Raw genomic sequence first — 69,568 nt, forward strand, 5'->3', positions numbered from 1 at the left:
CCTCCCTCGCCACGGAGGCGCCCCGCCGCCGGCCGAATCCGCGCGCTGCGCGGCGTTGCCCCGCCCCTGGCAGTGCGGACCGAGCTCGGGCCGTCTCTCTGGCCGCCGGCCATGGCAACGGCGGCCCCTCCTCCCTCCCTCTCCCTTTCCCTCCCTCCCTCCTCCCTCCCTCTCCCTCCCGCTCGAGCTCACGGGGGGGCAGAGCAGGGCGCCGCCGCGGCCCCTGCTCCATGGCGAGCAGGGCCGGGCACGCGCGGCGGGCGAGTGTCCTCCCTGCTCACGCAGAGCAGTGAGCGGCGCCGCCCCTCCCCACCTCGAGCTGGCCAACGCGCTGGCACCGGCGACGCAGAGGAGGTGCGGAAGACGGCGGTGTCAAGGAGGCGGCGGCGGGCCTCCCTCTGCTCCAGCCCGCCGTGAGAGCAGCGAGGGGGCGCGCCCGTCGCAGGCCACCGAGCCGCGAGGAGGGGCGCCGGCCAAGGCAGGAGGTGGCGCCACCGGATCCCCGCCGAGGAGGTAGGAGCGCCAGATCCCGCGGGATCCTGTCCGCGCCGCCCTCCCCGCCGCCCTCTGCGAACGCCATCCGCGCAAGCCGCTCGCTTGAGGAGCCAAGCCGCCGGGGGGCAGGAACGGGCACCGCGAGCTCCGCCGCCGGGGGCAGGGGCTAGCGCCAGCCCGCGCACGCGCGGAGCTCCGCCTCGCCGCCGTGGTCACCCCGCCGTGCACCCGCGCGCCATGGCCGCCGTCCCGCCGCCGCGCAGGGGCTCGCGCAGGCCGGGGGAGGAAGAAGAAGGGAGGAGGCCGACATAGGGGCCCCACATGTAAGGATCCACGTCACCGCACAGTCAACCTGCCACATCAGCTTCTAGGGTATGGCGTGGCTGAATTGGACCTAGATGACACACTTGAATAGATTGTGGACCTATAAATGCATTTTCGAAGTTCATGGACCTAAACAGAACAGACCAACTAGTTTAAGGACCCCCAGTGCATTTTACTCTTCTAATAACTACATTTCCTATTCTCAAACTAAATATCTAATTTCACTAACTAAATTTCTTATTGCCAAACTAATTAGTTAATTTAATTGCACTAACTACATTTCTTATTCTCAAATTAAATATCTAATTTCACTGACTAGCCAATGTTATACATAAAAAACATTAAAAGTAAATCAAGAATCTCACCTTAGCTCAGATCCGGAGCTGAAGATCCGGTCGCGAGCGCCAGATGAGCACGACGATGGGCGGCGGAGGACAACCGCGGACGGTGGAGGAGGCGCGGGTTCGGCAGCACAAGGGGAGGAGGCGCGCGGCGGATCGGGCGCAGAAGGGGACGCGCGGGCGGAAGTGGCCGCGGTCGTGGAGGGCGAGGGCACTGGAGGGGGGTCGGGCGGCGGCGGTGGCGGCGGCAGCGGCAGGTTACCCTCGAGCTCTCTGGAAACGATGAGAAAAAAAGACAAGTCCAATATATATATGGAAACATATTTGTAGGGGCGGGCGGCGGCTTCAACCGCCCCTAGAAATCTATTTGTAGGGGCGGGCGGCGGCTTCATCCGCCCCTAGAAATCTATTTGTAGGGGCCCGCCCCTACAAATGTTTTCTCAATTGTTTTTGAAAAATTATTTAATCCTAAAAAAATAGCAAACAACATATAAAAAATATGAAATTTTCACCATTAGCGTATAACAACATGTGCCTCTGGTGAAAAATACCGAAAGTACAATTCAGACTTTTTATTGTTTGAATGTGTGGAAAGGACAAAGTTGCTCTTAAATTATATGAGAGAGTAGTGACTTAGTAGAGGCTAGCGTTTAAACATATTTTCTTATTACATACAGTGCAACATATGTTTATTAATTTTGTTGAGTTTTACACATCAAAATACGCATATGGTAAAAATTGCAGCATATTTTGATAATATTTACTATATTTTATGATTTAAAAGAATATCCGAAATAAATTTCGAAAACTATTTATAGGGGCGGGCTGGGGCATCACCCGCCCCTAAAAACTTATTTGTAGGGGCGGGCAATTCTAGCAACCGCCCCTAGAAATAGATTTGCAGGGGCGGGTGACGCCCACGACCGCAGCTACAAATATTTTCTCAATTGTTTCTGAAAAATCATTTAATCCTAAAAAATAGCAAACAACATAAAAAATATGAAATTTTCACCATTAGCGTATAACAACATGTGCCTCTGGTGAAAAATACCGAAAGTACAATTCAGACTTTTTATTGTTTGAATGTGTGGAAAGGACAAAGTTGCTCTTAAATTGTATGAGAGAATAGTGACTTAGTAGAGGCTAGTGTTTGAACATATTTTCTTATTACATACAGTACAACATATGTTTATTAATTTTGTTGTGTTTTACACATCAAAATACGCATATGGTAAAAATTGCAGCATATTTTGATAATATTTACTATATTTTATGATTTAAAATAATATCCGAAATAAATTTCGAAAACTATTTATAGGGGCGGGCTGGGGCATCACCCTCCCCTAAAAACTTATTTGTAGGGGCGGGCGATTCTAGCGACCGCCCCTAGAAATAGATTTGCAGGGGCGGGTGACGCCCACGACCGCAGCTACAAATATTTTCTCAATTGTTTCTGAAAAATCATTTAATCCTAAAAAATAGCAAACAACATAAAAATGTATAATTTTCACCATTAGCGTATAACAACATGTGCCTCTTGTGAAAAATACCGAAAGGACAATTCAGACTTTTAATTGTTTGAATGTGTGGAAAGAAAAAAGTTGCTCTTAAATTGTATGAGAGAGTAGTGACTTAATAGAGGCGAGCATTTGAACATACTTTCTTATTACATATAGTGCAATGTATGTTTATTAATTTTGCTATATTTTACACATCAAAATACACGTATGGTAAAAATTTCAGCATGTTTTGATAATATTTACTATATTTTCTGATTTAAAAGAATAATTGGAATAAATTTCGAAAACTATTTTTAGGGGGGTTGCCACCGATCACCCCTACAAATCTATCTGTAGGGGCGGGTCATGCCCCATATGCGCCTAGAAATATGTTTGTAGGGGCGGGTGATGCCGCCACCGCCCCTACAAATCGGGCTCCTATAAATATCTACGGACTTAGACAAATTTTCACACTCACCTGGCGCACGCGAGAAGACGCCGAAAGGCTGCCAAAATTTTCCGTGCTCCCCGCCGCCGCTCCGTCCGCCGCCGCTCCCTCTGTCGCCCCCGCCAACCCCGCGCCGCACCCTACGCCGCTCCCTAGGTTAGATCCGGCGCGCGCTCCCTCCGCCGCCTCCGCTGCGCCCGCCTCCTCCTCGCCGCAGCCTCACTGGCCTGCCTCCTCCTCGCCGCCATGTCCTCCCCCGTGCCGCAACGCCGCCACTGCCGCCGCCCCCTCGTAGATCCGGCGCCTCCTCGCCACTTCTCCTCGCCGTCGCGTCCGCCTCCTCCCCGTGCCTCCTCGCCGCCACCTCCTCTGCCGCCTCCTCTGCCCCCGACTCCCGCCACCTCCTCCGCGATCGCCTCCTCGCCGTGCCTCCTCGCCGCCACCTCCTCCTCCGCCTCCTCCACCTCCGCCTCCCCGCCGCCTCCTCCCCGTGCCGCCTCCCAGCCACCTCCTTCCTGTGCCGCCTCCCCGCCACCTCACTGCCACCTCCTCCGTCGCTACCTCCCCGCCACCTCCTCCGCCCCCACCTTCCCGCCACCTGCTCCCTGTGCTGCCTCCCCACTGCCTCCCCACCACCTCCTACCCGTGCCGCCTCCCCGCCACCCCATCCTCCGGGGACCAACCAATGGCACATGTCAACTATGAACAATTGACAATCTTTGAGGAACATGAGTTCAACTTGCACGCCCCGGTTTTTGCCGGCCTCTTAATAGTTACTAAGTTTCCTCCATGTCCGCATATTCAAGTAGAAGTCCCCCGTTCTGTTAGTCGTCGCGAGCTACTGCGAGTGTTAAGGGAAAACACTGGGATAGAGCTTCCACTAGAGAATGTCTTACGTTTGTTCGGCGATTATGTGCTGCTAACCCGATCATTCGAAGAAGCCACTTGCATCATGAGTTGTCCATACATGCACGTTGAGAACCATGTCCTTGCGATCCTAGGATGGACGCCCGACTATGGTTCCACTACTTTATTCTTGGATGAGTCTATTCCAGTAGAGCACCAAATAGAAGGTAGACAACAACGTCCACAAGGAAATAACGCACCACTCAGTCTTCTCATATCTAGATTGCCACCACAAATATTTCTGTAGTGTCCCGCTATATTACATAGAATCTTTGCGAACATATGTAACCTTCGCGACATCAATACGAGGCAAGGGGATTTCTCAATCAGAGCGCACACATTCACTCCAAGGAACGCTATACCTAGTGTTGTACATGTCGTCGTCCGCAGAGTTCAGACAAGAGGGGGTTCCTACTTGAGCATATGGCCAATTTCGATTCGTGCTGGTGTTCTTCCACCGGGCGACCCAACGGCAATCCAGTTAGCCGCGAGCACGAACGGTAACTGCAGTTACAAAAGACCTTTGCTCCATTAATGTGAAACTGTTTCGTCTAACAATTGTCACTCTTCCTTGCAGCATCGAGCAACTTTCCACTCCGATACACACTGTACCCGCAACCCCATGGTTACTATGGTGCGGGGACTTCTAGACAAGGAGGTGGGCATGAAGCACGTCGTCTGCAATTACATATGGTTCAACTTGTCTATACATTGCCCCTAACTACATGCTTTAGCACCAAAACAATCCTTAAACTGCAATACCTCATGTGCATTCTCATGAGATCTGATTGAAGAAGAAGATTCGCCTCCTCAAGAGAAACGGGGATTTGGTTCCATCGAAGTAATGGAAACACCACCGAGCACACCATCGGATCACACAGTCAATGGATGTTGCGGAGGATGACCCGAAAGAATCCAACCACGACGAAGACGAAGAATCACTATGGTACAATTATTACTTCAATCCTTATGTATACAAGTATCCAACTAAAACAAAATAACTACACCAGCTGTCCTTTTGCTAACACAACTCTTTTACAGCTCCAGAGAATAATAATTACAAAGATGAGTAGACACTGGAAGCGGCAAGCACTCAAGAAAGTTGTGCCTGATGCCACGACTACGTGCCCATCCTCTGTCGTACCCATGGAGCAACACCACAGTCGCTGCCGTGAGACTTTCGTTGCACAATGTGTGCTTGTATCATTTCGCTTTGTATGTGGTAGTAAGAACTAGTAGCTAGTTGTATTGATTGAATGTTATGTTTGTTGTAATGTATGGACTTCTATCATTTACCGTGCGGATGTAATGTATGGACACGTAATTTTCGCCCCTAGTATGGACTTCTATCTTAGTAATACGCGTATGGTATAAATTTCAGTTTTTTATATTGTTTACTATATTTTCTGATTTAAACGATTTTTTGGATATATGGAAAAAGATTTTTAGGAGTAGTCACTCGCCCCTGCAAATGGTTTTCTAGGGGCGGGTGACACACCCACCCGCCCCTGTTAATTCATTTTCAGGGGCGGGTGGGGCGGTCACCCGCCCCTAGAAAATTATTTGTAGGGGCGGGTGACCTCCCCACCCACCCCTGATAATGTATTTACAGGGGCGGCCCTTGTACCCTCCCCTGCAAATCGGAATTTTTAGCTACGAAAAACAGGGGTGGTTACGCGGTCCGCCCCTAAAAATACATTTTGGTCCACCTCTACAAATCGTTTTTGCAGTAGTGAGTATTACACACACCATTTTATCTTCCCTTGTTTTACTTCCGTTTCCCCCAGCACTTCGCTGGCAGTAACTTGATACTGCAGGATACGTGCTGTCGCTTTTATTCTTCCATAATAGGAAGATCAGTTCATGGCACATCATCATGTTTGCAAATATTTGCAAATGCAGAGCCGATGTGCAGGAGACTTTTAATATATATGCCAAAGGTTTGTAATTCGACATTGCCATGAATTTAACAAGGCTACAAAGCACTGCAATATATTGGTATTGCATTGTGTACCAGCTCGACCGTCCACAGTACAGGACAAGCACAGGAGTACATAGATCATTAAGAAGAGGACACACACATCAGAAGAAAAAAAAAAGGTGAGACGGTACACAAGACGACCCTGCTACAGAGGAGAAGACTGTACTAAAATGGTGCCATCACTCTGTAGCCAATAATACCCAATAGTAGCTTGCCTTTTATCTTAGTATCTTTACCAACTTATAAAAGGCATAAATGATATCCTGTATAAAATTAAACACGTATTCATTAATATGTATACGTATACAGACGCTAGCTCCCCGTACCGTGGCTGAAAAATATACCGCCATTTCTGGGAGCAGGAAGCAGAGGCCGGTCACCGAAAAGCCTAGCTTATTTCCCAGAGCCAAACACGCCGCCTTCAGGAGCATCGCTGCCTCGTCATTCCTCTCGAGATCAGAACACGATCCTGTTGTCCTCCGAGAAGAAGAGCGCCGCCAGGTCGTCGACGCCGCCGTCGCTCGCTTGCCGGCACAGCAACGGGCTCGCCGTCGCGTTCCACATCTCGGCACCTGCGCGCACACGTTCGGTTGTTATTCCAGCCGTCAGACACACGCGCATCTATCATACTGCTGCTGATCAAATTGATGAAATGGTATCGGAAGAACAGCAAGTACCATTCGAGAACGTGCTCGGGTAGGCGAAGCTGTCCCATCTCAGCTCGTGCTCCGCGGCGCCGATCCCCATGTCGTCGCCGCCGATGAAGAACGTGTCGTGCGGCGGGGACGAGCGGCCGCTGGGCACGAACAGGGGCGGGGGCAGCGGGCTCGACGGCAGCCCGGTGGTGGCCGTCGCCGTCGCGTCTCCGCCGTACGCGAGTGGACTCTGCAGGATCAGTGCATCTCAGATCAGACCGCGTTAAGACATGCTCCTCTGACATACTACTAGTATAGAGTAGAAAGCAACAGTAACACAAAGGAAAGAAAGGTTCTTCTTTTCTTTTTTCTGTCCGTGTTAGAGTGGCTTTCACAATAATTCCTTTTTTTTTTCTTTGAACGAGTGGCGGCTATGGAATTGGTACCTGGAACGTGCTGCCGGATTCAGCCGTGGCGCACATTCCCCTGCTCATGTCCAGAGTAGGAGGCGGGCTGGAATTGGTGGGCGTGAACGCGCTGAGCTGCTCGCTGCTGACGAGGGACGAGGTGCTGGAGACCTTGCTCATCTGCGCTCTCCCGCCGGCCGCGTTGCTGGCTCCTTTCGCCCTCGCTGCCGGCTCGCCCTGCAGCAGCCCGGCCTCGTGTCTTTTGATCACGCGACACAGCGCGTAAGCCCCCTGCAGGAGAAGAACAAGCGCAAGTCCCATTCAGCTCAGCAATGGCCAATGGCCAATGGCATCAGAAATTCAGAATGATCGATGGGCAGGAGCGTACGATGAAGTTGCAGGCGCCGTGCGCGAGGTCCTGGCAGAGGCGGTACTCGTGCATGACCCAGTCGGTGCGCTCGCCGCCGGGGGCGCGGCCGCGGTAGAAGACGAGCGTCTTGCGGAGGCCGTAGACGCCGGCGTCGCAGGCGATGCGGCGGTCCTTGCCGGTGGCCTTCCAGTACCCCGTGGCCGTGGCGCGGTTGGTGCGCGACCCGTTGGGGTACTTGCGGTCGCGCGGGCAGAAGAAGAACCACTCCAGGTCGCGCTTCGGAAGGAACGACTTCTCTGCAATGCGAATCACCAATAGTTGTCGGCTAATTGTTTCCAGAGAATGAGAACATGCCGTATTTTTCTGTCCTGACTTGTGAGGAACACGCATGTTTCTTTTGAAAAGGCGCTACGATACGGCTAGTTATCTGCAACCGGCCTAGGAGAAAAAAAAAGGCAGATGCTCGGGGGGGGGGGGGGGGGGGGGGGTCGTTTCGTTTGTACTTTCTGGTAGCTAGCAACGAAGCATCGATCCCTAGCAAGTGAAATTCAGCGCGGCCATCATGTTCCTTTCCTTTTTTATTTTTCACTCTCTCCTCCATCGGCTACAACTTAAAAGGCTAGTAATTGTACTGGAAAAAGTCGAAGGGTTTGTCCTTGTCTCGTTCGGTGAAAAAGTTGAGCATGCTGACATTTGCCAGAATTCAACTCTTGATGCATGCGGGTAGCAGCAAGCAATACAGAAGATGCACACACGCACCTGGCAGTTCCCACGGCTCGGACTTGTAGAGATCGATGACGGGGATGACCTCGAGCTCGATCTTGAGGTTGTCGACCTTGCGCTTGAGGTAGTAGCCGACGAGCTCGTCGTCGGTGGGGTGGAAGCGGAACCCGGGCGGCAAGGTCATGGTGCCCATTATAGTGGCCGAGATTGTAGTAATATGAATGTACACTTGCAAGCTATGTATTCAGGAAGAAGCCAACGCTACCGATGGAATGGAACAGTACTACTAGCTGTGATACTGCCAGGTAAATAGTTCAGGCAGAAGAACACTTATAGGTGGTAGAGCGAGAAAGCACGAGCTAGCTAGCGTCAATGAACAAGGAGGAAGTATCTGTTGAAGATGTGGAAGATCCAGAAATAGAAGCTCTTCCTGGTGTGGAGACCCAGCGGGCTGACGAATTCGATGCAGTAGCAGGAGCCCAAGATCATTATCAGGACAGACTTCTTCAGAGCCTGGTTAGCTAGATTAAGCTATGACTAAGACCCGGATTAATATAATGAGCGCCTACAAGAGCTGCCGAGAAGAACAAGAACTAGTGGTGGTCCAGGCTTTCGATTAACCTGCTGAACAAGAGCAATGCTAGGGAAGGAAGAGGAAGCTGAGAATTGTTGTGGGGGAGAGGGAGAGAGTGTAGGAGGAGGTGTTAGAAGCAGCAGGGTGGTGGCGTTTATATAGACTCCGCCGAGGCAGCAGCCCAGGGGAAGGGGAGAGAGGAGAGGAGAGGGGAAAGCGAGGCGAGGTCGGCGCGGCGGTCGTAGGAGCGAAGCGATTCCAAGCGTCCGCCGCGTCCCCGGCCCCCGCGCCGTTGTCGCGCCCCCACGCTGCCGCCGGGAGCCGCATGACTGTTTCACACGTCTACGGCGGCTCACCAGAAGCCGCTTGCTCTGAACCCAAAGCCTATGCGTTCGTTCAGGTATCCAGCAGACCACAAGGCCGCTTCTTAATCCTGGCAAACAGGTAGTACGTGTGATTCGGTCAGAATTCTTAATCGGGCAGGAGCCCACAGACAGAAAGGCAAGGCAAGGCAAGCACACGCGTGTGTTGTGTTGTGTTGTGTTGTGTCTGTTGCTCTTCTCATCTACTACTACGCCCTACTGTGATGAATCTTGTGGCGGCTTTGCGTTTGGCGTTTTACCATTCCGGGAAGGGCCGTCAGGTCTCTCTTGCTTTTGCCAGTTGCCTGTTGTTAGCCGTGCCGCCCGGCCGCCGGCCGCCTCGCTCAAAAGCGCTGGTTTGTCCGTTCATATAAACTTTGGTTTTGTCTATGGATTTATTCCCCGTCACGTAGATCCGTGCTTAGCCCGTTGTGGATTAACATTAATTTGTGATCAAGTCGGTAGGCACGGCCTGTGTGCGATAAGTTTCGTGCTCACTTTCACTTGCTTTGTTTCGTTTTTTTTTACAGCTACTAGTGTTCATACTCGCATCTGACTGACTAACCTTTACTGCTGCTACCAAGCCAGGACTTTAAGGGGTGTTTAGTTGGCGAAATTTTTTTAATTTTCGTACTGTGGCATATTTTGTTGTTATTTGGCAATTAATATTCAATCATCAACTAATTAGGATTAAAAAATTCATCTCGTATGAATCAGTTAAATTGTGTAATAAGTTATTTTTTCAACTGTATTTAATACTTTATGCATGTGTCCGAAGATTCGATATGACGGATACTGTACGATTTTTTTTGAACTAAACACACCTAGCTAGGTCCTTGAGTTTAACATGGTCTTTGTTCCTTTTGTGGCCCCCGTATGCTGCACTTCCCTGCTTGCTTGACCTCACATGCTTCTTCTGAATTGAAATTGACCCCTCCTCTCCTCTCCGACCCAGCTACTCCATCATGATACACGCACGCTTGGCCCTTCCGTAATACTAACCCCCTAGACCCCAAAACGTGCGAGCGTAGATGTTGACGCCATAATTCGAGTCGCTTTTAAAAAAATGGCGTGTTACTGCATCCATTTTGTTCGTTTGTTTTCGCTACCTAATTAAATAAAGAAGAAGAGGCCGTTGAGACGACAGCAAAGCAAGTTGGCGGGTGCGGATCGCATCGGGTGACCGACCAACACTAATCATCTGGAAGACAGCAACTCGGTTCCTTCGCTTTACTATGATCATCGAAATCAGAGCTCGCACCCTCCTGCGCTCATTCATATTGTTAACTCCACTCCAGTTCATGCATGCACTAAAAGGCCAGCTGCTGCGAGATGAATCGTGCATTGCTTAGTTTGGTTCCATGTCAGATGCAAAAGAACAAAAAAAGATGGACAAGCACTACTAGATTATGCTTTTAATTATTACCTATTTATATGCACTTGTTTTCATTTATTAATTAGTTTATTTTTACATGCATCTTCAATATGGAGAATAACTAAAAGGTGCTTATGAGTCAGTCGTGACAAGCCATTGTGCGTATCAGCATCTGAAAATGCATGTGAATCCTAGTCAGACGGCTGATTCTGAAACAGCTAACTATGCTCACAAGTCCACCGGAAATGTTTATTAAAACATGTGCCCAAACTCTACATCTAACAGTTGATTCAGCCGTACATACAACAGCTTTCAGACCGCGGCTTTAGCTGGAGCCGTGCCAAAGCTATATATTTTCAGTCCCGTTCAGTTCAGCCGTATGACCTGAATCTTGAAACTTGTCCTGCCGACACCCAAGTTCAAAAAGAAGCTCCTACGTACAGAAGTAACCAACCAATGCATGCATGCATCTAAAGACATTAAGAACTTTGAAATTGTGAGGGAACATGTCTCTAACTGAATTGGTTAGATGACTCTAGTAGCACTTCTCATATCCTCAGGTTTGAATCCCCGTGGGAGCGAATTTCATGTTAGAGTAAAAAAAAATATCCAGACCCCACTCGCTAGCGCAGTCAATATTCGGGGGTTTTCTCGACCAGAAGCCAGTTTCTTTTACTGAAATACGGTGGAGCCACCATACCTCCATCGAGTTTTTTTAAAAAAAAATTGGGTGCACATCTCTCACATTACCTACATGTTCATAGATATTTTCCGAAATTGCAACACAAAATAAGTGAGCCTTTGCAGTTTCATTATTACTCCTCAAGGTGCACTTGAATCATGGAGCTGCAGCCATGTTTCTACCGTTTCAGTATTACTGACTAGTCGATCACTAGAGACAAAGACTTCTTCAGAAGTACTTCTTCAAGTTACTAATTGGGCAATGCTTTTTGCTACGAATTATGACAGTTTAAGTGTGCATTAGTTGCTCACGCACTTGCAAGTTACATCAAGTGCGGCTGCCACGGGACAATGATGTGACGATTAATTCTTTTGACGAAAACATCTTTTGTGGCCATGCTTATGCAGCTTTGGACTTCAACGAATCCTTCCAACTCTCCAGTGACCATCAAGCTAGAGCGCTGCACCCTGCACACACTGTACTGCCCCTGTCCTTTGTGTAGCGTCGCTTTCTTCCTAGCTAGCATGCACTTTAATAAAAGAACTTTTTTCAATTCGCTCCAACATGCCATATGGGGCCCAAATGTACTTCTCAGCTTCTACTCTTCACCAAACGCCAAATCTCCCACAACGCAAGGGCAAAGCTTCAGTGCTTCAGTCAAAAACAAAAAACCATCTCCATCTTATCATCACGCTTTTTCACCGTCAGGATATTGTAGTTGGTGCTCAACTATCTACACCTCGCTTTACCGTACCGCGGTGGTTTAGATTCAAACATGGAGCAGAATAAAAACGCAGCTCCCGTGGTTACTTTCTGACTGGGCTTAAGTGTTTAACTGCTTAAGGATACCTCATTCATTATTCCTCATGTGTTGTTTCTACTGAATGTTGTGGCTGACAGGATGAACTGTGTCTATTATTCAGAGTAACTGGTTTTAATTTATAAGTTGACAAACACAGATCACAAAATGAAAGCAAAATCCTTTCAAAAACTCTCAGAATTTTTTCTGTTTTTTCCTTATTTATGAGAGTTTTCTTTGCTTACCTGGGTCGCTGTCAGACGTCCCTAATGATTTGTCGCCCATGAGACATGATGCGCAAAGAAACAATGGTTGCCTTTATATTAGGGAACGCACGCACGGATGGCACACTAATGATACAATAATATCAAGTAAAGCAACGAGCTACCGATCTTTCCCGTGTTAGCACTCGTGTCAATACCTGGAGTGGTTTAAGGGCAGATGACGCAGGCGAGGAGCCCACTCTACTAATTTCCTAGCCATTTCCAGTTCCAGGTATGAAGTATGAACATGGGTGGGAGCCACTGGAAGACTAGAACTGCTTTTATGTGTTCTGAACTGCTTGACTTGGGCAGGCCGGGCTGCGTGACCAAGAACGCTTTGGGAGGCATCTCTGCACCGTCAGATCCCCATCAGCATGGCACTAAGTCTGGCTGCCTCCTGTGCAGCTAAGCCTACTACTTTTCTTATCTGTATTATCCTGGCATTGTTAAATCAGTCCAAAGCTAGAAAATACGGTCTGACAGGACATCAGCATTGGAAATTCAGGGGCTTAGTAGCCTATGAGGTATGAACCCCCACTTTCAGCATCCGGCCATGATGATTTGCCATGCTAGATTATCCCTTGAACTTTTTTGTAGTTGCAGATTAAAGAAGGTGGAAATGATATGGTATGATCACTGACAGACAGGGCAGCGTCACGGCCTCAGCAGTGGGGAATGGAAGTGCTGGTCCTAGTTTAAAGGTGCCTTAGCCCACTAGCAAGGGAGCTTGCATGATTGGAGGTTCAAGAGGTTAGAAGTGACAAGGGCGTCATCTTATCTTGACTGCAAGTCTCTGCAAGGCCTTTAACTGCTGCTATCCCAAAGGATCTCCTGTTTGTGCATTCAGTGCTGGTCTCTAAAGAGGCTATAAACATGGTAGGGTCATGTGTACCCACCCCACAGGCAACAGAGACCAAACATCAGTAATACCCTTGTTTGGTCTCACTACGATTCTGCTGCTAGTTAACTACACACATAAAAGAGTGCACCACCATCTTGTGGCCTGAAGATTCTGTACAGTGGAGATGAAACAGCAAAGTGACTAGTTGCCTCCTGCTGACACGCTGCTCGGAAAAGTATGGTGCAGTGTGTGTTTTCTTTGAGGTAGCTTCCCTGGTGTCGTTGGCAAAAGCCCAGTGCCCACTGCCCGGTGATAATGTATTATGTATAGAAGAATGGCATAGCTAGAAAGATGGCTAGAACAAGAACAATTTAGAGGTCCATCCTAATCATCAAAGCAAACACTTTGTTGCAAAAAAAACTCAAGAAAAAAATTAATATAGAAAAGAAGTCAGTGGAGAACCTTCTCTCCTATGTGCCAACAGTCAGCACAAAGGCAATTATATTGCAAGTAATGAAGAGAATCGACCGCCACAATGCAAGTAATGAAGCATGTAGGTACAAGATATACCTTTCCTGTCCTACTGGAATCATCCTCGTCGGAGTGTTTGCATATTAAACAATAAAAAGGGAATGTTTATGCGCACGTATAACTGGGCAATCAGGAAAGAGATTCAAAGCTTATGGCGCAAGAGACCAAATAAAAGAGATTCAAAGCTTGGCAAGGGCCACTCAGGAAAGGAATCGCCAAAGAAAGTCTAGTTGTGGGCATTTGCTTGGTTGCTTGCCAACAATTTCTGCAGAGAAAGGACTGTACTTCTTCACTCGTCTCAATACTACTAGTAGTAGTTCCATTATTTTTCTTGTCCTCTTGGGCATCGACAAGGTCTCCAATATAATACATGCCGGCCCAACAAAAGCAAGAGAGTGAAGGTACAACATAGCTCCATCATATTTTGGGACCTACCAAGCCATTGATCATAGACAGAAAAACACTCAATTCCTGAATGAATGGATGGACAATGAAATCACACTAAAACAGATTTATGTATTAGCTAATAGTATTTTTTTTCCAAACGGACATAAAGAGCTTCGCTTGTTATTAGAAGAAGAAAATTTTCGCAAAAAAAAAAGAGAGAGAAGAAAATCTTACTATTACTAATTGGAGGCTCCTTTGAAGCCTCCACGTGAAGCCACCTAGGATCTTAGGTAGACACTCTAAAAAAATAGAGAAGTCTTAGAAATTCCCACAAAAATTAGAAACATCTGGCCATCCATCTAACTACTCTAATCATAATAGTCATTGGATCTATTATCTTTTTTAATAAATTACCCACCTCTGCCATTATAAAAATAGATTAAAGTAACCCTTAAACATATATCTAAATTACCCACCTCTGCCATTATTAAAAAAATATAAAGTAACCCCCTAATCTCCGTGTAAATTACCCACCTATGCCACTAAAACAATAATGCAAAACAGCCCCTAATTTGTATATAAATTATCCAACTATGTAATTATTAAAAGTTAAAGTAACCCCTAAATATGAATCTAAATTATATAATTATAATAAAATATTAAAGTATATCAATATAAAATTCGAAATTAATATTTCTATCAATATTGTATTATTATGTATATAAAATTACTACTCATGATAAGTATCACTGTGTATTCATGTACGGCGAAAGAGATAAGAACACTAATTGATAAATAAATAGTTTAATTAAATATATATATCAAACACACATGGAGATGTGGTGCAAAATGAAATCTATTGCAATTATATTATGATAAATATATATTTTATAGTATGTGTTAGAATATCGAATAGATGGGAGTGCGTGAGATAGATAATTATAATTATTAATTATATGATTTATTTTTAAAATAACTCTAATTAGCCCGTGCGTGAGCACGGGTTGATAGACTAGTTGGCTAAACTTAAAAGAAAAAAACACTAGCTAGTTGCATTTCGTGCTTTCCGATTTGTGACAAATATTTTACCATCACAAATAGACGAATCGTGCCACTAGTCTGCCGTCAGCTGATGTGCAATTACATCACAACACACAACTTCACGTGGTACAAAAACATGAAGAGCTGTGTCAGTCAGCGAGCAAGCTAGTTGCACGATCGCTTGCAGATTAGATGGCAACAGGTTTTGGATCGTTGGAGATGGTCGGCAAGAAATAGATTGTCCGGGGCCTCTCAAGTCGTCGCCGGCAGATGGCGATGGCGGAGGGCAATAATGGACGGAACGGGATCGCCCTCAACGTCCCTGGTTGAGCCACCGAGGGATCGGAGGCGTATCGTCCGTCCGGCGAAACGGTCGCCTTCTTATCATCGCTAGCCAGCACAACCTGTGTGCTTCCAAACTAAGTAAACGTGCAACTGCCCCCTGGTGTCTCTGTACCGCCCATCATTTTCGACGGTTGATTTTGGATGGCCTCATCAGATTCTCACTTTCAGGTAACCTTTTTTTGGTTGGTGTTGCACTTGTTGATGAATGTACCGTGGCAAAAAAAAAGGTACTGCGAAAATAATGCAGAGAAAACGTTTGCTGCGTTGCATGTCCTGACGGCGACGAGAGGCCTTGATCATGTACAGGAGAGCAGACTGAGACGTAGCGCGCGCGGGGCCAAGTCGCGACGAGCAGCCGCGCATCTCATTCACCAGGCCCGTCCACATCGACATGGGGGTGATTGGGTGAAGGCAGCTGCCAATCACTGAATGAAAGCAGGGTTTCACATTCCGTAGCTTAGCGTCAGCACCACTAGCTAGTGCTCCTGTGAGGAACTACTACTAGCTCCTAGTATAGATGTAGATCTTTTGAGATTATCAAGCGAGGCCCGGCTCCATCCGACACCACTTCGTTCGGCGTGACCCCTGTGTATATACGCAATGTAAGCAGCAGAGAAAAGACAACAAAATAGAACCTGGATCCCATCGATCATGATTGCTTTAAGAGCTCCAGAGGATGGGTTAGTAAATCTGAACTCTGATTTCCGTTGTGTTAATTGAGAGAGAGGAGAGAGAGAGAGGTGACATGGACTTGTTAATTTGTTTAAACCTAACGACCTACTTCCTCCATACTTGAAAAGAATGTCATTTTGGACAGTGACACGGTCTCCAAAGCTTAATTTTGACTTCATATTTTTATAAAAATATTTGTCGCAAAGTGATATATTTATATTTTTATAAAAATATTTTTCAAGACAAATCTATTCATATGATTTTTGTATTTTGAGACTCAACAACTTAAAAATTATTCATAATTTATGTTCCAAATATTTGACCCAACCTTATCCAAAACAACATTCTTTTCGAGTATGGAGGGAGTATGCAACAAGTCCAACCGTCATCAGCCAATCAAGATGGAAAGCACTGCTGGGCAAAATAGACACCAGAACGTACAGTCACACCAACCCATGCCACCATCTGTCATCACCATGCGACTGAATTTAGAACCTGGCATCTAGCTACCAGCATTAACGTCTGCCTCCTGCATTTGTTGCCACACCACCCCTGTGCTGCTGTGCATCCAGCATGTTGCCACTATATATATACAACATATCATCCCCTGATCTCTAACTTCATCTCATTGATCTGGGTCAGCATGTGCTCCATGCTACTGGCAACGGTTTAGTCCTACTATTCACAGTTGAGAAGGGTTAAATAGTAGAAAGAGGCAAGAGAGATCGAGGACCAAGACCAACGGTTTATTTTTATTTTTATTTTTTTAGAATGGAAGGCCTCAGGAGAAAGCCTCAAAGCACTAGCAAGGTCCACAGTAGTCTTAGTCCAACTAGATGCATCTTTTTGGAAAGAAGCGATGTCATGTATGATGGTAGACGTAGGTACTCAAAGTATGGCATAGGTCTGTCTTGGTATGTAAGCCCTTTGAACCATTGTTGAGGCTTTGCCTATCTCTAGTGTTGGACGATTTAGTACCGTGCCAAGACGACGAGGATGTCAACCCTTTGAACCATTATTCAGCCCTCCTCACTAACCGTCATGTCTGTATGCGGATGTGCTCCACAAGACGACGAGGAAGGATGGCGTTGGGATAGTCTCCAACTGCATACACATCAACAAAACAATCGAATATCTTGGTTTCTATCTTAAGCTATGACATGCAAGCGTGTAATCTTCTGTTTCTGGGTTATTTGTACCATGTAATGGGAGCAGGGCTCAGCTTGGTTGGTCCGTCCGCATGGGTGCGAGGTTGGCAACCAGAGTTCGAATCCCGCAGGTCAATCTCAGTTCCCATGCCATATTCCTCGAGGTGATAGGAGGCTAATCTACGGTCTGACCTTTATTTGTATCATGTAATGACCTTGATATAAGCCGACCAATGGAATTCATTGCGTCCTCTTGCATCTGTTGTTAGACTTTCAGCGAGTGAGCTCTACGAGCCCTTTAATAAAATGTCTAAATGAAATTCTTGGTAGGCTGTGCCAAGTCCGAGGTTCATCTTTGGATTCAAGTTGGCGCGGTCAGATTAGGTTGTTTAAGAGCAACTCCAACTGTTTGCCATTTGGCTTTGGCATTCTTGATTTTTGCCAAAAAGCACAAAAACTCCTCTCCAACCGTTTGGCAATTGGCTTTGGCGATTTTGGGGAGTTGGCAAATACCGGCTGAACCCGCGCATATATGCGCGCGTCCTCGACGCTTGGCATCCGACGTTTCGCGCAAAAAAGTCTCCTCCCGCGCGCGCTGCCGTCATCGTTCGCGCGCGATCTGGTGCCGCGCGAAGGGGAAACTCCGCCAGGGTTGAGGGACGGGTCCGAGGGTCTGCTTCGTCGACGGGATCTACTGCTTCGTCGTACAGCCATCGTCCTCGACGGTTGGAGTTGCTTCAGCGCCGCCAGACAAGCACGACGCGCCGCCCTGCTTGTGTCGTGGCCGGCTGCCTCTGCGACGAGCAAGCGCACAGAACCGGCCCGGTCTTTACCTCGCCATAGCACAGACACGCGCCAACACCTCCACGCGACCACGGAACCTGCTGCATATAGGCGATTTTTCATCTTGTTTTCCCGTGGGGAGGGGATTGGTGGATACATGGCCTGTCCATAGCAAAACTAACATGAACTACCGTACATTTTAGTCAACAGAAAGAAAACCATCTACTACCCGCAAGCCAGTAACTTGTCCTGGTAATCGGCGTCTGATCGACAAGCCATGCTTTTCCTTCTCTCCATCATCTTGAATATATCACAACCTATGATGATGTATTGATGCCACAAACCTTGAAGATCTGCAGTGCACGCCGGCTTGATGGAGTTCTCGACCTGGAATCCATCTCTGTAGCTTCTTGGGCAGCAGGGTCGGGGACAGGAAGCACGAAGTCGGCGCAGGCGACGGTGCGAAGGGACACGGCGAGGCGCGAAGGCTACCCGCACGACGAGAGAAGAAGCGCACGACGGCTGGGAAAATATCGCGGGAGAATTATTGTGGGTCCACAATTTTCATTTATGCCAAGTGAATAATGCAAAACGGTTGGAGATTGATTTGTTTTACATTTGGCATATTTGTTTGGGAGTTGGCAAACTCCATAATTTGCCAAACAAAAAATGCCAAACGGTTGGAGTTGCTCTTATGTAACATTTTCTAAAATGTAAGAACTTTGGCTGTTGTCTGTCGGAATCAGTGGTTCTAGTGTTAGCTTATGCCGGGTGGCTGTATGTATGGTTTTGTAAACTTCTTAATACCAAGATGTGCGCTTTTCATGCGCATTCGAGAAAAAAAAATTCTTGGTGGGCGAATTTGTTCAGCAAATAAATGTTTCCCTACGAAACATAAGGGGTCATCCAATAAATGTCAACAACAAATGAATAAAAAACAGAGAGGGAGGAGGCAAAAGCGCCTTGTAATTTGTTCTCCCGAGGGCGATGGCCAAATGCACATGTCCTCAATATATGGTCTTAGTGAACTTTTATTTATTCACTGCACTTTGTGGAAGAAATCTTACTATTACTAATTGGAGGCTCTTTTGAAGTCTCCACATGAAGCCACATAGGATTCTAGATGGATACTCTAAAAAAATAGACAAATCCTATAAATTCTCAAAAAAATCAGAAACATCTAGCCATCAATCTAACAACTCTAATTATAATAGCCATCGGATCTGTTATCTTTCTTTATAAATTACCCACCTCTGCCATTATGAAAATAGACTAAAGTAACCCCCTAAACATGTATCTAAATTACCCACCTATGACATTATAAAAAATCTAAAGTAACCCCCTAATCTTCGTGGAAATTACCCACTTATGCCATTATAATACAAATAGCCCCTAAATTTACATATAAATTATCCAATTATATCATTATTAGAAATTACTCTTAAATCTGAATTTAAATTATATAATTATAATAAAATATTAAAGTAACAATATAAAAATATAAATTGTAATTTTTATCATTACTAATATTATTGTTTATATAAAAATACTACCCATGATGTGTCACCATGTATTTATGTCTGATGGAAGAGATAAGACTACCAATTCACAAACAAATAGTTCAACTAAATATATATATCGAATACATGTGGAGGTTGGATGCAAAATAAAATCTATTGTAACTAAATAATGATAAATATATATTTTAGAGTATGTATTAGAATATTGAATTGATGAAAAGAGCGTGAGATACATAATTATAATTATCGATCTCATTCTTATATTAATTTTAATTAGCCCGTGCGAGAGCACGGGTTGATAGGCTAGTAATCTGAATTTGATGACATGAAAAACAGTTCGATCATCATCTGTGACAATTGAGCAGTGCCATTTCGATGCATTTGGGAATTATGAGAAGAGATCCATCTATTTCAGCCTTTCAGGAGGATGATTTCAGCTACTGGTGGTATGCATTGAAGCTTGCACAATTTTGTGTGGGTTCGTAAATTTCTTCCATGAATATGACAAAACAGAGATTAATTACTGCTTGAGATTTTCTGAGATCAGTCCAGCATTTTGCTCAACGTCATACACTTCGTGCGGAAGTGAGCCACTAAGCTTTTTCACTCTCGATTGCGCTTCTCTAGCCAGATGGCTACTGATCCGGCTGACCACAGTAAATCATTACTACTTCATCATGCGCTGCACCTACATGTATAGACTGGCTCTCTGCTGGCTTCTTTCTCAGCAGTCAGCACCGCATCCTCTGTGGTTTGAGCCTTTGAGGTGTTCTGCCAACTCACACTATCTTGGTCTCGATATAAACACATGGTTGAAATAAGTACTAGCAGATAGAGAGTTTATGAGGTGCGCGACTGGAGAAAACACCAAGAGTTTGTCTGTGAGAATGGAAGGCATCAGGAGAAATCCTCTAAAGATTGGCAGATTCACAAGTAGTCGTTAGCCAAGTCGATCAGGTGCTAGAACAATGCAAACTTTACTAATCTCGCTTGGCAAAGAGGAAGACGTTGGGAGCTTCTTTCGACATGAAACTTTCTTAATCTTAGACAAAAGAGTGGTAACAAGCAGTGGCGCTCTGGCGTCCAAGCCAAGCGGGAGGCCCACAACATACAGAGTCCGTTTTCTACGTTCTAGTATGTATGGAAAGCTAATGAGATAATATTTCCAATATGTCACGCGAAGAAATAAATCGAGCAATAAATAATATGACGACAATAGTGAATAACAGTAGTAATATCATAAAGTACCATAGTTAATTATTACAAACCAAATCGAATGTCATGAATATAACTAAATAAGTGTTTCAATTCGCATTTATTCTAGCAACGGGTCATCCAAACTCTACAGGTAGCTGACTAGGGGGACATACACCTTGAACTCCTGAATGTCCTCTTGAAAGTTCTCAAACTGGCCTTGTTCTGAGCAGTGTTGTTATAGCAAGTGCGAGCACATATCATACTCGGCAGTATATTAGAAAATAAATGACATGAAAGGATTAAAGCAAGGAATAAATGGAGGCTGAATACAGTGGTAAGTATTTTAATTAACAGTTGAACGTTTAAAGCTATTTACTATACATGTATGAAATCATCCCACTTTTATGAAAAAGATTCATAAATGAATAATAAACCAAGCTTGGAACAGTAAACAACTGAATTAAAGTAATGATTTCACTTAAGTAGACGTGCGGGGGTTCGACCCACTCTTGACCGTGAGCAAACGACTGATATATCAATTTTCACTCTACAGAGGTTACATACTTTCACCACAAGTCATATCTCCTTTGATGTCCAAGGTAGCTAGCCTCTTAAACACTTCCGAGGTGAGTGGTAGGAATTCAATACGAGGTCTTTACAAAGACTCTTTAATCAGTAGTAGCCCATTAAGATTTCAGCCACTAGGCGAGTGCACCCTCCCCCAAACTGAGCGTACCCCGTAGGCATAGCAAACCCCTTTGACAGGCTGAGTACCCCTCTTAAATCTAGTCTCCCCCTCTTTCGCCTTTTGGTAAGCTACTAACAAGATAGAGAAATCTAATTAATCAGCCAAGACCATAGCCATATAGTTCTTGTGGTTGCGCTGCTTTCCGGAGTGTTTCTCCATGGTTGATTTTAATTAACTTCACCAAACCATCTCTTTGTTCCAAGATGGTATAAAAGCATGTCTCAAGTATCATTGTTGCAAACCACCCATAATTAGTGTTTAGCAACTAAGCAAACTACCCAAAAAGATTTGTAAAAGTAACCTGGCTAATCAAGGACATGAATAATTAATAATGATAATAGGTACCCATCAATATTAATGCATGCAAGCATAAAATAAATATTATTGGGACAAAATATGACGAAGGAATATACTTGTCCTCCTTAGTCACTTGCTGCTTGCTGCTACTCAAATGCTTCAAAGTCATGATCTTGGAAGTTCTCAAACGGCTCCTCGTCTACTAGTCACGAACAAGCCAAATAACACATGTACATACAAGCAAATAATAAAAATAAATTAAATAGTACACCAACCTTTGCAAAACAAAAATAAAGACTTAAAAACAGGTTCTACGCATTACAACGATCAAAACGGTACAAAGAACGCTTAAAACGGATTTAAAACGCTAAAGATACGCTAAAAATGGTTGTGCAGGGGTTTATACACGAGAAAAACTATTTAAAAAGAGGTAAACAGAAAGAAACCGAGGGCCAAAACATAATTCAATATAAAAACCTAAGGACTAACATGCAAAAACACTAAATCTAGACGACGGGTTCTAATTTAGAAAAATCTTGCGCCCCGTTCGGATGGCCTGAACTGGCTGGGCTGGATGGTTGATCAGCCCAGCCAGCCGTTCAGCGGAACAGGCTGTCGATGGATCGCCTGCTCTCGCAGTCTCCTCTTCTTGTACTCCGTCTTGTACTCTGTCTGTGCCGCCGAACGCTGGGCTGATCAGCCATCCAGCCCAGCCAGTTCAGGGCATCCGAATGGGGGCTTGGGTGTTTTCCACAAGAAAAAGGATCAAATTTGAATTATTTTTGAATAGAAATGGACGGCGGGTTGATTCAGTAAAGCTTGCGGACTTTTCTGCAAAAACAAGGTTGACCGGTAGAAGAGGGGTTTGATTCAGGTTGGATCTGTTGCCAGCCGTTGGATCTTCATCCACGGCCCGGATCGGCCCGGGTGGCCTGGCGGCGGCGGAATGTCGGATGACGGTGCCGCCGCGCACCAGAGCGGCGGAACATCGCCGGAGCGCGATCGTTTTCGTGCCCCGGTGCACAAAAAATCAAGCGACTAGGGGCAAAAGAGAGAGGGCCGCACGGGGAAGCGTCCAGAGGGGTTTGGGTACTTAGGGAGGCGCAGAAGATGGCCGGCAGCAAGCACTCGCAGCGGCGAAGGTCCGGTGAGCGCGGGGCCTCGCAACCCGGAGCGGAAAAGAGGGGAAAGAGGGGGAAACCAATCGGGGTTCATCAACGAAGCTCCCTGGCTTACCAAATTGGGTCGAGCGGCAATGGCGCGGGAGATCAACGGCGATGCGCGGTGAGCTTGGATGAGGCGAAGGTGGCACGTGCTCGCACGAATCTAGGGTGAAAAGCAAAAGGTGGTGACTGCGGTAGGATAGCATGAGGCCGGGTTATGGGGAGAAAAGGGGCATGGGATGCGGGGCGAGGCCGGCTCGGCCTCGGCGTGCGGGCCCAGCGCCGTGCCCTCATGCCCAAGCCGGACTTTGGCTCAGGGACGGGGATGACAGACGGGCTCCATTCATCGGGGAGAGGAGCTGACAGGCCGACTTGGGCCAGAGTGGGCCAAAAAGAAAAACAAAAGGAGAAGGGAAAGGAACGACTGACGCGAAGAAAACAGGATGGCGCCCAGGACCAGGAAAGAAAGAAGGAGAGAAGAATTCAAATTGAAGCCTATGGTGAGTTTTAAATATTGCAAAACTAATTCTTTTTGAAGCTTGAAAATTATGAAAAATAAGCTACACACTTCCAAGGTGAATTTTAGGGTGTTACACAATACCTCGGTCCCAAATCAATATGAGGTTCGAGTCAACGGGAATCCTCAAAACAAATGGACGTCCATAATCTGTCAGGGTGCTATGCCATTGTTTTTGGGTCGTTGGGTCGTATATCACGCTGGAATCCATTTGGGACGTGTCTAGAGTTTTTTTTCCGACCCTAAGTCTTTATATTCAATACCTGCCATCCAAGAAAACTCGGGTTTTGCTTAGATTAGTTTGTCAAGAACAATTTCACTGTTATCGGTTTGTAAGACCCAATTCGAGTAGTTAATCTGTTTTCAGTAATCTTGTTGTGTATCTTTTTTGTTCTTGTTTGTGTTCTTCGATTCGCAGGTAAGGTTTAACCTCGTGGCGAGATCAATTGGGTAGCGTACGATTGATAACCAAGAGACGATGTAGTGCTTCGATTACCGGATCCGGTCTTGTTGATCAAAAGCTAGATCACTTGTGTCGGATTGTCAATAAATTGATAGTTATCCCTTTGACGGAAGACCTGGCACCCTCGCGTTCCCATCACTGTCATCAGCCCATAAATATATGTTGCCAACCCTGTGATTTATCTCTCTGCCCATATATACAGACTTACCTCGCCGCCCCTGTTTCATTTCGTTACCCTTTTAGTCAACATACTCCAAGTTGTTGTTTCCCGCTAACCACAACTGAAGAGAATGGCAGAACAGAATGAGGTAGGAGAGGACGGGCGGATGTTATTTGAGAATGGAGGGCATAGGGAGGAAGCTTTAAAGCCATGCTAATGATCCAAGTAGTACGATTGAAGAACAAGGTGTCTTTCTTGAAAGAAACGGTGTTGTTGATGGCAATGGGCGTACGCACGCGTACCTCTTCTTGTGTTGCGGTCTTGCCGTCTTGGTACACCATGTCTCTCAGCCAAGGATGGGCTGCCTACTCTTATGGAGTATACAAGCAGCTAAAAACATGCCTTCAATCAACCATCGTAAATTCAGATACAAAAGCAGAAACATGTTTGCTAACGGAGAGTGAACGTGACAAGCACGAGGACTTCTAGCTACTATATAGCAATAACGTCTACCTCCTGCATTTGTTGCCAGCCCTGCACATCTAGCATGCTGCCATACATGATATATCTCCAACATGCCATGCCGTCTCAGTTTCGTCGCCCCTGGGTCCGCGTATGTGCTCCATGCTATTGGGCAATGGTTTAGTCCCAATACAAAGTTCAAAGGATGAAATAGTACAATGACGCAAGAGAGAGAGGACCAATATTCTCTTTCGAGAATGGGAGGCATCACGAGAAAGCCTCGAAGCCTTCACAAAGTTCTTAGCAGTCTGAAACATTGCTCAGGTGTCTTCTTTTTTTTTTTAGAAAGAAACAGAATTGTGGATACATACTGTCAATTTCGTTTGAGAAATGGCATAGTTCATCACATTCCCACGTGCATTTTTTTGTTAACTTTGATGAATGAAATAAATTAGTTTAATAATGAGGAATGCTTTGTCTCACCGAAATTTATGCAATGTCCAGCCACCAACCACTCATTTTCTTTTTAAAAGGGAGAAACATTCCATTCCAAATGAAGTGATTCATCAAACCTGAAAGCGAATATGGCTCGGGGAAAATAGTGGATTGATTAACAGAAGTACAAAGGGGTACAATATATAGGCAAGGAGCGTCTAGGGTTTATAGAAATATCCAATCGGAGATCCTTGTCTAATCTGAATCAAACACCACAAAACCCAAGGGGCAACTCTAGCCGCATGGCTGGGAACCACGGCCCAAAGGCCAGCCCACTAAACACCTTGCTAACACGCCCCCGCAGTCTGAACGTCAGCCACTCTGCACATTCAGATTGGACCTGAACTCCGTGAAGACTGAAGTAAGGCCTTTGGTGAAGATATCTGCATACTGCGACGAAGTCGGCACGTGAAGAACACGAAGATCACCAATGGCAACCCGCTCCCGGACGAAGTGTAGATCGATCTCAATGTGCTTGGTACGCTGATGTTGGATGGGGTTGGAGGACATGTAGATGACGCTGATGTTATCACAATACACCAGCGTGGAGCGGCGAAGAGGAGCGTGGAGCTCCTGCAGAAGTTGGCGCAGCCATGAGGCCTCGGCAACACCATTAGCCACAACGCGATACTCAGCTTCAGCATTGGATCTTGAAACGGTGTTCTGACGCTTGAAGGACCAGGAGATGAGATTGTCCCCGAGGAACACAGCATAGCCCGAGGTGGACTTGCGCGTATCCGAACAACCCGTCCAATCAGCATCAGTGTAGACCACAAGATCAGCAGATGTGGAAGGTCGCAGTAGAAGACCAAGGTGTAGAGTGCCCCGAACATAGCGCAGGATGCGCTTCAGAGCCGCCAGATGAGGTGCATGAGGATCATGCATGTGCAAGCAAATCTGCTGGACAGCGTATGCAATATCTGGTCGAGTGAACGTCAGGTACTGTAAGGCGCCGGCAAGACTGCGGAAATCAGTAGCATCTGCTACGGGCGCACCATCAGCATCGGCGACCTTGGGGTTGGTGTCAACCGGAGTAGAGCACGGCTTGCAATCTGTCATCCCAGCACGATCCAGAATATCCATCATATATTGCCGCTGCGAGAGAAGCATACCATTGCCACAGCGCTGAACTTGCATACCGAGGAAGTGATGTAATTCACCAAGATCCTTCATAGCGAATTCCCGCTAAAGCGCTGAGATGATCCGCCGGAGAAGAGCTGGAGAGGAAGCTATGAGGACAATGTCATCCACATAGAGCAGTAGAGAAGCAATGTCTGAACCCTGCCGATAGACAAATAGGGATGTGTGTGACTTTGGCTTCAATGAACCCCAAGGAGAGCAGGAAGGTGGCAAACCGACTATACCAAGAACGAGGAGCCTACTTCAACCCATATAAAGACTTGTCGAGGCGACAAACAAAGTCCGGATAGGTGGGATCCTCAAAACCAGAAGGTTGGGTGCAGTAAACTTTCTCCGATAGAGTGCCATGCAAGAAGGCGTTCTTCACATCCAACTGATGAACGAGCCAGCGACGAGTGAGTGCCAAAGAGAGGATTGTCCGGATGGTAGCGGGCTTCATGACCGGACTGAAAGTCTCTGCAAAATCCATGCCAGGATGCTGGGTGAATCCCCGGAGGACCGAGCGGGCCTTGTAACGCTCGAGAGTCCCATCAGCATTGAACTTGTGCTTGAAGATCCACTTTCCAGTGATGACATTGGCTCGTGGAGGGCGAGGCATAAGATCCCAGGTGTGGTTCTCCAGCAGGGCATTATGTTCTTCCACCATAGCGGCTCACCAATTTGGATCGGCCAGAGCACTACGGTAGGTCTTCGGGACGGCGGAGAGCGGTGAAGCATGGTAGAGAGCCGTTCTTGGCACTCGAAAGCCACTCTTGGCTCTCGTGGACATCGGGTGCTAGTTGGAGACTGGAGGAATAGCCACAGCACCCTTGTGCAGTGGTGCGGCTGGGGCAGCAGTCGTGCTGCTCAGCGGTGCCGCACTGGAGGAGGGTGCAGGTGCCGTCGGGGTCGGCGGAGGGCGAGGCCGACGAGGGTACACCTGCGTGATGACACGACCAGCTGGACCTGGCAGCTAGGTCATGTCCAGAGGCGGAAAGGGCTGCGAGACGACGTGGGGGACGTCCAGGCCACGCGGAGCACTGGCGGGATGTAGCGCGGGGTCATCGAGGGCTCCGTGGCCGCGCGTGGCGCGGGAGGGGGCGACATCGTGGCCTCACGTGGCACAGCAGCTCCTGGTGTGCGCAGCGCAGGCAGGACATAGAGTCTGGCCGGTGCGCTCACCGAGGAGTCGTCGGAGGGTGCCGGGGTTGCCCCAGGCACAGTCACAGAGGAACTAGCGGGGGCACCGGCAGAGTAGGCACCAATGGGAGGACCTGCAGGCAGAAACTTGTGCGACAGTCCATTAGGAGCAGGCACAACATCAGTAGCATCAAGGAACTCAAGCTCGCCAGTGGGTCGAGGGCCATCGCGCGCAGCGAAAGTAAATGCAGTTTCATCAAAGATGACATGCCGGGAAATAATGACTCTGTTAGAGGAGAGGTCAAGGCAGCGGTATCCTTTGTGATGAGCGGAATAACCCAAGAAGACACAGAGGGTGGAGCGAGGCGCGAGTTTGTGGGAAGCTGTGGCAGACAGGTTGGGGCAACATTTGCATCCAAAGACGCGCAGGTGATCATACGCCGGAGGTGTGCCATAGAGGGCGCGGTGTGGCGTGGAGAACTCGAGGGTCTTGGTTGGCAGAATGTTAACCAGAACGGTCGCCGTAGAGAGAGCCTCAGCCCAGTAGGCAGGAGGCATGGAGGCATGAAACAGCAGGGAGCGAACAACATTATTGAAGGAGCAAATAATGCATTCAGCTTTACCATTTTGAGGCGAGGTGTAAGGGCAGGACATGCGTAGATGGATGCCCTTAGTGAGGAAGAAGGTCCGAGCGCTGGAGTTATCGAACTCCTTCTCGTTGTCGTACTGGATAGCCTTGACAGTGGCGCCAAACTGAGTGGAGGCATAGGCGAGGAAGTTTGTGAGCGTGATGTAAGTATTAGACTTGAGGCGCAGAGGAAAAGTCCACAAATAGTGAGTGCAATCATCAAGTATGACCAAATAATATTTGTAACCTGAGACACTAACAACTGGAGATGTCCACAGATCGCAGTGAATAAGATCAAACTTGCTAGACGCACGAGACACTGAAGTATGAAAGGGCAGACGAACATGTCGTCCTAATTGACAAGCACGACATAAGTCTAAACAATCCTCAATCCGACAAGAGATACTAGAAGCAAGCTTCGACAAAGCTTCATGACCAGGGTGGCCGAGACGCCGATGCCAAAGCGGAGAGGTGGTCTTGGCGACAAGGGAGTGCGCTGGAGGGAGGCATAGAGGGTACAGCGGCCCATAGCTATTGCACCTGACTATCTCGTCCCGAGTTTGCAGATCCTTCACAGAACAGCCGGCAGGGTCAAACTCAATAGAATAATTGTTGTCAGTGGTAAATTGGCAAATAGAAATAAGATTCTTAATAATATGTGGAGACACAAGAACATTATTAAGATGATGGGAGGAAGACAGTGCAGCCGAGCCAGTGGAAGTGACAGGGAGCAAAGTGCCATTACCGACAACAATCGATGAAGGAGTAGGATACCGCTGGGAACAGGCATGTGAAAGATTATGGGGAGAGGAGGTCATTTGAGAGGTGGCACCTGTGTCGAAGTACCAGTCGCCAGTGGAAGGCTGATTCAGCAACGCCGTGCTGAAAGCTGAGGCCAACGGCTGCTGATCCCAGGAGGGGAGGCCGGCCATAGGGTTGTACAACCCAGGTGCTTTCCAAGGGCCGCCTCCATCAGTGGCGGCAGCAGGCTACTGCTGCTGTTGCTGCTGCGCAACAAAGGCCTGCTAGGGCGGGCGAGGCTGCGGCATGGACGGAAGTGGAGGGCGAGGACCAGGCCACATTTGGATGGTCCCCATCCAAGGGTTGTAAAAGGTCGGCCACAAGGCCCCGCCAGGGGTTGTGGTCTGGGCGCCAGGTGCAGGCTGGGCGGATCCAACCTCCTCCTGCTGCTGCTGGGCGCCAGTGGTGGCGCGCTAGCCGCTCCCACCAGCGCCAGGACCACCGCCACTGCCGCGACCATTGTCGCCACGCTTGCTGCGGCGGCTGTTGTTTCCCTTGGAGCTGGTGTTGGCGCCCCCGGAGCCGGAGCCGGCACCGGTGTCGGCGCCCCCGGAACCGGAGCTGGCTGGAGAAGAAGCGGCCGCAGTCCTGGTGGAGGCGGCGAGGGTGGCAGCCGGCGAAGGTTGCCAGTTCTCCATGGTGATCTCCTCAAGAATGAGATCGTCGCGGGCCTCCAACAAGGAGGGGAAGGGCCGACTGCGCCGAAGGATGGCCCCGACATGGGCGAAGTTGTCGTTGAGGCCGCGGAGCACGTTCAGGACGATCGTGCGGTTGGTGATGATTTCACCGAGGGCCCCAAGGTCATCAGTCATCTTCTTGAGACGGCAACAGTACTCGGAGATGGAGAGGTCGCCTTGGAAGAAGTTGCAAAACTTCGTCTCCAACTGGATGGCGCGAGCCTCCCTGTTCCCGAGAAACTGGGACTCGACGACAAGCCAGGCGTCTCTGGCGGTCGAGCCCTGAGAGGAGATGACCTCGGCGAGGTCATCGGCGAGGGTGCCGAGGATCCAGTACTTAACCACGCAATCCACCCGAGCCCAATCCGGAGAGAGGATTGGTGCGTCGAGGTCGACGTGATCCTGAAGCGAGAACTTACCAAGAGTGAGCAAGAACTGATCACGCCAGCGACCGAAGTTGCCGGAGTCGACGTCGAGGACGATCGGGATGAGGCTGCGGATGTTGTTGATGGCCACCACCTGGGTGTGCAGGTTCAGGAGGGCAGCGGCCTCCCGAAGGAGCATGGTGGAGTGCAGATCCATCTGTGCAGGGAGGGGGCTCGGGCCAGAGGAGGTTGGCGAGGCAAGGGCAGCCGCGGCAGCCGCCCGGTCCTGGGCAGCAAGCGCCCGGGCGGCGTCCAGGGCCTTGGCGGTGGCCGCGTCGGCCTTGGCGGCGCGCGTCATCGCGGCGTCGTGGGCGGCCTGGCGCTCCGTGGCGAAGCGCTGCGCCTCGGCTGCGGCGGCGTCCTTGTTCGTGCGCAGCTGCAGGACGTTGGTGAGGATGGGGCCGTCGCCTTGGCCGGTGCCAGCGCCGGCGGCAGGCGGGGGGAGGGCGGCGGGGTGCCGACCATGGCGCTGCGCGGCAGAAGGGCCGGCGCGCGGGGGGGGAGGGGGGAGTGGGCGCGCACGATGGGAAGCCAGCGCACGGGCGCAGCACGGCGAGGAGCCGGCGCGCTAGGGCAGCGGAAGTCGAATCCGAGGGAAAACCCAGACTCGTGATACCATGAAAGCGAATATGGCTCGGGAAAATAGTGGATTGATTAACAGAAGTACAAAGGGGTACAATATATAGGCAAGGAGTGTCTAGGGTTTATAAAAATACCCAATCGACGGAGATCGTTACCTAATCTAAATCAAACAGCACAAAACCCAAGGGGCAACCCTAGCCGCATGGCTAGGTGCCACGGCCCAAAGGCCAGCCCACTAAACACCTTGCTAACAAAACCCAACATTTAACGAGACTTAGAGGCCATTTGGAGGATATTTTCCGAATGGATTCATAGATGTCAAAATCGGTGAATTAAAAAAAAGTAAAAGATAACTGATTTCATATAGTTTCTAGTTCATCTTTGTCTTAATTAGTTTGCCAATTGTGTTAAATAGGTGCATTCCGTGCCGATATAACTCGTCCCAAACATGCCCTTATTATTGCCCAGGAAGTAATTAAGTACCAAGAGTTTGAGAATGGAAAGCATCACGAGAAATCCCCAAACAAGGAGTCGTGAGCCAAATTTCAACCCTTTTCTTGGAAAAGAAACGCCTCCAGAGTGACATTAGTTGTACAGATGAACCCTGAATGTGCAACTCGCAGGATGTTACATCTAATCATTGTTGGTATGTTTTGCCGGGATATATCTGGTTGTATATGCTATAATCCAAACTTATAAAAGGTTGTTTGCATTTTTTAAGCATTTGGATTAGATGTCTACTACACGAGTAGGTTGTTTGCCTCCACGAGTAGGTCTTTGTTGTCTACTACAGTGGAGTGAACAAATTCCATTTTTAAGCATTTCCTATTTGAAAAATAAACCATTGGCGCTTTTCAGCCCATCTCGTTCTTTGTTGCCTTATTGGTAAGTGGTAACACCTTAGCAAAAATAGTAGTAAAGTAGGCTCCTATGCCTTTAAGAATAAAAATGCAGCAATAATTATATTTCTGCATACACTGAACATTTTTATATGATATTCCTGTGATGATTCCACACAAGAAGTGATGAATCGTTCTGATAGGGCACAAAGTCGTCGATCAGCCACTAATGGTCAGTGGACAAGTCTGCAAAAGTTACATATCCTGAGAATAGACCAACTGGGATGAGCAGCCAAACGGCAAGAAAAAGGGTATTTAGCGGTTTTGAAAAATAGAGTAGGTCACTTTCTGGTGCTACGCTTTCGGCAAGCATGCCTTGCTGAAAATAGTTTCTTTGTTGTTTGGATGCCAGTTAGTGCACACGAAACAAACAAAACAAGTCTTGCAGGAACCATCCAGATGAATTGTGAGGGGACGGGGGACCCATGCATCTCTCTCAAGTCTCAAATCACTTTGTTTTTCTGACCCTTTTTTTGTACTTTCCCCCGCCAAGTGACGACAGATAGTTTATTCGGAGCTGTTTTTATTAATTAGTAGTAAACTTACAACACATTTGTCAGGATCTGGTGTTAGAAGAAATGAAATAGCGCAAATTGTTGCACTGGTAATTCTCTAGCAAGCCGTAATTTCAAAAGTATAAGTTGTATAAATGCAATTTCATAGTGATCAGTGTGCCGGAATAGAACCGTATCATATCAACATACAAATTTGGGAGTACTTAAAGAATTCGAAATGTACTACTAGCGGTAAAAATTGTGCAGCAGGTTCCTATGGCAGCCAGCATTCCAAATGACACCACATCATACTTGGAAACACGTCCAGTTGTGAAATGGTAAACAGCCGAAGAAGTATATAGAAGGCAAATAACAACTATCTGGATTAACACGATTGATCAAATAAGCAGCACATTTTTTTTTGCGCAAAATGGCAGCACGTCACAACAGTTCGAGAAGAGAAAGCAGCACATGAAAATATGGTCGAAATGAATGTAATTCAGACGGCTCTAGTTTATTCTCCTTAGCTAATCACAATGTACCCGCCTTTTTTCACACCACTCATGTCGCCTGGGGCCCAAAGATTTCAATGGAAACGAGGAGAAGAAGAAATTGTTAGCAAGCACCCCACCTTAATTACAGCAATCTTCCCTCTAGAGCACTGCAATTGCAACGATCAGCAGATCCTCATGCCATCACTCAGTAACACAAAGCGCTAACTCATCAGGGAGAGAATATGCATTGCATGCTTCTGCCTTTTATCTTCCCTTACAGGCCACAACATCGCCACTCCGGGGGAGATTGCACGAGGCACGATAAAACAGTGCATTTCAATCCCACTCCTAGCAGTTCAACAGATGTCCCAGTGAACAATTTGGAGGACACCCATTGTACCTTTTTGTTACGGAAGGCAATGGTATGGGGAAGCAGCGACTTTGATCCCTAACTGCGCCAGCTGTTTTGCTTCTTAGCCTCAAATGTGGCTCCATCATTGAGCATGTCTTGGGCATCAGTTTCCATGCCAAGCTTTGACAGAGCAAGGGATTGAAGATAGAAGGCTGTAGGCCACTCAGGCATGCAGACCTGGGCCTGCATAGCGTCCCGGAGGGCAAGTTCTGCCTGCTCATTCATCAAGTAGGAAAAACTGCGCCTAGCAAAAACTGTGGCTGAAGGTGCTGACATCATTGCAACTAGCTGCATAACAGCAAACGGGTTTGTCATAATTTAGGAGATTCAGATGCAGAAACGCATGATAAGTTATAAATACAATGTTTATGGGGGTAATGAGCAAGAGCAAGCAAGTAAAATTATGTTGTAAGTATTGTTAAATCCTGGAGCTAACAGGCCGAGGGCCCAACCAGTTAAGAATATTGACTTGTGACCAGTTTACATGAGATGGTTCTTTCTGTGATAGTCTCCTACCATAGTTACAAACAAATGAAGAGAACAGGGATGTTGATACCTTGGAGTAGTAATCAATTGCAGTCTTAAAATCCTTGTCTCTAAATGCTATGTCACCGAACTTTTTTGTGTTTAGCATCTCTTGAACTTGCTGGGTCCATTCTTGAAAGGATAACTTCATTTTTTTTTAACATGCACCAGACAAAATAGGCATATCTTAAAAACCAAACAGGTTTGGCTTCATAATTTCAAAATACTTGTGCAAGTGTAAACGCAAAGAAAAATATCTGGAAGTACATATCAGATTATGCCACAAAATGAAATGTGAAAAATACATCCAAAGATTGCCAGCAGTACAATCTCCTAAATATAACACTGAAAAAAAATGCATGGTTACTCATGCAAAAATATTTCACTTTTGGAATATGAAAAGATATAATGCATTTTATATAAGTCAACTTCTCTACATAGCCAAGAGAAAATGTCACACATACATATCTCAGATTCTGCAAGCAAATAATGGGCCACATTTTTTCTTCTTTCTTCTAACCATGCAATGCTACAAAGCTCAAACTGGAAGGAACAGGGAGCTTTAAAACAATTTCGACAAACAATTTCGACAAATAAACCATGATGAACAAGATATCCTTAAGACAGGAGGAAACAAAAACGATGCGGTCGAGGAAAATGAGGAAACTTCATCACAAATGGATAGCATAAGTCAGATTTATCATTATTTCAGTCAGTTACCTCGTTTTCTGCACCCTCATCATCTTTATAACCTGTTTTAAGCAATATATCATGCACTGCTGTAAGATCCATAACAGAGCAGGCCTTCCCAAGTGGAGAGAGAATAGCTGGCAATACTGATGCGGCTTTTGTAATACCCATCAAGACATGTGATGCTACCTAAATTTGGAATCATGCCAGGAACGGATGATATAGAAGCAATAAAGGGGGAGAATACTGGGAAATAAATTATTCAAGCTACTCACCTCCTTTTGCTTCTGAAGAGGACCAACAGAAGACAATAGATACTTTATGTTTGGTCTATCCCTAGCTTCAAATTGCAGACACTTTGATGCAAGATCGACCAATTTCGAAGCATCTTCATTAGCATACTGCCCTTCTAAGGAGGAATCCATCAGCAACAGTATATTCTTTCCCCTTATCAAATCTAGTGCCTGGAATTCCAAAAAAAAAACAATGAAACGAGAAATCCTTCGCCATAAATTACAGATATATCACAATAAAACATCTAACAAAGTCTCTCTATCATCCCATTATGTCATAAGAGTAGCACTGTTTGATGGCGCAGGAAATCAAGTACCTAGCAATAGCGGTCAGCTCATGGTTTCAAAGTTCACAGCAATGCATCAATCAGGGGCTTTGCTTCAATACTCTGATTACCTCCCAGGAGGTAAGAACTCAAAAAGAATCACAACCACGGATTTTCCGAATAGATGAATCATTTAAATAATAACGAAAAAGGAAAATCCCTTTCCTTATTTGCTCACCATATCTCCATGCACTCAATCAACAAAAATTTAGCCGGGTTTGAGGGAGAGGGAGTGAGGGAGGGAAAGAGAGCGAGAGCGAGAGCGAGAGGGAGGGAGCGGGAGCGGGAGAGCGAGAGAGGGAGGGAGGGGGAGAGCGAGGGAGGGAGAGGGAGAGAGGGAGGGAGAGAGGGAGAGAGGGAGGGAGGGAGGGAGAGACTGGTACACTAAGCTAGAATCAGGGAGGCAACATGTGCTGCCGCATGCAGGCTGCGACCTGCAACGGTAGTTGGAGCCATACACGTATAGGAAACCAACACATCAATACACTTTTTTTTTCTCAAACGCACAGAAGAACTGCGTGCCATTTCATTAAGGAGACACATTAATACACTGAACCCTGTGTTTCCCAAGTTGTCACATGTATTTGCTATTGTTCATGTAAAAAACGTTACATAAAAGTCATGCATTTGCATACAAATATCTACATGTCACGCCCAAAACAAAGGTTATAAGAAAAAAGTCAAATTAGGATCCTAATCATATATGCATGTTAGATACAACATAAACGTCTACATATGCCTGATATTTTGCCTATGTTTCCTATTTTCAAACGAAAATTATAGAAATATATACTTCTCCTATTACCTTCTAGGAGGTAATGTGTTGTAATGACCATCTAGATCTATCTAAATAAATGGTTCACTGTTACTTCGGAGTACCGTAGCAAAGCCCATCAATAAAACACTGTACCGAAAAGCAATGGGATGCAAGGGAATCGCTAAAAGATATTTCTGAAATCTATTCTTCAGAAAAAGCAAATAGAGCATACATGACTAGGAGGGATGTGCTTCCCGCTCAAAAGATCCAACAGGACAGTTCCATAGCTATATATCACACTCTCGGGAATTACTCTGCCTGTCATTCAAGATTCAAGCACAAAATATTCAGTACAGTCCAAAATAGTGTAGTGTAAGTAGTAGGGAGTACATAGAAGATAAAGCCACAAACAAAAGGTATTCATTCAATGACAATCAGGAAACAAAAAGTTCTACAACTGTATTCTCAAGAGACATAAGTCACTAGACCTCCATTATTTGATTTCATAGATATTTCAAATCAGCTAACATACAGTAACTTAGCTTATAATAAGTTAGCAGGTTAGTCTGCAGCCACCACCATCAGTATCAGTTAATCATGAATAGGATAGCATCTATTATAGAAAAGGTATTTCTTACCTGTTCGTAGAAACTCTGGTGGAGTGTAAGCCAAGTTGGTACTATAACTTTTTCCATCACGGCTGTTCTTCATCAGGCCAAAACTTGACAAGCGAGGATCACCTTCCTGATAGGAAATAGAAACTGATTATAGCAGGTGAAGAATTCAATAGGCAGCTACAGAAATCAATTACAAACAGGTGAAAAATTAAATAGGCAAGGCAGCTACAGAGGACAGTAAAATTTCCAAAGTAAACCTTTCAGATCAAAATATGATATTTCACATAAGGAAAAAATGTAGCTATATTTGTATAATACAAACGCCAGCAAGAAAAAAATGTGACAATGCAAAAGGCAGCAGGAAAAGAATGTAGCTAAACCTCGTCAAAAAGTACTCTATATGCATTCAAGTCATGATAGATCTTCCGGTTCTCTGCATTGCAATGGTCGAGTGCTTGCGCAATGAAATATGCTACCCTCAACCGCATTTCCCATGGCAATGGCTGCTTATCCCCTGCACAAAAAGGTAGGGCACACCGGCACAGCACAATCAGTCAAGGGAGAAAAAGCAGGCAGGGCACAATCACCTACTCCGGGCAAACCACATTTTCGCATGATGATCTGCACAGGTCAAATGCAGCAATGGTGAAGGACATAAGGTGCATTAAGTCATTGAGTTAATGCAGAGGAGATTGAGATTCACGGTTGGTGCGATCCACCCCCAATGATCATCATGAAGTACGTCACCACAGACGACACCACACCAGACCACGAGGCCCGTAACAGAAAAGGCTGGAGTACCAATAGCAAGTAGATATGGATACTGAGGGGTTGGGGAGAGAGCGTACAGTGGAAGAGATGCTTGGAGAGGGTGTCGTTTGGCATGTACTCGGCGACGAGCAGCCTCTCGTCACCCTCGGCGCAGCAGCCAATAAGGTTGACGAGGCGCTTGTGGCGCACCTTCCCCACGCCCGCCGCCTCCGCCTGCAACGGCAGCCACGCAGCGTCACATTGCGAGATCCAGGCGGGGGATCGAATCAAGCGAAAACAAGCAACCAACGCAAAATCGTACGAGGAACTGCTGCGGGTCGGGCCAGGAGAGGCGCGAGAAGCGCTTGACGGCGATGAGGCGGCCGCCGTCGAATCGCCCGCGGTAGACGACGTTGGGCGCCTTCTCGCCGCTCTCAGAGACGATGAGGTCTGCGCTGAATCCCTTGGTGGCGGCGCGCAGCTCGGCCAGCGCGAACTCCCGGAACACGGGCACCGCGCGCTTCACCGCCTCCTTGTCGTCGCCGGCGTCGCCGCCATCCGCGCCGCCGTTCGCCGCCTCTGCCACTCGAACGGACGCAAGGCGGGGCGCCGCAGATTAGACGGATTCGAGGGGGGTTAGGGTTTAGCAGCGGGCGGCGGCAGCTGGGGGGGCGTGTCGCTTACCGGGATCTGCCGGGTTGTCGGCGGGGAGCGCGGCGGCGTCGTTGGGTGGCAGGGGCCCCGCCACCTTGGACTGGAAGCACCCCATGGCGCGGAGTGGAGATCTAGGGGGTTTGCTTAGCGAAGGCTAGTGGTCGGTGGGAATGCGAGTGCGGGGAGCGTGCGCTCAACTCGACTCCAGTGCGGAGGAGTGCGGAGTGGAGCAGAGCAGAGCAGAGCGAGCTTGTGACGGGGGGCGGGGGCGGGGGGGAGGCAGGGCTCCGAGAGAAGCGCGGCAGCACACTGGGGTGGTGGGGGAGCCGGTAGGTGCGCCCGCAATACCAAGCATCCCCACCGCCGGTGTTTTAAAAAACCTCCGAATCTCCTGCTACTTTTTTCTTTTTAAAAAATAAAATTCGTACTATAATTTAAGGTGGTGAGTTTTTCTCTTTGTTTTGATACTGAGTTGTTTTAAAATATTTTTAGAGAAATCACACGGTTTCCCATGGCCAATCAGAGAGTATAGTGTTTCGACTTTTGAAAGGAAGGGCAATGGAAAAGAGAGACCAAGGGGATGCATGCATCTTTGGGCTCATATTCAATGAAGATGCTTCGGTTTTTGGTATGAATTTAAGATGCTTTAATGTTGACAAAATTTATTTGTTTGGAGTAGCAGAGCTATATTAAGTTATTTTTAACTCTTCTATATCTTCTATATTAAGTTATTTTTAACTTAGACTATTTTTCAGAGGGATATTTCATTTTTTTCTATTTCCATGAATACCTAGTTGATGGATGAAATAGTTAATATACAATACATTGTTTGATTTTGGTGTTTCATAGATAATATCAGTACTGTAAAGATAATTTATAGAACCAGCATCCATCTGTTTAGCGCTAAGTGAAAAATTCACTATGAAATTTAAATTTTCGACCAGAAAAATTTGGAGTTGAAGAGATGGAATAAGAGCGACACATTGCGTTTGAAAAGAGATGGAATTAAGAGAAGAATTTAGCATGGGCGGGTTACTTTTGGACGAGAAGATTAAGCACGAGCGGATTACGTTTTTGACAGGTCGATTGAGCACGGGCAGATTGCAGGAAAAATAGTTGGTGCTGGCAGTTGGAAAGAGAGGAGTATGTACATGCGGGAGAGATTTGCATGCATGTGTTTTCCGAGATTTAACTTATAAGATTTGTATGTCAAGCTTTGAAGGGATGCACTTCATGCATCTATACATAGGAGCGAGGAATCAGCATAGAGTTAAACCGATCTTAGTATGTGCACTCCTCCAAGCGCCTAAAGGATCGTGAGGGAGTTAGAGACAATATACGTTGCAAAAGGTACAGAGACAAGCTACGTTGCAAAGAGTACAGACATGATTTTTATCTAGATGAAACTTTTTTCATCTTTCTTCTCATCAAATATTTGTCACATCATTTAAAATGTTAATAAGACGAGACATCCCATTTAACGTGTATGAAAATTTTAAAATAAATATGTACCGGATCTATAGGCTTAAACAACTAAACTCGAGTTCTCCACTTTTTTCATACTGCTGACTGCCATAAATGTGGAGGGAGAGACCCTTAGCAGATCATTTCGAGATAGAAAATCCTCTTGAAGGGATGTACGAGTGTGGATGGTCCACGTACAATGCGGTACCTGACTCGTGCGTTCTTTTCACACTGGAGATGCGATGCAAACCTGCGTTAATTATCGGCAGCAAACCGAGCAAGCTTGCAAACCCAGAAAATTCTGAAACAGTGGGCACAGCACACGAGCGTAGCCCTGCTAATGGGTTGGAACCCGCACCATACCCAACCCCACCCAAAATTAACATATTTAGATACCCAACCCCACCCAACCCAATTAGTTAATTTCTCAACTCTAACCAATCCGCCCCATTATAAGCGGGTAACCCATAAAAACCCATGAGTTCTACTATGCAGAGGAATTTAATGGTTCTATACTTAATGTGGGGACCACATATATGTCTAGCCACACTACTTTGCACAGAGTATCTGTCAGTCATATTGACTCATCTCTAAAAATTTCAGTCAATTTCGATAAAATTTTATAGTGTGAACGCGAGGTTTTAATTCTAGGGTCCGGCTCTTGATGTGGAGCCCACGTGTAGTTCTAGCCACGCTGCTTTATACAGAGTAGCTGCCAGTCGTACTGAGTCATCTCCAACAAATTTCAGTCAATTTCGATAAAATTTTATAGTGTGAACGCGAGATTTTAATTCTAGAGTCCGGCTCTTGATGTGGAGCCCACGTGTAGTTCTAGCCACGCTGATTTATACAGAGTAGCTGCCAGTCGTACTGAGTCATCTCCAACAAATTTCAGTCAATTTCGATAAAATTTTATAGTGTGAACGCGAGGTTTTAATTCTAGGGTCCGGCTCTTGATGTGGAGCTCACGTGTAGTTCTAGTCACGCTGCTTTGCACAGAATAGCTGCCAGTCGTACTGAGTCATCTCCAATAAATTTCAGTCAATTTCGATAAAATTTTATAGTGTGAACGCGAGGTTTTAATTCTAGGGTCCGGCTCTTGATGTGGAGCCCACGTGTAGTTCTAGCCACGCTGCTTTGCACAGAGTAGCTGCCAGTCGTACTGAGTCATCTCCAAAAATTTCAGTCAATTTCAATAAAATTTTATAGTGTGAACGCGAGGTTTTAATTCTAGGGTCCGGCTCTTAATGTGGAGCCCACGTGTACTTCTAGCCACGCTGCTTTGCACAGAGTAGCTGCCAGTCGTACTGAGTCATCTCCAACAAATTTCAGTCAATTTCGATAAAATTTTATAGTGTGAACGCGAGGTTTTAATTCCAGGGTCCGGCTCTTCATGTGGGGCCCACAGGTAGTTCTAGCCACACTGCTTTGCACAAAATAGCTGCCAGTCGTACTGAGTCATCTCCAACAAAATTCAGTCAATTTCGATAAAATTTTTTGATATAAACACGTGGTTTTAATTTGAGAGTCCAGCTCTCACGTGGGACCCACATTTATATATAGTTATACTATTTTGTAAAAAATATTCATTTCAACCCACGCCAACCCGCCTCAACCCGCATTTATATAGAACCCGCCCCGACCCACCCCATTAACTAATACAACCCATTTTAAATCATCTAAACACACTCCATTTCAAAACCCACCCCATAAAATCCATTTCAACCCAACCCATTAACAGGCTACACGAGCGTGCCGGCACCGGCAGCCGGCAGGAGCGCAGCAGCCAGCAGGGCCGGGCAGCATGCAGCCAGAATGGTGAATTGCCTCCACGACTGCCCGCCCCCGGGTTCGCCAGCCAGCCACCAATTGAGCGATGGGCCGACGGCACGGCCGCGCCGTGGGGACCACGCCGGCGTCGACGTCGCTCTCGCAGGCTCGACACGTGGGCTTGCAGCCTCGCCGCGGTGTTCTCTGTGTCCGCCAGGGCCCGCCACTAGCTGCGCTTCCGCGCCTCGTCCCGCTCCGGCAGGGAAGCCTATCCGGGCCCGCTCGTCAGGGGGCTCGACGTGACGCCACTAGCGGCGGGCCCCACCGCCGCCTGCTGCCGTGCCTAGGAGTGGTAAAGAACTCAAAATTTTGAATTAGAAAATTTAAGAGCCGAGTTTTAAAAGAACCAGACTCTAATCTTATATAATTTTAAATTAAATAATTTAAAAGTCTTGTTAGGCTATGAAGAGGTCACTGGAACCCTAGCTCATTACCATCTCTAGCCGTGCCACGTTCAAGTCAACTCAATGTCCACACTAGCACCACCACTGGGTCGGCTCTGATACACTGGCTAGCTCATGGCTGGTCGGTCCCTCGGTGGCTAGCGAAGCGAGAGCCTTTTCACTAGGCTAATTACCTACCCTATCATTTGTTTTTTTCTAGAACGGACTCTGACCGCTAATTACGATATCAAATAATGCTAATTTACAAAATCAATTTCAAAATTCCTGCGCTAGGAATCCTGATGAGCATAATGAGGTCTTTGATCGTGTGATTACAGGATGACTATTGTTGCATCACTGTAGTAAATTATGAATTAATTATCGTCATTAGATTCGTCGTGAAAAATAATACCTATTCCTGAAGAGGTTTTGCAAATGGACTTTATTTAGTACTTCATGTGAAGTCTAGAAGACGCATTCTAGAAATCCTAGAATGCAACCAAACAGGTCACTATTCCGAGTCACGAGACATCAAATACCGTTAGTGTTACTAGGCCTACGCGGCCTAATTCACTAGGCTTCACTTTGATTATCTCTGGTTAAGCAGCACTAGTTTCAAGTGGCATCTCACCCCTAACGGTACTAGTGCCTCACTGATTGCGTCTCCGGGTTTTAAGAGGAGTACTATCATTTGGTGAAGATTGGGCCTGCTTTGATACCCAACTTTTGGCCAAGGATGGATTTGTTTATTTAGAATACTATGAAATTTACTTTCTCCCTATGTTCCAAATAGTTTGTTTTTTAAATTTTTTTTACATACTGCTAATCTTGATTGAAAACCATATTATTATTGGGAAAATCCGGTTTACACCCTCCAACTATCGCAAAAGTCCGATTTTCAATCTTCAACTATGAAACCGGACAACATAGGTCATCTAACTGTCAAAACCGGGCAAATTTGGTCCTTGGGGTGGTTTTAAAGGTGGTTTTCCATTTTGTGAGAATTAAAAATATTCAATTTTACACTAAAAAATTTATAAGTAATTCATTTTCAGTCAAAAAATTATAAAATGTGTATCAAAAGTTTTTTTTTAAATGTAACCTATCTATTGTCACATGACTTGTGAGCTATTCAGATCTATTTTTTTATGTTCATAATATTTGGCTACTTGCAGTTATGCCTATTATTTTTAATAACTAATATTCAAATGGAGCAATAATAGATATGTTTCATTTTTAGAAAAAAAATTGGTACTAGTTTCATATTTTTCTGATTTAAAGTGAATTAGTTTTGATTTTTTTAAATCTAATTAGATTTATTTAATTTTTTTAGAAAATACAAAACCACCTTCAAAACCATCCCAAGGGCCAAATTTGCCCGGTTTTGACAGTTGGATGGCCTATGTTGTCCGGTTTCGTAGTTGAAGGTTGAAAATCAGACTTTTGCGATAGTTCGAGGGTGAAAATTGGACTTTTTCCTTATTTATTTAATTATCTAAGTTCTTAATAAATACAACGAACTAGAAGAATAACATGTGCATGGTTTCATGTGCTTCTCTATACATCTTTTTCTTGGTATCCGATATTGTTCTAATTAGATACATGTCATTATAAGTTAAAAGAAAATTTTTATGGGATAAATTTGAACGCTAAACAAACACTTATTTTGGAACATGGAGTACTATTTTACTCCAACTTTTCATGTTTGCTTAATCAGTGGATGCCATCAGTATCATTACATGTCTAACCAAAAGAGATCAGTATAAATTTTCCAAGCATACCGTTAACATTAGTGCGGAGTCTTTCCTTTTCCTTTGATAAGGTAGTGTGGAGTCCTGGAGACAAGTTTGGCACACGAGAAGCTGAAGGTCGGTCGTCGCTATCAACATTGTGACCACTTAAGTTGGTCTTCCATACGACAGTCGGACAGTCGCTATCAACATTTGTTTCTTTTTCTTCAGAAGAAGAACATCAAGGCGCGAGTTTGCAGCCTTGCAGGGATCCTTTTTTATTTTGAAAATACTTGCAGGGGATCCTAGGTGATAGCAGCGCGATGCTAGCAGCTTGCACATCATCACGGATGACGGTTCACACACTTTTGCGAGTGCGACGGTGCGAGCTACAGCAGACGGGTCCCGTGCCCAATCAGCTGGGGCACCACATCCGCTGCCGTGGTTATCACCTCGACATGATGTGCGGCAGCAAAGGTTAGCAGCATCATGCCACGACAATGACCATGACCCCCTGTCTCGGCAGAAAAGAGTTCAGGATTCATTGCCATGCATGCATGGTCTTGCACGATATCATGACAACAGCACAGCACTTTTAACTCGACCAGTTCTTGGAGTGAAATAGGCTCCGGTTTTACAAATTTTCCCAGTACCACCCCGTTAGCTCCTTTTGAAGAAACTAAAATGAAAGTTCACAAGAAAGCAAGAACAGGAAAGGTGAAAACACATGTGATAATTAACGAATACAGACTTAAAAAATTCAGAGTCTACAAGTGACTTCAACACAAAATGTGTAACTCGATGTAGCAATCTCCTCACAACACATTAAACACTACTCGTAGTATGATGATAACACTTCTGGGAGCGCTATCCAAAATTCTCCAAGTACCACGACGGCACTTCAGCCCTGAACTTTCCTCACTTGGATGTGGTGAGTGGATTCATCTCTCCAGATTGAAGTTACTCCGCTCTGGACAAGGGTGACGTAGTCCCCCTTCTTCACATGTTGCGCTTTCTGTTTGACATTCAGACCATGAATCAGCAAAAATAAAATAAAGGAGATAAAATTCATTGAAAACAGAGATGCGTAGCATTAACAACAAAATTGTCTGATGAATTATAACTGCAAAAGCTCAGCAGTGGAACTTCCTAGCACGGGGCCTTACCAGCAAGCTGCTAATTGCTCTGGAGAAAGTTTCTTCTGCATCGTCAGAGAACTGCATGTGAATAGGGATGACACCCTGATATAGTGCCAGCCGTTGCTTCACTCGTTCCCTGCAACAGTGGTTTCCTCTAAATGTCAGTGTACTCCAGAGCATCTTTGCCTCTTTCAATAATTTGATTCAAGGAGGCTGCGGATTGGATTCGATCCACAGCATGCTCTAAAGGTCTCATTAAAAGAAAGATTATGGTATTGAGTGAAGGCGAATCCCAAAACAACTTACTCATTCGTAAATGCAAATATTGTAGATGAGGGCCGATAGTGGCTCAGAAGGACAGCCATGGAGCCTGTCTGTGTAAATACAATTATTGGCGTACGAAGGGTGTTCGCCATCATGGTTGAATGAGATCCAAACATTTTACTAAGCTGGCTTGGGGAAAACTCCTCACTGTATAGAGCCTACCAATGGAATAATAACACATAGGGAAACAAGAAATCAAAATAAAAGGACAAACCAAAATACTAACAAAAGCAAATGGTATCTTAGCATTAAAAACACTAGCTAGCCATGACTGAGCAGTGAAAATTGAACAATGCTAAGGTCATGTGCTGAATTTGAAGGAGCGAAAAGGACGGGAATCAGAAAGGACCTATTCATACCTGTGCAGGTGCAATAAGACCAGGGGAGGTAGTTGAGTTATAAAGGCTGGATTCTGTTCTAAGTGCCACAGTGTGCATCACCTTGACTGCCTTTAGTGGGTACCTAAACACAGAAATATGCGCAAAACAATTGAGTTGCAATAGACATGAACAAGCTATTGGATGCTAAAGCTGCCACATAACAGAAAAGTTCCGGGGCCGCTAAAAGGGTTTAAAGAAATGAATTGCCAGCATGGCATTACGAATATACAATTAGAAAGGCATTTAAACTGCAACACATAGTGAAACCTTACTTTCCATGTGCAGTTTCGCCAGATAACATGATGGCGTCAGCACCTTCCCGGACTGCGATAGCTATGTCAGAAACTTCAGCCCTAGTCGGAGTAGGATGGTTGATCATGCTTTCCAACATATTTGTAGCGACAATGACTGGTTTTTCCATGCTTCGACATGTCTGGACAATCTCTGCCTGAAAAAGAAAAACAGTCAAAATGTATATAATGCTGCTGCTTTGTTGAATTTTTACACAGGATTCTTTCCTAGATACAGGAATAATTGACTGATTAGGTCCTTTGAGAACTGTACGCGCAATATAATCTCACCTGCAGCAAAGGAACATCCTCAATTGGAAGTTCAGCACCAAGGTCTCCACGAGCCACCATTGCCTGAAAAAATCTCAAGAAGTTCAGCGTCGAGCAGACTAGCACTATAATGTAGTACATGACAGCAGATTTTTCCCCTTTTTGGTTATCAGACCTAGACCCAACATGCATTATATACAGTATACATGCAACCAGAGGAGTGCTTGTATGCTACATAGAAGCAACTCAAGGGAAAGAAAAAAAGGCAAGAATAATGTAGATTGAACAAGTTTCTCAACACAGATTGCTTCATGTGCTTATCATGAGTTCATGACAACTATCAAAATTCCAAAGTATATTTACATTTTGCCAATCTACAAGGCCTTTCTCTTTATATTTACATTTTGCCAATTTACAAGACCTTTCTCTTTTTGCCAATGTACTTCTTTTTTGGTATCAAATGATTACACAGCCGATTCAATAGTCTTACCCCATCTGAAGCAGCAATAATGGACTGCAGATTTGGTATTGAATCTGCACTTTCAATTTTTGGAATGACATGTATATCCGCATTAGCACCTGGATTCGAAAGCAGCACAAAAACATCAATAAGGTTCCTGTTTCCCAGAATAGATAACCACAACTAGCATAGATGGCAGAAAGCACATTACCTTTAAGGTAGTCCTTTAATTCATGAATAACTTTGGCATCTTTCACAAAGGAAACTGCATAGAAATCAACACCATTTTCGACGCCAAATTTTATGTCTTCCCAATCCTTTTCTGTTGGAACAGAAGCACATTAGGATTTTGGATGCAACTATGTGACAGCTAGACCAGTCAAGAGGATAAACTAACCTGTGATAGATGGCAAAGTGGCACTCTTTCCACGGACATTTAGGTGGCGCCTTGATTTCAATTCTCCACCATCAACTACTTCACACTTGACTGTATCAGCTGATTTAGCCTTCACTGCAAGCGACATCATTCCTCCTGTAGCGCATAAACAGTAGATGAATGATCAGTTAATGAAACATAATATTGTAAATTGTGTTTTAATTGCAAACAAGCGCATCAACTTATGGAACAAGACAACCAAAGAATCTGACAATATCATTATAGGATTTTAGTAATACAAAATCAACACAATCAAATTACTAAAAATAACGAAATAAGGTAAGATTGCACAAGAAACATGATTGTAGGGATAACTTGAATATCACCAGGCCACAGCATGAACAAGATTTTGCTTCAACAGGGAACTCAACATTCAGGCGCATTCAAAGTAGAACATGACAATGAGAGTTTAGCTCACCATCCACCAATAGTATGTCGCCAACTTCAACATCACTTATGAAGTCATCATAATTCACGCTCACGGTGTCTTCGGTGCTCACCCCTCTTTTAATCGTGAAGTTGAACTCTTGACCTTCCTTGAGCATGATTGGCTCTGGAACATCCCCACTTCTAACTTCAGGACCCTGCGCTCCTCAAATTCAGTCATAAGAACATATGTTTCAGAAGCATTTGAATTTAATGTACTGAGCCAAGATATACCTTGGTATCCAGCATGATGGCAATAACATTACCATCAGTATTCTGTGCATTGTACTCCTTGACCAAATCAATAACCTTCTTGTGTGACTGATGATCACCATGGGACATATTAAGGCGTGCAACATTCATTCCAGTCTCTGCAAGCTTCCAGATCATCTCACGAGTGTTGGTTGAGGGGCCTATAGTGCAGACTATCTTTGTCTTCCTCCTAGAATTCGCAGTAACAGCCAGTGAAGTGATTTCAGTAGTAGCTTCGCTATTCATCTGCATTCAGGCATGACAATTTTGTCACCACATGCAGCAACCACTTTAAAGCGATTAGCTATCCTATCGTTTGTAGTTCATACCAAAAGCAATTGTTGCCTAGAAAGTCTAAAATAAGCTAAACATTGGTTACAAACTTCAGGTAGAGGTAGAAATAGTATCGAAATCTGAAACCATCTTCTGGAGTCAGGTAGTCAACATAGGGGAGCCAGCATAGGCACCAAATCAGATCAAGTAAAATGAACATACAGTTATGTGCTCGTAGATAAAATGTCCTGGAAATGAACAAACAGTTATACATCTAATGCACTATGCTGCAGCTTTTTTTTCAGTATCGAAATGACAATCACCAATTTCTGAGCCTGGCGCTCGGGATCAGACGATCAACGGTTATTCCCTAAGCAGCTTGCAGCAACGACTACATTACGATCACCAACGGCGGCTCAGCGCTCGGGATCCAAATAGCCAAACATGAGCGCAGGGGCTAACCCGATGCATGCAAGGCCGAAGAGTAAAAACGTGTGATTAATCTCCTCTTAACCCAATCACTAAGCACAAACGCACTCAGAAACAGAAAGTAGCAGTACACTGGTTGCGCCAAGCGCTGTGCAAGGAGGAGGGCAAAAAGGACGGCACTCACCTGAGCATGCAGCGCGCCGTTGGTCCCGCCGGCGAGATCCGCCGTCACCGTCTCGGCGGCGACCGTCCGCAGCGACCGCGCCGCCACGGCCCTCCTGAGCTGCGGTGGCGCCGCCGCCGCCGCCGGGGCGGGGGGCGCAGCCGGCCTGAGCGCCGGCGCCGCCATTCTCGCCGCCGCGAACCCCCCGATCTCCGCCGCCGCCATTTTAGTGCCCCCTTGCTCCGCGCCGCGCTCGAGGGAGTGGTGCACGAGCACGACAAGTCGTGGAGGCGGCGGCTGCGGGGACCTGCGACGCGCGTGTGTGGGAGCGCGCTCTCCGCCGCGAGGGTTTTCGTAGGATATTCCGGCGAGGGCGAGGCGGTGTGCGTGGGCCGCGTCTTTATACGCCGCAGAGGGAGAGGAGAGATGGGGGACTGGGGGAGGGAGGAGGCGGGCCCGTGCGCCAGGTGTGTACGGGGGGCGCCGGGCGCCGGGCGCCGGGCGCGGTCCACACGCTGGCTCCAATCCCCTCCTCGGTTCCACCGCCCGAGAGGACCGGAGGAGCTTGGAAGGCGCTGCTGGCCTGGCAGGCCGCTGCTCCGCCCGGGGCCCAAACGTCAGTGGCTGTGCGCGCTCTTACGGGCCCGCTCGTCAGGAGCCGGGCACTTGCGTCTCTGGCCAGTCTCTGTCTCTCTGCCTCTCTGGGTTTCCGTGAGACCATGAGAAAAAAAATCTTGAATCTCTGGGTCCGGGAGGAATATGCCACGAGGTGGAAAGAGACTCAAGCTGTCGATGGCAAGCGGAGACCATGGCGCCGACTGACATGTGGGGCTGGGATAACAGGGGCGGAGCTGGCGAGGCGGGGGCATAGCTGTTAGACGTTTGCGTCGAGGCAACAAGGCGAAAGCGATCCTCTCGAGCACTTCTCCTTCAGCGTCGTAGAAAAAAAAGCTCTGGTGACTGGAGTTTTGCCGTTCCGGTCGCGTCGCGTCACGTGCGATTTTTATTTTGTTTGGGTGGTTACGGGTCACACGTGGTACACAACAGATATCTGCCCCAAGCAGCGAAACGAATCTTCGTCGCTTGGTCCATGCCATGGGCTGTTCCTCTCTTTTCGTGTCTGGTTCTAATCAGGACGACCAGCACAACGGCAATTAGGCGAACACAACCGGCCAACCGGGTCCGGGGTCCTCGCAAGGCGGCTGCATATATGATGTATGGCTGTCACCATCCATGTAGCTGAGAAACAAGTACATGTACTTGTCTGATTGTATCCTCAGCCACTAAAGCAGAGTCTGTGCCTTTGTAGGAACTTGGAAAGTAGCAGGAGAAACAAACTATAGTTTGGGCATGAAACATGATTTCCAAGAACACGGTGCGAACGAAACATGGCGCTGTGACAGGAACCACCACCCTTATTTTGGTGTAAACTGCGTGAATGTTCTGTTAGTCCAAGATTGAAGAGAACAATATGCTTGAAGAGAACAATATGCTACAAAACCAAGGTGGTCTTCCCCAGGCAACAAAACAGCATTGTCGATGGTACAGACACACACGGCATTTCGGCTCATTCGGTCAGCGATCAGAAAGAGGGAACGCCTGCGCAACTGGTACAAGGTAAAACATTAACAAGTGACTCCGTATGGAAGAACTGCAGCTGCCACCGGTCTGCCCTCCTCGTTCAGGATATTATATGTGGAAGCAGCATTCCTCTGGAAACAATGGAAGCATTGGATTCTCTATAAGCAAAGGAACAGCACAAGTTTCGTTGCTCTTCCAAAGTTCCAATCTTTAACTATTAAATGCATACCGAATCGATGGGTTCCAGTTTCATTCCAGTCGATCGAATGAATTTCCGCAGCTCAGGACTGACCGGCTGGATGTGTCTTCCACAACCAAGAATCAAAATCTCTGGAGAAGAATGGCAATATCAAATGGTGTCAACAACACTAATTTTCTACCTATGTGGAGGATTGAAAATGCACAAAAAAGTTTACAACAGGACTTGGTGCACTAACTTGAGCCCCACCATAAGAAAATGTATGCACATCAGCAATGTGCATAACTAAGGACTGCCTATTGACTAAACAAACATAAACATGAAATCTCCGACCATGGAAAATCATGATTTTTTTTTCTAGTTTTCCTAATGGGGGCAGCACCAACAGCATTGGTAAAAACCAACAAATAAGGCCCATGCAAAACATCGGATGATGCCATTAGCACAAAAACTGCGAAGGTTAACTGAGTATCCACAACCTTACCTGGGACAGGGTGCACAACTTTGAAGATTGATAAACTGCATTATTGAAGCAAGGAAAAAGTGTCACTACATATAACACATAGTAGGAATATTATCATCGCCACAAATGCAAATAAAAAGTAACAGACACAGGAGTTCTAAAGTATCTAAGCATCAATATTCATATATAGAATGGAGTATACAACACTTGCACCAATCTCTAAATTCAAGTGTGAATGCTACCTTTCAGCAGTTATCTCTGAAAACGTTTTGGGTGCCCATGTCATTATCTTGTTCTCTACAATCACTAAGCTGCCTTCGTATTTTACATTGTTAATCTTGAATCCAGTGTCATCATACCTGCAAACAGCAAAAGACTCATGATTCAATGTTCCGGTCCAAACTGAAGCACAGAACAAAGTTGTACAGCTTATGGGCTTTTCGTTGATAAAAAAGAAATAGAAAACACAACACCAAAAACATAACATGAGAACTCCAGGCCTCCAAGATATGGAGAAATTCAAGAACATCCTAGTCACTAGGTTTTCATATTTGTGTGTTACTCTTCAAATGGCATATCAGTGAGGCCAATTTGATTCAGTAATGATCACAAAAATTTGCAAATGAATATGATAAATTCAGAATTCTTTGTCCTACACACCACTGATACCTGTCGTGCTGAATGGATTTGTTACAAGAACAAGCCAGCGATCTTCAAATCCTTACTGACACTAAATACAGTTCAATATACAATAATTATCTCAATGTCCCTCTTATATATCTAAGAAAAAAATTACTTCAGTTCATAATGGAGGCTTTCCTGACTGCTAGTTGGTGCATTTGGAAACAAACAATTTTTTCTTAGCGATAGACTGCACTCTCAAGCAAGGTGGGAAAGACAATTGAAGGAGAAGATTATCCTACATTCACAAAGGATTAGAAACAGGTCTACTTCTGCATGATTTAGAAACGATTGGCACCATTTTGTAAAATCAGGTATCTATCATGTCTTCCGCTTGGGGGATGTTTTATTGTTGTAGCATCCACTAAGGGATTTTTTTCTCCACTTGTACATATTTCGCGTTTCCATTTAGTAAAAACCCACTGAACTAAAACACAAAAAACATAACAGCACAACTCTAAAACTCCATGATGCATGTATGTTCAGTAGATCTTTTTTGCATTTGTGTTACTCCTGCAAATTGCATATCAGTGAGGCTGACAAGTTGATCCCAGGTAAAAAACAGCAAAATTAGTGGAGCTTGTGGAAAATAGAAATGCAGCACAATTCAGCACATTTAGTCACATACCAGGGTGCCAGTAGTGTAAATTAATTCTTTTAGAGGAACAGGTAAAGATACAAATGCCTTATCAAAACGAAAAGCAGTTTGGTACAAGGATTATCTCAAGAGCCAGCAGCTTAACAGGGAAAACGGATGCAATATTTAACATACTATGCCAACCTTCACTCACCAGTACATTACAATAAGGTTGCTCAGAATCAACTGAAATCTCTGAAGCATGCAGTACCAGATGGAAGGTTGCTCAGAATCAATTGAAAGCTCTGAGGCATGCAGTACCAGACAGCCAAACCCAATAAAAGAGAAGGGACACTCATTGTTTTTCAAGAAAGCAAAAACAAGGGCCAACGGGCCATATAACTTCCAACTTGCTCGATGGTCACGCTCTTTTCCTTATCATTCCAGAACAATAGAATCCTAGGTTTATCTAGTTTTCCGAATACCAATTGAATCAAGGCACATAACCATATTAATGAAGCAAATGTATTTCACAGATAATGATGACTTAACTACCCAAAAAAAAAGCTATGCAAGGAAAGATTTGAATCATCACCCTAGCAGAAAGAGGCAACTTTGGGCATGTTATGTGAATTCCAAGACCAACATGAGCAGAACAGAAGGTAAAACAAGACACCATCAATTGTACCTCCATGTTCTGATGTATAGCAGATAAATTGTAAATCTGCTACTAGAAGAGAATATACTACACGGTTAAGATGTTTCTCTATGAAAAATTGAAAACAAAAGAGAAGATGAAAAGGACAGCAACATATTTGGTGATTGCTATTTTCCTATTTGTTCAGCCTGAAAGGAATCAGTAACCTTTTTTGAAAAACTAGTTATTGACAGATGTACAGAACAATTAGTTCCAATTCACCTCCCTAAAAACCAAAGGATCATGATATTGGCTCTGGTGATTAAATGAAAAAGGACAGATGGCCCTCATTGGCCTCATGCCTCGAATCAATATTAGTGTCAAAACAGGCTCTGTCCTAAGCTCACAGGCATTTATTTGCTAAAAAATGATCTTCAAATAATATACCCTCCCTATTCTAACATGTGGTAGATAAATGCCATAATTCTGTGGGGAGAATATAACACACAATGACACAACCAATAAATATTTTCATAGGGGAAAAAAAAAGAAGAGGACAACAAAAGAAGAAATATTTTCCCATACATGTTGTCTCCCTCTATGTTCAACTGGAAAGGGATTGGTTCACTTTTGTCATTATCTGATATGTACAACTGCTCATAGATATTAAGGCCCAAGTCATGTCTGATGTCTCCAGAAGCTGAACGATCATGACATGGCCTTGGCAATAAAAATGAACAGGGACAGATGATCTTCATGTTTCAATCCCTTACCAGTTTTAAAAATGCTGCGAGACAGCCTCCGCATTTTATATGCCAGCAATATGATCAGTTTCTGAACTTCTGGCTTATATTGAGGTGACCATGGCCCTGTTGTTTCCGATAATAATCAGCTTATCGATGAAAATAAACGATAATCCCACCAAAGACCCCATTATTTTCGCTTCTGTGGTAAGCTGCTTCAAAGATTTGAACTACAAGAAGCGTAAAGCAATAAGCAAGAAAACCTTCGCCTAGTTTATAATCTAAGAGTGGCTGAGAGAAGCGGAAACAAACAGGCCTACTTCCCACTAAAGCACACATGTCTGGAACGCAAATAATCCGTCAGAGAAATAAAACCCTGTTTCTACATTTATGTATCATACATAATGGTTCATCCAAAATCCTTCAATCCAACGCCTTTACTACAAAGCAGATTACACGCCAAGCATAGACATAGACATTCATATCTCAAAATTAGGAAACAGAGAGTACACCTAGCCCTTAACAATTATTGCCGTTCAACAACAACAAAAACTAAAACAACGAGGCGAAGGGATGCTAGGAGAGATTGCTTACGACTGGAATCGGAGCTGGTCTTCGGGGACGCTGTCGATGAGGTTGATCTGGTCGTACAAAGAGAAGGTCCTCCTGCTCGCACCCGCATCCCAGTCAAATCAGATCCAATCAAGCACCAACAGGCACACGGAAAGAACAACAGCAGCAACTAGCATTTCCTCGGCCCTGCGGGAAGCCGGTGTACCTGAGAGAAGGGAGGCGCCTGAGCCGTGCGCCGCCAGAGACGGGCTCGCTTCGCAACGATTTCACCAGCTGCGGCAGCGCTCCCAGCGCCTTCTGCCCGCGCGCCGCCCCTGCCATCGCCTCCCTCCGCTTCGCCGCCGGGCGGTGGGTTCCTCGGTGGGCGCTGCTCCGTTCAGTCGTTCTAGAGGGGTCGGGGGATTTTGCATCTAAGACCTTGTAAAATTGTATCGAAATTCGAACGAGTCCTCACTTGACGCTAGACGGTTTCGAGGACATTTGGCCCATGTAGCAAGAGTTGGGCTGGGCAATTGCACATTCACACAGCCCGGGCGTCGTGCGACTGCGAGCTGCTAGCGTGCCGGGGATGCCTGTGGCGGCCGGCGGCGGCGGGGGAGCTAAAGCGGCGGTGGCAGAGCAGATAGCGCAGGCGGTGCAGTCCACCTCCAACCTTCTCCAGCTCATGGAGCAGTCCTCCCCCGCGCAGGTCTCTGCCGCCTGTCTGTCCCTATCCTCTCCCTTTCAACCTTGTTGTATCTTCCAATTTTGTCTGATTTTATACCGGTTTGGTGATTCGAAGAAATAATTTGCAAATTAATCATGGTTGGATGGAAATATGGGCCAATTTTTCCGTCTTCTATCTTCAGAACTAATAAGGTTAGAAATCTTATGATGGATTTGTTCATTGTTGAACTTGCGCTTAGGGCTTGGATCTGAACTGATTGCTCAATTCTTATGAAGAGGAGTTGAATGTTACCATTCTGCATCTTAATACTTTCTACATTCAACTGGCATCAAATGATCAGCGTGCGCTTTGATTGGCATTGAGCAACTTCCAGAACGCTGCTCTGAACTGTCCCTTCAGATGAACCATCGTATATAGTGATAGATGGTTCGATTGCTTTCCTTCTAGTCCATCCATCGTGAAGTAGAACAACTAGTCCACTTAAGCCGGAATTGTTTCAGAGTTCTTCCGGATCCTGATCATTGTGCACCAACATATCTAGAGAAAAAACTCTGGTGTTTGATTCATGCTAAGAGCTTCAATAAATTTAAGAGACTGCATCCAGTATGAATTTGTTGTAGTGTACTCATTGCTATCAAGGTACAAGCAAAGAGTTTCTCAAGCGGGATGATCATCACTAACGACTAACCAAGTATAATTTTGGTCTCAGGTTCACTTGGCCAAACTTCCCAAGAATCTCTTGGCAAAAGCATCATTTGCAAAGAACACAGAGCAGGTATGAAGTGTAGCATTGGATGCCAAACAACTTGTAAATTAGCCATTAACATTTTTGTCCTATTCTAGGTGCTACACCAACTGCCTCAAGTAATTTCTTCCTTGGATGCTTATATGGATAGGAGTTTGCAAAGGTGAGCTTCCCCTCTTTAATTTTTTTTAACGTGAAGCTTCCCCACTTTATGGCGTATGCATATTATTCATTCTCTGGTCATTATAAATTTCACAATTTTATCTAAATAGTCATGAAGTTTTTTGTGCTGTATTTTGTCATGCACAGATTGCAACCAATTAAGTTGAAGTTTATTTCTTCCTCTTTGTTCGGCCCAGAAAGGGTCCGCTTCACTTTTGCTCACAGCAAAGTTCCAAAAATCATTCCCCTAGAAGGTCAAGGATCCTGCAAGACAGGATGATGCAAATTTATTTGTCCAAAAGAATATTGATTTCCAAGCTTCCAGCTTGCATCGAAACGACCGCACCAAAACAAATTGGTCTAGGACACTCCTCAGAAAAATTAAATCAAGTTCGTATGTTTCTGTAACACACATGATGGTTCTTCCAATATCCATCAATCTAAGCCCGAACTACAAGGAAGAGATACATTGTTCAGATTCCAATCAACTAGGTTGAAGTTAATTTTGTTCAGTATCACCTATGATAAACTCCTCCATTTTTTTTTTCAAAAAATGCAGTGCATCTCAAATTAAGACTGTCACACAGCTCTTGTCAAACATGGAGAACACTCAGCTGAGATCCATCTTGCCTTCCACTCAGATGAAGAAAGATATCAAGAATACTGAACCTGAAGAACTCAGGGTTGAATGATGTGTTTGCAGAGATGTAACCGGAGGCTTGTTTTCTCAGTCATTCTGATGAAGTTTGGGTACCTTGGTTTTGGAGGTGACTTGAGAAGTAACTGGCAAAAGGATACATTGCTGCTTACTGATTGTTCATTTGCTCAATTTGGTTCGGCAATGGTGTAACTACTCTTCAGGTGCCATGTGTTTGCTGCGCTTTCTGGGTCTGTAGCAATCATGTTTTTATGTAATTGCATTAGTAGCTTTTATAAGAAAATTGAGTTGTATATTGAGCTCCCCTTTCAGGATTAAGAAAATAAGCGATGAAACGTTTACTGTGGCACTGCTCTCTTAAACATTATTGGATTTATGTCACGTGATGTAGCTACCTACCCTAAGATATTTTAACGATTCGTCCCTTCTCTATAATAGGGGAGGGCATGTTCCAATGACCCAATCATTTTCCACTCTCCTAGTGTCATGATGCTATGCACGGCTCCAGTAGTAAGCTGCAGCAGGTAGAAATCAAGAGGAGCACTGACATAGACTTGGGAACGAGAGGCAACTGGGAAGAAGCGAAGAGAGGAATGCAACTGAGAAGAGGAATGCAGCTGGGAAGAAGCGATGAGAGGAATCTGTACTTCTGCCCACGGGAGCAGCTTCGTGTACTTCTGCCCACGGCAGCCTGGCTCACACCACAGATGCAGACCCGCTCTAGCTAGGCCTACCACAAATGCGGGTGAACTTGTTTCGTTGCCCATCCGACCAGCCGTTTATCATTGTGGGCTGAGTGCTGAACTTGTTCATGGATCTCGAGTGGAAATTGATTATGCAATTACTAACTCTTGATTTCACGCTGGTGGCAGTTGAATGTTACCCAACTTGGGGAATTTCTGCATGAACTAAACGTGAATAACCCCTACGTGCCTCTGATTGGCATTCATAGGGGCAGCATTCTACTTGATGATTTCAAGCGTACCACGCAAAAATAGCAAATTTTGTCGACCTATTGACATTAAGAGCAATGGCCGACTCTGTATAGCAAGATAGCAAGAGCATCATGCTTGAGTTCTCCGATTCTTAAGATAATCACGTTGCACTGCTAAAAAATAATTTTTAGAGACGGGTAAAACACCATTTGTAGGAGCAAGTGTGATACCCTCTCCTGCTTTTCGCCGCCAAAAATAGTTGTTTGCTGGGTAGGTAACGTGCCCGTCCCTACAAATCGATTTCTATGAAGAGGTCACGCCATCACCTATCCTTAAAAATAGTATGGGTGACGGCATGACCCGTTCCCATGAAATATTTTTTTTTCTAATTATTCAAATTTATTTTTAAATCTTTAAATACAATAGAATAAATAAAAAAGTAAAACTTCTACACTATGTTGTGAACTATAGATACAGAAAAAATATACTACACTATGTTGTGAACTATAGATACAGAAAAAAATATACAAAATATATTCCAGTGTATAAGATTAAGATCGTGGAACCTCAAAGGATAACTATATATTCGTTGGTAGCTATTATGACTATATGTAGGGCACAACTATTAAATGATCTTGTGTTCCTAAATGGTCTTAATGAATAATACATAAACTATAAAATTTTAGATCTTACCACTGCAACTTTGATATAGAACTACTCTACTTCCAAGGTTGTTTGAAAAAATATCAAAACTTCTAGATTTTAAACTTAGAAAACCTATAATAATATTTTGGACTATTAAATAACTTTGAATGAAAAAGTTATCAACAATAAAGTTTGATATAAAGTTTGACTTCAACTGAGATCATATGAAAACAATTATGAATTTCTTTTATGTAGAATCATTTTTAGGAGCAGATCATGATATCCTTTTTAGGGGTGGTTAATAGCGTCACCCATCCTTAGGCCAGTCTCAGTGGGAGTTTCATGGGCACAATTACGTAGACTGGAAACTAGGTAACTGTGCCAGATGGGTTTTATGGTGATGAAACTCCCTTCACATCTCATGAAACTATATCATTCTCTTTACTTGCCACGTCAGCAAAATTGATGATATTTAATGCTACGAAACTCTCCATGAAACCTCTATTAAGACTGACCTTCCTTAGAAATGAGCACCTTTTTCAGTGGCAGACGATAGCATCACCCACCTCTAAAACTATATTTCTAAGGATGTGTGATGTCATCACACGCCCCTAAAAATATATTTCTATGAATGAGTGAATTACTACAGTAACCTCACTCCATTTGGGAGCACGTTATCTTTTGAGGTGCCCCTAGAAAAAAATGGAGCGCACCTGTAAATCGTTTTTGTCGTAGTTGCTCTCAAGGTAAACACTTTGTTCACTCTATTATCTTCCAGTCCTGCTAGTTAATTATCATACTCCCTCCATCCAAGTATGATATATTTTCATATGGCACAATGACCAAGGGCACCAAATGTGCTTATGAATCTCATAAATGCAACTTAGACTTTTTGTTGGTCCTCCAATATTTTAACTGGGAACTCCTCGTTTCTAGTGCTCTTTATTATCACAACCCATGCCAATAGCAAATATAGCTATTATTTTTGAACATTTGAAGTTTTGAAATATAGCTATCAAAAGTGGATGGAGGGATTAGTTCACAAATAGTTTTCCTGTGTTCGGGTTAGCGCATTAGGGAGGTCGGAAGCAATTTTATTTGTAGGAAAACGAACCGAGTGCATTCGGTAGTGATGGCAGTGATTGGACTCAAACTGTTGAGCATATACGCGGATTTATTACAAATGCCAAAGGTTACCACTCATGCTCTCAGTTTTCAGCTAAACACATTGATTCACGGGCACACCTCCATCACTTTCCTCTATAAAAACAAGGGCGGCAGTGTCACAGCCTGGAAAAAAAAGAGAAGAAAAAGAAAATTCCCGGCCGGGCCCCACCTATCAGTCTCCCCTTCCCTCTCCTCCTCTGTCCCGCCGCGTCGCGCCGCATGCATCACCCCGCCGCCGGCCATCCTCGCGAGTCGCGCCACGTGCCGGCCATCCTTGTGTTCCGTGCCGCCCCTTCACTTCTCCCTTGCCCCCTCTCCTTATCCGCGCCCGGTCGGCCTCGTTCCCCGCCCCAAACCCTAGCCCTTCTCCTCCATTGCCGCCGCCGCCCCCGAGCTTCGTCGCCGCCACGATTCGCCGCCGCCGGTGAGGTGCTCCCCAATCCAGTGCACGCACCACCTAGCCCACCCCCTCCTCGACCGGTTTGGGTCCTCACCCGGCCTCATCCCCCTCCCTACTGGGCTCTCAGCGGAGCTCGCCGTCCGACGCCGCCTAGCGCCATCGTGCCGCCTCCTCGTCACTCCTCCTCGGCTGCGCCGCCGCTGGTGAGCCTCGCCGCTGTCACCTCCATCCCGTGCGCGCGCCCTTTGCCCCGCTCTGGCCCCGCCTCTCCGCGCCGCCTCGCGCCGCCGCCGCCGCCGCCGCCGCCGCGCGTGTGCACGCGCGCGCGTCGCGCCGCGTGCACGCCGTGGCCGCGCCACGGCGCGCTTGGGCCGTGCGCACCCCGGGTCAAGGCCGCCCGTCCTGCTTTGACCTGGCCCGGGGGAGCCCCTGCCCGTGGGGCCCGCTTGTCGGCCTCTGGGCTGGCTAGGTCCGGGTACACCTAGCATTTTGCTAGGGTTTTTCTTAGGGTTTATATTTCTGCAATCTTGTAAAATCTCTAGAAATTCATGTATAGCTCCAAAAATTATGAAACTTGTTTTGTTAGATTCCTCTAGCTTAGATATACTTAGGAAAAATATTGTTGTGCATGTTACTTTATTGTAGATTTATCTATATGTTTATCTTGCAAAAGTGAGTTTAATGCTTATTTATTTGTGTATGGCTCCAAAAATTGCAAACCAAATTTTCTTAGACTCCTTGTGAGGTGTAGTTTTCAGTGGTGCAACTTGTCCACATGCTTCCTTTCTGTATATCAAAGTATTAGTTTGTTTTCGTATACTTTGTCTGAAAACGGTTTAATATAGAACTTCTTTCTGGAAAGTGAGAAAATAGTAAAACCAATTTTTTTATCTTTGTTTTCAAGCCTAGTTTCTATGGTAATTTGTTTGGATTTGTTTAGTTTAGTTTGCATGCCTTTTCTGATTTACCTTGTTTAGAGTGGCTGAAAACTAATATGTTTATGATTAATACTAGGAAAATTCTTTTGATGTAAATCCAATTTTCATGAGTTCCTTGTAATGTACTCTACTTGTTAAATTTAATTTGTGATTTATTCTTGCTGTATATGTTTATTTTCTAATTCTTGATCTAGCTTTTCTGTTCGCGTGTACAATAGTGATTGTTTGTCGTCGCGTGTGTTACGTTTGCGCATCATCGCATATGTGCCTTTCATTATGCATGTCTTATCACCCTTGCATAATCTAGGGTATCACACTAATGCATGCATCTCATTTCGTGCATAGCATTTCTTGCACAATTATGGCATCATGCTAATTCTGGCATCTCATTCATGCATTATAGTGACTGAACCGTCGGAGAACGAACCCGTTGAGCCTGCCGAGTCCGTCGAGCCTGAACCCGGAGTCCAGTTCATGGTCGAGCCCGAAGTTAACCAAGGCAAGCAGCTAAGCATATTCCTTGCACCTGTCTAATCTAATTTAGTTTAGCTATTCCACTGGGTATTGTTGGGCTATATATGTAGTATGTATGTATTGCATTTTCGTACCTCCTTTGATGCACTATCCTTCCTTGATTTGTTTAACCATGTCCTTGCCACATGTTAGTTAGTTAATTACTTAATCTGACTAGATGCTTAGCCCTACTTAGAATACTCATACTGCTTGCTAGAAAGGAATGGTTTAGAGTATCACACTTACCTGATTATCCTTGATCGCACTTGAGCTTCTAGGGCAAGTGGAGTGCAGAATCGAGATTCGAGCGGAATGTTAGGGCCTAGAGAATGAAGTCACATGGGCATAGTCCGCTTGGATCGATTAAGGACCGAGTGGACGACGTCGGTTTTGAGCACCTTTCCGTGCTACCACATATCCAATATAATGGAACGGATAAGCCAATTACCTTCTTTGACTTGATCATTGATGTGCAGTCCTAGATACGTGGCTACGGGCTATGCAGAGAGGCTTAGTGTGTCCCCAGGTGGACCTATGTGTAGGAAAGTTTAGAGCTGTCCCTGGTGGAACTAAGTCTCTACTCGTATTCTAGGTGTGAGGTTCAATGATCGAGCCATGTTGGGAACGGTTGATGCGAGTACTCCCTTATCCAACTTTGGCCGGTTGGGTGAGTTGCATGGTCCTTGCGTCGTGTGGGTAAAGTAGTACACCCTTGCAAGGTTTTAATCAATTCGAATTGCCACGCTCTCGGTTATGAGCAAGCTCATTATCCCATGAACTCCTCGTAGAATTTCGTTTATGATGAGAATGGTCCATGTTACAGCTATGAACAGTTATAGTTTATATTACTCCCTTAATCAACTAAAAGTGTTTGGGGTTGGGCAAGATTAATTAATTTTGATAGGTGATAGTGTAGAGAGCTAATGCTTATGTAATAATTACTTAACCTTAAAGCCTTTACTTGAGCCATTGCATGATCCTTGTATATGTAATCGCGTAAGTCTTGCGAGTACCTTTTGTACTCAGGTTGCTTTCTAAACCTAGTTGCAGGTGAGCCCGAAGTGGTGTTCGGCCACTTCTACCCCGCTGATCCAAATGCGGGGGAGGAGTAGGTTGGTGTGGCTGTGATGATGTCCTTGAGCAAGGCATCATTATCCTAGGTATGTTTTTTTTCGTAATCGAACTCCGTGAGAGCATGTAAATATAATAATCTTTAAGTTTCTTTATTTAGAAGATGGCTTCCGTGAGCCCAAGGCTTGTAGTGGAAGTTAGCTGAACCCTCCTATATCAAACTTGTAATTTTAAGTGTGTAAAACTGCTCTTTGTGGATCATCGGTAATGTACGCGCTTGTATAACGGTACGTGTGCCTAATCCTGGGCATGTGGCAAACACGTACCGGGACTACCGGGTTTGCTCTCGTTCTAGGTGATTTGTGTTGATTAAGTGCCTCTAAGGTGTGGATTAGCGCGTGGCGTGTCGAGAGACGGACACGTGCTAGCCCTCAACTCAAAGGATTAATCAATAATTTCACCTAAACCGAGTGCAAATTGGGCGGTTCTCACAGGCAGGACCATGCCTTTCATTAGCATCCATTTAGGAATCGCTAGTCCAGTCCAAGAAGTCTTGTTCATGGTTCTCCCTATGTCCATATCAATAAGAAACATGCAAAGTGGTGTGAACCTAAATTATCCTATGATTATCTGTACCGACCAATAGTTTGAAGATATAGATTTCGATACCGACAAACAGTCCAACACTAGGCATCATATGAACCTAGAAAATTACAGATAGCATAACCTCACATTGACAATTCATATGAACATAGCTGATAGTTTTCAATTGAAGCCAAAGGATATCAATCACACATATGAACATAGCTTAGAGTTTTCAATTGATGACAACATCATTTGTCTTGTCACAAAGCTTAGTTCTACCAAACTAGCTGGATACTATATTTTGCTTGTCCAACTCACAGTTCAAGCAGATAGCAACATTTACAACAAAATGGGAGGCAGCCAAGCTTGGTCAAATCAGTCACTAAACAACCATAACTACTTTGGCTTGTCACAACATATCACAACACACAGTACACATACAAAATATATGCCAAAACAAAATAGCAGCAAACATCGATCCGCTTCCTACCAACATGTCAAGCTGCCTCTAGAACCTCCCACCTCAACAAAGTGAAAGTGCAAATTGTTAAAAAATAATGCATTGAATAAGGGTAGCATGTTACATTGGAATTGCAATAAAAAACCAAGACACTTTACTAGCACTAGAGTAAGACCTCTTAGTACCAGATGATTTTTCCTTCATGTCATTATTCTCAATCAGAAATCAATTGTTGCAGCACATTAGCTACTGTTCAGAAAATTGGCTAGCTTCTATGCAGTTTCATTAAAGTAAAATTTTGCTATTTGTTCAAAAAGAAATAAGACAAAACTTGTTATTTGCTCAAAGTGAAATTCAGAACATACTTCAAGGAGTTTGAGGTGCAACAATCTAACAAGGAAATGCAACTGTGTATATTTCTTGCAATTAGGGTACAACTCTTTGCTATTCTCTGCTACCAACTTTTGAATGGCAAGTACTTCAGACAAGGTTCTAGGACAGAACTGTCATAATCAAAATCTCCTCCATCATCTAAACCAGCAGCTAAGTATCTAAGCAAACTAGCTATATCATCATCCTCGTTGGACTCCTCAATGACTTCGTCACCATCAAAGTTCATGCTCGAGCCATTCAGCTCACTTGTTTCATGCTGTTCTCGGCTCGGGAGGGAGGAGTTCTTGCTCATTTCTTCACCACATTTGTGAAGATCTTTGATTCCCCGTCCATCCATCGGCGCTAAAGATTTGGGGCTTGTTTTTCTCTTCTTCCTTGGCTTGTATAGCTCATTTCATGCTTTAGAAATAGAGAAAATGTGTAGCTAGCTCATTTCTTGGACATTTAGCTAGATTGCATATGTAGGTGTGATTTTCTTTTAGATTTAGATGAGTATGTGGATAGTAGAAATTTTTAGAATGAGTGTAGACACTTCATGTGATGTACTTGTATACATGACCATATTGTGGATAGTTGATTTTTGTATTCATGAATGAATTAATGAAATGAGTATATTAGAATTTTTGGTAATATGAATGAATTATTCATGAATGTATTTATTCAGTACTCTTGTGTACTCCTGGAACTGAAGGGTGTCAAAGTAATTAGAAGTTATAGAGAATTCTTTCAATTAATTAGAGATTTCTTTAGGATTAATGATACATTTCGTCTTTTTTATATGATTTCATTGTTATTTGCAAGAGTTATTAATCTGATCATTGTAATTGTAATAGTAAATAATTTTTGCATTGTAATGGTAAGAATTTATAATTATGTGGAAAATAAAGGTATTTTTCAGTAAAATATGGCTTCAGCAGCTGGAGAGAGTGGCGCCGGTGGGGGTGATCGTTGTCCTTCTGGAGAGAAGGGCACAACTCGAGTAGGTCGTCGGTCCAAAAAACCTAGTGCTTTTCATAGGGCAGCGCTCCGTTATTTGGAAAAAGAATATAGAGAATGCATGGCAAGGGGCGAGGAACCTCCGTTTGATCTTGAGGATTTATTGCGGCGTTACGGTTCGTCACCACCAAACTCGGAGGTTTCAGCTCCGCCATCTTCTTTTGCACCAGCAAGAAATCCGTTAGAACATTCTGCGTTCCAACGCAAGGACGGTTGAAAACCTATGTGTTGTTGACCGAATTTTTAAATTTCATGTATAGTACTCCTTTGTTAAGTTCTGTAATGGATTAAGTACTCCTTTTAATTAATCAAGATGTATGATGGATATTGCATATCTTTTAATTATTCATGTTATGTTACATTTAGTTTAATTTAGGTTTGATATATTTTATTTATTCGATACGTGTAAAGAATTCAAATCGATTTATTTAAAATGCAGATGGACCGGCAATGGATGTACAATGCTGACCGACGTTCGAAAGAATTCATTGATGGCCTGCATTATTTTTTGTCTGTGGCTGAGGCAAACAAGCAGAATGGTTTTATGTGCTGCCCGTGTGTTCATTGCAACAATAACAAGGATTACTCATCTTCAAGAATCCTACACAGCCACATTTTCGCAAATGGTTTCATGAAGAAGTATGTTTGTTGGACGAAGCACGGAGAACAGGGGGTTACCATGGAAGACAATGAAGAAGAAGATTTTGACGACCACTTTCCCGGGAATGTTGGAATCGGTGCATTCGATGACGATATTCCCATGGAAGAGCCCGAAGTAGATGTAGCAGAAAATGATCCCAGCGACGATCTGGGGCAGGCATTGCACAATGTGCAGGCAGACTATGAGAGTGAAACGGAGAGGTTGAAGTTCCAGAAGTTGTTAGAGGACCACCATAAGTTGTTGTACCCAGATTGTCAAAATGGATTTAAGAAACTTGGCACCACCTTGGAGTTGCTGCAATGGAAGGCGACAAATGGTGTATCCGACAAGGAATTTGGTGAATTACTCAAACTTGTTAAAAAAATGCTTCCTAAGGACAATGAATTGCCTGCCACAACGTATGAAGCCAAACAACTTGTTTGCCCTTTGGGACTGGAAGTGCAAAAGATACATGCATGCCCCAACGACTGCATCCTCTACCGAGGCGAGTACAAGAATTTGGATGCATGTCCCGTATGCAGTGCATTGCGTTACAAGATTAGAAAAGATGATCCTGGAGATGTCGAGGGGGAGCCTCCCCGGAAGAGAGTTCCTGCGAAGGTCATGTGGTATTCGCCTATAATACCACGTTTGAAGCGTCTGTTTAGAAATAAAGATAATGCTAAATTGATGCGATGGCACAAAGAGGAACGCAAGAAAGACTCGATGTTGAGACACCCCGCTGATGGGTCGCAGTGGAGAAAAATAGATAGAACGTACCCTAAATTTGATTTGGATGCGAGAAACATAAGGTTCGGTTTGAGTACGGATGGCATGAATCTTTTTGGTGAGATGAGCAGTGGTCATAGCACTTGGCCTGTGACTCTTTGTCTGTACAATCTTCCACCATGGCTCTGCATGAAACGAAAGTTCATCATGATGCCAGTGCTTATACCGGGTCCAAAGCAGCCCAGAAATGACATTGATGTGTATCTAAGACCATTGGTCGAAGAACTCTTATTGCTCTGGGGCGATGAACGTGTACGGATGTGGGATGAATACAAACAGGAAAACTTCAACCTACGAGCATTGCTGTTCGTAACGATCAATGACTGGCCTGCTCTTAGTAACTTGTCAGGACATTCGAACAAGGGATACAAAGCATGCACACACTGTTTAGATGATACCAATAATATATGGTTGACTCACTGTAAGAAGGTTGTATACATGGGTCATCGTTGGTTTCTTCCCATCAGGCATGCGGTACGAAAGAGGGGCAAGCATTTCAAAGGCCAAGCGGACCACCGAACAAAACCGATGCACCGTAGTGGTAAAGACGTCTTCAACATGGTAAAAGATCTAGAAGTTATTTTTGGAAAGGGGTCTGGTAGCCAATCTGTTCCGAACAAAAACGGAATGGCGCCCATGTGGAAGAAGAAATCTATATTTTGGGAGCTACCATATTGGGAAGTCTTAGATGTTCGTCATGCAATTGATGTGATGCACCTCACGAAGAATTTTTGCGTCAACCTGATAGCATTCTTGGGAGTGTACGGAAAGACAAAAGATACAGTAGAAGCACGTCAAGAATTGCAACGTATGGAAGAACGAGATGTCTTACATCCACAACAGCGAGATAATGGACGACAATACTTAAGTCCTGCCAGCTATACTCTTAGCAAGGAAGAGAAAGAAACCATGTTTGACTGCTTGAACAGTATAAAGGTTCCATCTGGATACTCATCCAATATAAAAGGAATCTTAAATTTGGCAGAGAAGAAATTTACAAATCTCAAGTCCCATGACTGCCATGTGCTTATGACCGAACTTCTTCCGGTTGTGCTGCGGGGGATTATGCCTGATAACGTCCGGTTAACCATCGTGAAGATATGTACCTTCCTCAACGCAGTTTCTCAGAAGATAATTGACCCGGAGAATTTGATAAAGCTGCAAAACGATGTGGTGCAATGTCTTGTTGGCTTTGAGCTGATATTTCCACCATCTTTCTTCAACATCATGACACATCTTCTAGTGCACCTTGTCAAAGAGATTGATATCCTCGGACCAGTATTTCTACACAACATGTTCCCATTCGAAAGGTTCATGGGGGTACTCAAGAAATGTGTTCGTAATAGAGCTCGTCCAGAAGGAAGCATCGCCAGTGCCTACGGAACTGAGGAGGTCATTGACTTTTGTGTTGACTTTATTGATGACCTTAAACCGATTGGAGTCCCTGAATCGCGATATGAGGGGAGACTAACTGGAAAGGGTACATTAGGAAAGAAATCTTATGTCTGCACAGATGATTTCTCATTCAAGAAAGCGCATTATACGGTTCTTCAACAATCATCCTTGGTTGACTCATATATCGAGGAACACAAGAAAATTCTGCTCTCCAATTTCCCGGAAAAGTCTGAGGCATGGATTACACGTGAGCACATGAACACTTTCTGCAGCTGGTTGCGGAAGCATCTAATGCATAACATGGATATAAGTGAACAACTGTTCTTATTGGCTAGGGGACCATCTTGGAATATCTTAACATACCAAGGGTACGAGATAAATGGAAACACATTTTATACGATAGCCCAAGATAAAAAGAGTACCAACCAAAACAACGGTGTTCGTATGGATGCCACGGACAATAATGGAAAAAAGGACACATATTACGGCTACATTGAAGAGATATGGGAGCTGGATTACGGTCCCAATTTCAAGGTGCCAAAAGAAACAATCAATAGAGCCTCTCGTAGTGGGACAGACGACGCAAGAACAAGACTTTGTTACATTTCTGAAAGAATCAAACCTGACGGCCGCTCAGATTGCAGGGGGAGAAGATATTCCAAAGGCCGATGTGGTCGTCAAATGGACGTTTGAGATCGGCAAAACTCTTGTACCCCCCCGAAGTAGTGTCTGTGCTTCCAACGCAAATGTATAAGATGCACCAGCACTACATGCGTGCGATGGCCGATTGCATCTTCATGCAGGGCGCAAAGATTAAAGATGACGATTTCTTATGGGGGGAGGCCATTATATGGATAAACTGGGAAGAAATTTACCAACTATTCCATCAGGAGGCCCTCGACATCTCTATGGTCGGCTTGTGGGTTCTGTAAGTATTTTACTCTCCTTACGTATTGTTTTGCATGATCTCAACATACTGATCTCTTGATTTATTCGGTATCATGTAGAATGGAGATACATACTTGCAGAAGAAAGGGATACTCTCACCTCGGCTTCATCGGCCCAATTACTTGTAATTGGAGGCTTCTACGTGACAATTCCGATGAGATATTCCAAAACTTGTTCAAGTACATAAGCGTTCATCACAACAAGTAAATGATATTGTTTCCTTATAACTTTGCGTGAGTGATTCCTTCCGTCTAACTCTTTCTATTCTGTAATCGAATTGTTTAAACCTTAACTACCAAGAACTGCCTCCGTATAATCTTGCAGTGAACACTTTGTCCTAATTGTCATAATTCCCGAGAAGAGCCTACTCGTGGTTATGGACTCATTGAGGAGACCTCCAGAACAATACGAAAATCTTCTTAACATGATGGAAAAGTAATTCTACCACTACTCCGTCCATGACCGATAATTTGAATCACTTTGTTACTTGACTATAATTGTTCTAATCATGCACAGGGTTTGGAAAGAATTCGCTAAAAATCATCCAGGCAAATTTGACAAGGAATTGAAGATCAAGACAGATTTTCCGGTACGCGCTTGGATGATTCGTTGCACGATTCATTAGTTTTATTATATATTCATGTAAATACCTGATAATTTCTTCTCTATTAAAGTGTATGAGGCAGAAACCAGGCACTGTATTGTGCGCATACTATGTATGCGAGAACATCCATGGTCTGGTAGGTCCTCCAAAGGGCTGGACAGATTGGGAGGAGGAAGTAAGTAAAAAAACTTGTTAATATTTGAACTCGTATTTTAATTAGTCGAAATTAATTATCCCCTTTTTCCATAGGTCGGGGAGATGCGCGATAAACTCATACCGGAGGAAAAGATTATGGCGATTCAAGAACAATTCTCCGGATTTATTATTGAGCAAGTCCTCGATCCAAAAGGCGAATTCTACTATGATGGAATATCTAATATTAACAATCACAGCAAATATGACAATATATGCGTATATATGTAATTAAGAACGAATATAACTATGTAAATATATATGTGTGTCTATGTATTAAATTTCTATTTATGAGTATGTATGTATGTATTAAATTTCCAAAATGCGAATTCTACTATGTAATTAAGAACGAATATACCTATGCAAATATGATGGAGTATGTATGTATTATATATATAAGCACTCCAATAATATATATGTGTATATATATATATTTATATAATATTGGTCCTAGACATTTTCATATGTAAAGGAATTCACATGTATAGATATGTGTGTGTGTGTATATATATATATATATATATATATATATATATATATATATATATATATATATATAAGTGAATTAATTTATATATGAAAACTATCTAGGACAAATATTATATAAGTAACTATATATATATGTATATATTAGTGGAGATCATACACACTGAATTCCAATACATAAGTTTAATTGAAATGCAAAAATATAATTGAAATAGAAAAAGAATTGAGAAAAAAAAAACATGAAAAAAAAGAGACCTTTTGTCCCGGTTGGTAACACCAACCGGGACAAAAGGGTGCGCCAGCCACGTGGGCGCTGGCTGTACCTTTTGTCCCGGTTGGTGTTACCAACCGGGACAAAATGTCCTCTTTTGTCCCGGTTGCCACACCCGGGACAAAAGGGCACCCCTTTTGTCCCGGACTGGCGTTCCCGGTTGGGAAACCGGGACAACAGCGGTTTCCCAACCGGGACAAATCAACGTTTTTGTAGTAGTGCCACCAAGCCAGCGCCCCAGTCTAGTACTTCGCTTATCTTTCCTGGTAGCAGGAAGGATTTGGCGAAGGCGAGGAGGCGCGATGAACTGAATTGGCGAAACATCTTGATCAATGATCAACTACGTAAATTGTTCCTCAACGTGAAGCGTAAAATAGAAGTCCCTAGCCAATTGACCAAAGTCCAGTAGCCCATATTAGCATGTTAATTTGGCTTAGCACTATCTAAACTAACTGCATTATACAACAGGGGAATTAAATACCTTTTGCCACTTTTTTAGGTGGAGGGACCCTATGGTCTAGGGTGCCCACTGAGGCGGCACCAGTGGAGGTGGGCTCAGTAGGGCAAGGTATGGCACCCACCATACCTCAAGTTTTGTTGGAAATGCATGCACAACTTGGACTGAGTTGTTTTGAGATGCATTTAAACCTATTAAGGTTCAACACTAGTGTTGTACTGCAGCCTTTTACTTCGTCAGCCCAGTTCAGCCATACCTATCCTCCACCACTGGGTGGCACTGATAGCTAGCTCGGCGCATGGCTGCCTTGGGATAACATGCTTGCATGGTGGGCTCGGAACCCCAGAGTAATAGACCTACCCCCTCATCCCCTCGTACCCCCGAGGTCAAGCCACCCATCCCGATTTTCATCGTGGCAGCATCGCCCCTCTCCTTCTCCTCCCGATTCCCGTTGCGGCGTCGCCCAGTTCGTGTTGCTCGTTGCTCCTTCCTCTCCTAATTCATGTTGCTC

General features: G+C 44.9%; 7 protein-coding genes across 8 annotated transcripts; 1 reads left to right on the plus strand and 6 right to left on the minus strand.

The window, feature by feature from the left end:
* Window positions 1–5,945: 5,945 nt before the first annotated feature.
* On the minus strand, window positions 5,946–8,850 carry LOC120688107 (NAC domain-containing protein 71-like). The gene is made up of 5 exons (XM_039970277.1): window positions 8,166–8,850; window positions 7,425–7,702; window positions 7,076–7,327; window positions 6,672–6,879; window positions 5,946–6,566 (listed from the first exon to the last, which is right to left on the minus strand). Exons 1-5 carry the CDS (start codon window positions 8,320–8,322, stop codon window positions 6,451–6,453), a joined length of 1,011 nt encoding a protein of 336 aa, XP_039826211.1. The 5' UTR covers window positions 8,323–8,850; the 3' UTR covers window positions 5,946–6,450.
* A 16,416-nt stretch (window positions 8,851–25,266) lies between these two features.
* LOC120689093 (uncharacterized mitochondrial protein AtMg00810-like) lies at window positions 25,267–26,127 on the minus strand. The gene has a single exon (XM_039971430.1). The coding sequence runs from the start codon at window positions 26,125–26,127 to the stop codon at window positions 25,267–25,269; it is 861 nt and encodes a 286-aa protein (XP_039827364.1).
* Window positions 26,128–29,055: 2,928 nt separating this feature from the next.
* Window positions 29,056–30,042, minus strand: LOC120689095. The gene has a single exon (XM_039971431.1). It carries the CDS (start codon window positions 30,040–30,042, stop codon window positions 29,056–29,058), a length of 987 nt encoding a protein of 328 aa, XP_039827365.1.
* Window positions 30,043–32,113: 2,071 nt separating this feature from the next.
* On the minus strand, window positions 32,114–37,547 carry LOC120688108 (serine/threonine-protein kinase BSK2-like). Its single transcript, XM_039970278.1, has 10 exons — window positions 37,268–37,547; window positions 36,906–37,162; window positions 36,682–36,817; window positions 36,214–36,347; window positions 35,855–35,960; window positions 35,449–35,534; window positions 34,116–34,304; window positions 33,871–34,029; window positions 33,182–33,295; window positions 32,114–32,913 (listed from the first exon to the last, which is right to left on the minus strand). Exons 1-10 carry the CDS (start codon window positions 37,350–37,352, stop codon window positions 32,662–32,664), a joined length of 1,518 nt encoding a protein of 505 aa, XP_039826212.1. The 5' UTR covers window positions 37,353–37,547; the 3' UTR covers window positions 32,114–32,661.
* Window positions 37,548–43,276: 5,729 nt separating this feature from the next.
* On the minus strand, window positions 43,277–47,928 carry LOC120688109 (pyruvate kinase isozyme G, chloroplastic-like). Its single transcript, XM_039970279.1, has 12 exons — window positions 47,508–47,928; window positions 46,604–46,867; window positions 46,362–46,527; window positions 45,905–46,039; window positions 45,719–45,829; window positions 45,538–45,626; window positions 45,069–45,131; window positions 44,760–44,935; window positions 44,467–44,569; window positions 44,090–44,265; window positions 43,811–43,919; window positions 43,277–43,659 (listed from the first exon to the last, which is right to left on the minus strand). The coding sequence occupies exons 1-12, from the start codon at window positions 47,709–47,711 to the stop codon at window positions 43,546–43,548; spliced, it is 1,710 nt and encodes a 569-aa protein (XP_039826213.1). The 5' UTR covers window positions 47,712–47,928; the 3' UTR covers window positions 43,277–43,545.
* A 947-nt stretch (window positions 47,929–48,875) lies between these two features.
* LOC120688110 (NADH dehydrogenase [ubiquinone] 1 alpha subcomplex assembly factor 3-like) lies at window positions 48,876–53,340 on the minus strand. The gene is made up of 6 exons (XM_039970280.1): window positions 53,146–53,340; window positions 52,962–53,033; window positions 49,972–50,088; window positions 49,751–49,785; window positions 49,297–49,397; window positions 48,876–49,198 (listed from the first exon to the last, which is right to left on the minus strand). The coding sequence occupies exons 1-6, from the start codon at window positions 53,259–53,261 to the stop codon at window positions 49,112–49,114; spliced, it is 528 nt and encodes a 175-aa protein (XP_039826214.1). The 5' UTR covers window positions 53,262–53,340; the 3' UTR covers window positions 48,876–49,111.
* Window positions 53,341–53,423: 83 nt separating this feature from the next.
* LOC120688112 (tobamovirus multiplication protein 2B-like) lies at window positions 53,424–55,548 on the plus strand. 2 transcript variants are annotated; one of them, XM_039970282.1, is made up of 4 exons: window positions 53,424–53,628; window positions 54,317–54,382; window positions 54,451–54,515; window positions 54,662–54,979. In XM_039970282.1, exons 1-4 carry the CDS (start codon window positions 53,509–53,511, stop codon window positions 54,792–54,794), a joined length of 384 nt encoding a protein of 127 aa, XP_039826216.1. In that variant the 5' UTR covers window positions 53,424–53,508; the 3' UTR covers window positions 54,795–54,979. The 2 variants fall into 2 exon arrangements, with proteins under 2 accessions (XP_039826216.1, XP_039826215.1); XM_039970281.1 differs by lacking the exon at window positions 54,662–54,979 and adding an exon at window positions 55,074–55,548 and having other exon boundaries at window positions 53,429–53,628.
* The last annotated feature ends 14,020 nt before the right edge of the window (window positions 55,549–69,568 follow it).

Source organism: Panicum virgatum, chromosome 9N (genome assembly GCF_016808335.1).
Source record: "Panicum virgatum strain AP13 chromosome 9N, P.virgatum_v5, whole genome shotgun sequence".
Lineage (NCBI taxonomy): Eukaryota > Viridiplantae > Streptophyta > Magnoliopsida > Poales > Poaceae > Panicum > Panicum virgatum.

Excerpts from the sequence above, each read along its gene's own strand:
- LOC120688110 (XM_039970280.1), bottom strand. The coding sequence starts at position 53,261 with ATGGCAGGGGCGGCGCGCGGGCAGAAGGCGCTGGGAGCGCTGCCGCAG. Across the intron at positions 53,034-53,145 it reads AGGCGCCTCCCTTCTCTCAG|GAGGACCTTCTCTTTGTACG; the intron begins GTACACCGGCTT and ends GGGTGCGAGCAG. Across the intron at positions 49,398-49,750 it reads AGTTGTGCACCCTGTCCCAG|AGATTTTGATTCTTGGTTGT; the intron begins GTAAGGTTGTGG and ends ATTCTTCTCCAG.
- LOC120688108 (XM_039970278.1), bottom strand. The coding sequence starts at position 37,352 with ATGGGGTGCTTCCAGTCCAAGGTGGCGGGGCCCCTGCCACCCAACGAC. Across the intron at positions 36,818-36,905 it reads CCGACCCGCAGCAGTTCCTC|GCGGAGGCGGCGGGCGTGGG; the intron begins GTACGATTTTGC and ends CTGCCGTTGCAG. Across the intron at positions 35,535-35,854 it reads ACCAGAGTTTCTACGAACAG|GCAGAGTAATTCCCGAGAGT; the intron begins GTAAGAAATACC and ends CTTGAATGACAG.
- LOC120689093 (XM_039971430.1), bottom strand. The coding sequence starts at position 26,127 with ATGAAGGATCTTGGTGAATTACATCACTTCCTCGGTATGCAAGTTCAG.
- LOC120688109 (XM_039970279.1), bottom strand. The coding sequence starts at position 47,711 with ATGGCGGCGGCGGAGATCGGGGGGTTCGCGGCGGCGAGAATGGCGGCG. Across the intron at positions 44,936-45,068 it reads AGGATGTTCCTTTGCTGCAG|GCAGAGATTGTCCAGACATG; the intron begins GTGAGATTATAT and ends TTTCTTTTTCAG. Across the intron at positions 44,570-44,759 it reads GGCGAAACTGCACATGGAAA|GTACCCACTAAAGGCAGTCA; the intron begins GTAAGGTTTCAC and ends TTCTGTGTTTAG.
- LOC120689095 (XM_039971431.1), bottom strand. The coding sequence starts at position 30,042 with ATGACGCGCGCCGCCAAGGCCGACGCGGCCACCGCCAAGGCCCTGGAC.
- LOC120688107 (XM_039970277.1), bottom strand. The coding sequence starts at position 8,322 with ATGGGCACCATGACCTTGCCGCCCGGGTTCCGCTTCCACCCCACCGAC. Across the intron at positions 7,703-8,165 it reads CGAGCCGTGGGAACTGCCAG|AGAAGTCGTTCCTTCCGAAG; the intron begins GTGCGTGTGTGC and ends TTCGCATTGCAG. Across the intron at positions 6,567-6,671 it reads CCCGAGCACGTTCTCGAATG|GTGCCGAGATGTGGAACGCG; the intron begins GTACTTGCTGTT and ends GTGTGCGCGCAG.
- LOC120688112 (XM_039970282.1), top strand. The coding sequence starts at position 53,509 with ATGCCTGTGGCGGCCGGCGGCGGCGGGGGAGCTAAAGCGGCGGTGGCA. Across the intron at positions 53,629-54,316 it reads AGCAGTCCTCCCCCGCGCAG|GTTCACTTGGCCAAACTTCC; the intron begins GTCTCTGCCGCC and ends TTTTGGTCTCAG. Across the intron at positions 54,383-54,450 it reads TTGCAAAGAACACAGAGCAG|GTGCTACACCAACTGCCTCA; the intron begins GTATGAAGTGTA and ends GTCCTATTCTAG.